The sequence below is a fragment of the Malaclemys terrapin genome, chromosome 7 (assembly GCF_027887155.1).
Source record: "Malaclemys terrapin pileata isolate rMalTer1 chromosome 7, rMalTer1.hap1, whole genome shotgun sequence".
In the NCBI taxonomy this organism is placed as follows: domain Eukaryota; kingdom Metazoa; phylum Chordata; order Testudines; family Emydidae; genus Malaclemys; species Malaclemys terrapin.
In genome coordinates, this window is record NC_071511.1 from 28,880,090 (window position 1) to 28,951,989 (window position 71,900).

At 46.1% G+C, this 71,900-nt stretch overlaps 1 protein-coding gene across 3 annotated transcripts; it reads left to right on the top strand.

Moving 5' to 3' along the window:
- Window positions 1–604: 604 nt before the first annotated feature.
- Window positions 605–58,814, top strand: CARD19 (caspase recruitment domain family member 19). Of its 3 annotated transcripts, none has more exons than XM_054034953.1 (6): window positions 605–696; window positions 27,619–27,761; window positions 37,629–37,782; window positions 45,464–45,523; window positions 47,460–47,531; window positions 50,543–58,814. In XM_054034953.1, exons 1-6 carry the CDS (start codon window positions 681–683, stop codon window positions 50,656–50,658), a joined length of 561 nt encoding a protein of 186 aa, XP_053890928.1. In that variant the 5' UTR covers window positions 605–680; the 3' UTR covers window positions 50,659–58,814. The 3 variants fall into 3 exon arrangements, with proteins under 3 accessions (XP_053890928.1, XP_053890931.1, XP_053890930.1); XM_054034955.1 differs by lacking the exon at window positions 605–696 and adding an exon at window positions 11,591–11,723; XM_054034956.1 differs by lacking the exon at window positions 45,464–45,523.
- Window positions 58,815–71,900: the final 13,086 nt, after the last annotated feature.

Genomic DNA, 71,900 nt, shown 5'->3' on the forward strand with positions numbered 1-71,900 from the left:
TGCCATTGAGCAGAATCGGGGTATTTTGATTCCTGGATGTGTGTAAGAACACATGGAGGTGAGCCTGAGTGGTTCAGTGTTCAGGTCCAGATTCAAGCATCCCCGAAGTTTGAGGCATTCACATCTAGAAATTTAGTTTGATCTGTAACAGAGAAAGGGTCAAGTCCCAAAGTTTGCATCTGGCACACTCCCCCCAAAATCCGGAGGTGTTTAGATTCAGGGATTTACTTTGGCTGACCTCCCTCCAGCTAATAAATAAACCATAAGGGCTAATGATGATGAGCCCTTAATCTCTTCCACATACAAACCCATCCTACCTAGTCATAACAGTCAAGGATCCTGCGATTTTCTGTAAAACCTGGATTTCTTCAGTTCCGAGCCCCTTCGTTCACCCATTAAAATCAGTGGCAAAGCTCCCATTGGTGTTAATGAGAGTGGGATCTGGCCCACATTTGAACATTTCTCCCCTCGCAGTAGTTTCCCTGACTGGCATTTTCTTCTCTTCTAAGCACACAAGGGAGGCCTCTGCTGGTCGCAAAAAGCCTTACGTGGCTCTCAGTGACTTTACTTTCACTTTATTTACTAGTCAATGACCTCTCTGTTCATCAAAGCAGGGAGACAACTTTTTCTCAGTTTTACATATTTCAGACATAACAGGAAAGCCGTGAAACCCATGGACAATGCCCTACAGAACGTGTAAGTGACCAACACTTTTATATGGAATGTTTTCAGCAGAATAAATGGTTTGACTTTCAAAGTCAGATGAAGCAAAACAACAGATCATGAAGAACAGAGCGAGGAGGGGTGAGGGATTGGGCAGAGGAGTGGCTGGTAGTTTGATGAACGCTGAGATTTTTCCTTTTTGGATTCTGTTTTGCAAATCGTCAACTAACACTTGTTGCTGGGACGGAGTTTAGTGGGTAATCTGATCCTTGAAAAATTGTCAGCGCTCATTTTATTTTCTTAACACAGACAGAGATTTCATTAGACGCACTTCCTGCACTGCCCTATCCAGCTGGGAAAAAAAGAAATCTTACTGTGGGTTAATGCATAATGATAGTACCATGTATTTTCTCATTCTGATTCGAGGTGACAATGGCAACAATTAAGAAATAAAATAATTAAATTAAATAAAACAAGTATTTCTGCTTAGCAGAGGGAAAAAATCAGTGCTCTCCATTGAGATTAGCTAATCAGGAAGTAGGAATGCTTGTCCTTTAAACTGTTACTGTGGAAAATAAAACACATTGGTTGGCAGGTCATTCATACTGTTTGCTGAATTAGGAGATAAAAATCAAAGATGAATCTCCGGTTAGGAAAATAATTGGCCTCCACTGACATAGCATGTCTGCCATCGGCAGGGAGCAAGGGAGCTGGAAATTGCAGCTCTTAGACATAGCAGTTTTTAAATGAGCATTATTCTACTCCTAGGCTGTAATGGTTTTTAAGTGGTATTAAGCTTACAGAGGATACTTATATTAATATTGAAAATGAACACACCATATCCAGTTAGGCTCTTAGACTATCACGGATCTGGCTCTGGGTGGGTTTTCCATTGCGATGCTCCTGTCCCGTACGTGCCACATCATAGTTATGCCTATGCATATGTTTGGTTGTCGGTGGCACCTGGCCATACTTTTCATTGTCTTAACACGATGCATATGTTTGGTTGTCCATACCTGAGTGTTTTTGTGTCCACTGTATGACTCATTCTGATTGGCCAATCCAGATTGGGTCCCCAGAAGAGTTCTCTTTACCAGTAAATAACATAATTGTGATTAGACTTACAAAAGTCATACCCATTCAGATGCTGAAATGGTATCTACACTGGATTGGAACTCTTCCGTCTTTCTGAAGGGTATGTCACGCCAGAAGGATATTAAACTTTAAGCTGAGAGATAAAAACAAGCTGGGAGCTAGAGCACTGGAAACAAGAATCAGGGAATTAAAGTGATCCTGAAGTCAGCTCTTGATTCAGGGCCCAATCTATCTCCCTTTGCTAAAATCTTGCCTCCAGCACACAACATAAGCAGTTGGACTGTGCACTGGGGATCTCTCTAGGATACGGGTAGTCAATAGATGGACTGGGGGCCAAATCCAGACCACCAGACAGTTTTGAATGGACCCCCAAACCTTTTCATTTACTTATTATCATTATTGTTGTTTTTATTATTATTTATTATTACTATTTATTATTATTTTCTCTGGAGGCTGGACCTTGACTATACCTTTAACCAAGAAATGTGGACCTTGACAAAAATAATTGACTACCTCTGCTCTAGGAGCTGGGTGGGGGTGATGGGAAGTAATTCTTCCTCCACAAGGCCACGGAGTGGCAGCAGAGCCATTCTGCAGCTAGTTCTCCATTCTCAGCCTGTGAACAGACTTTATGGTGCCTGCACTCCACACCATAAAGGGGGGAAACTGGTGGATTCACAGAATGGCAAAACCACAAGCCCCACCCAGCCTCTGTATGGCAGCATAGTGGGACCTGGGCTCTGTAACACACTGGAGATGCATACTCGCTCTGCAGACTCCAGAAATCCTGTCCTCCCAAATAGGGGCTCTTCCGTGCAGCACAGAATCTCCCCCAGTATCTTTGGTTAAATGATCCAGAAGTTAAAAAGTAAAGATGGGTCTCAACTGTATCCTCAGATCTAAACATCCCAAACAGTGAGGAATGTTGTTGCCATCTACAAACATTGCCGCTCTGAGCTATCCATAATCAAGACTCCTTCGTAACTCATATGAGCAGTTTAGACTCCAGTGGGTGTGAAGTGCTCTTGAGCAAGTCAATGCTGCATTCTGCTGTGGATCACTGAGTGTTAAAACTGCACCTTGGAGTGCAAATACCATAAACACTGGACACAGCCATGGGTCTGTTCCAAAGCCATTGTGCTCAATGGGATTCTATCCACTTACTACAGTAGGTTTTGGATCATGCCCAAAGAGCTTTACACTCCCAACAGCAAAAGGGAGGCCTGCTGGTGGTAGAGTTTGCAGTCAATTCCTGATGGCCATATAACCATGTACGTACAAAGAGGGTGAGGTGTCCTTAAATCAATCTGTTGGGATGGCCATACAAAATACAGTCAATCAACCTTTAATTTCTCCAGAGAGAGGATGGGGGCAGGGAGATAAATATGGCTAGAAGTTCAAAGGAAAAATACCAAAGTGATTCCTCGCCAGGTCTCTCTCAATGGGCATGCATAAATGTCAGGTCCCAAGACAGCTGTCAGGTCAGAATCTCTAAGAGTATGTGAGTGCATGTTTTATTATGTCTATTTTTATCTGATAGCAAAATCGTTTGGAGTCAAGTGATCCATTTGCCTTTCACCCTTCAGATACTGTAGGATTTCTGTCTTGAAAATAGTGTTAATCCATGCTAAAAGTCTCTTTACACCTACTGAAGGCTGTCTTCTTACAGTATCTCTTGGTGGCATGGGATGTAAGCAAGCCAGTCCATTCTGGAGCTGGATGTTATTAAACCATTATCTGGAAAGACAGTAGAGTGTTTGACAAACAGAGCTCAGAGCACAGCGAGATGCTAGGCTGGGGTCGGCAACCTTTCAGCAGTGGTGTGCCGAGTCTTCATTTATTCACTTTAATTTAAGGTTTCACGTGCCAGTAATACATTTTAACGTTTTTAGAAGGTCTCTTTCTATATGTCTATAATATATAACTAAACTATTGTTGTATGTAAAGTAAATAAGGTTTTTAAAATGTTTAAGAAGCTTCATTTAAAATTAAATTAAAATGCAGAGCCCCCCCGGACCAGTGGCCAGGACCTGGGCAGTGTGAGTGCCACGGAAAATCAGCTTGCGTGCCACCTTTGGCACACGTGCCATAGGTTGTCTACCCCTGTGCTAGGGGGACAATATCTCTTATGTGACTCAGAGGGTGTTCCTTCAGATCTGCATAGAATGGTCACACATTGACAAGGTGCTGGACTGAAGTGTGTGGGGTACAGTAGCTGACTCATTGCCATGGTTTTAACCCCTTTATGATGGTTGGAAGATCTGTGTTCTTCTTGAGTATAAATATTTCCTTTTGTCTTTTTGATGCAAGTCATAATTAGAAAACGTCTTCCTTCACCTTGGTATAACATCTTAGAAATATACCTCTTCCAAAATGCTTTAATTTAATGAAATAATTTCCTTTACCTAGATTGTGCAGTTATTAGAAATCCATTGTAATAAATAATGTATCTAGTTCTTTATTGATTGCAGCATGCAGACTTGAGGCTCAGCTTTCTTACTCTGACAAAGCTAGTCTGCAAGGGTGTCAGCCTCTTGTTTGCACCTGGCTGAGTAACTGAATGTTCAGGGAATTTTGTGCTACAGGGAGTTTTTAAATGACACCGATCTCTTCATGCTTTCTGCCTCATAAAGCTAATAGATCCATATTTAATTAGAAGCTTCATTTGAAGCTCTTTCTTCAGCTGAGGGAAGTTTATTCTTTTTTCTTAGGTTTGAAAATCTAGCTGTCAACTTTGGTTTGCCTTTCCTAGTTAAGCATAAATAAATGAATCTGCTTTTCTAATTGTCCAATTAAGATAAATTGTGCCTGAAAACAGAAACTGCATGTGCAAATTAGAAAAATGCAAAAATTGTTTGTGGGACACTTAAATTATATATGGATAAGTAAATCATTGTTACAAATTGTACAATTAATGAATTGCTTCAAAATTGGCAATTAAATCCTAAATTTATATTCCCAGTTCAAACTGCAAGCAAGTTAAAATGTATTTATTATGTATCAATTTAAATATTTGACCTTTTGGTACAATAATGAGAATGGAAAAGGGGCATCAGAACTGCATCTGGTGCAGATAGAAAATCCTACCTAAATAATTAATTACTTTGTAAGTTAACCTTTTATGTGTCAAGCCTCCTGATCTATTCAAAGTTCTGCCTCCAAAGGCTTGCCCATTCTCTCTGATGGAGCAGCAAGTCATAAAATTTACTTTCCTGGCCATGGTCAGGGCTGCTTTGAAACATTATGCAATACTGGCTAGTACCCCCAAAAATTCACAGACCGGTAGAACAGTGATATCAGAAATACAGCATATTATGATGTAATGAATGGCTCCACAGCCAGACAGGAGTTCAGGTTTGTAAGCATGGGTGGAATTCAGATCTCCTTGCTCCTATTGGAAGTAAAGAAGAAACACCTGTAACTGTAGTCATAGTAAGGCTATTTTATAACATGCATTTGAGGAGGGCTGGGGTTCCATCCAATAGGGGGGGTAACATATATATTAGCTAATTCAGTATTTGTACTTCCTTTCCTCTTCAAATGGTGAGATTGTGACATCAGAGTAAAATGATGGATTGTGACATCACAAATGGTACAGCAGGGGGTGGGGACTAGGTGAGTGAGTTGGGGGGAGGACTCAAGAAAGCTATCAGCACATAGGTATCCATAATAAATACTAGAATCTTGCCATCCTCACTGAGACCAAAACTGTCATTGATTTCATAGACTACAGGAACAAGGTCATGACAACTAATGCCAAGTCTGGTATAACAGCTTATTCTAGCTATTTCTAGCTTATTCTCCTCCTAGCTAAAACCAACACCAGTTCTCCCCATCACTTGTGAAGACAATGAATGTTTTGTATCTGCCATATGCACACACCAAGGAAATGGATCTTTGTTTTGTGTTTCAAAACTTAAAAATTCATAAGCAAATCTGCTTCCAGTGCAGGATGGCCTTGGTTGTGGCTAGCAACAAAATAAATCTCAGTATTCCTTAAAGTGAAACAGCAGTATTGAGATCCTCTTTCCATGTCAGCTGTACAGTACACAAATGATAACAATTGTAGATTAACTTCCATAGAAATTCCCTTTTGCTTCTGCTGATGTAATATACTAGCAGAATATGTTAACCTTTATACCTATAGATCAAGAAATCTGTATGTGTTAAACTGAGTGAATACTGCATAGACATTATAATGTCATTCAAGACTCTTGGGGTAAAGACAAGTGCTACGGAAGTGCAAAACAAAAAAGATTGATACTGTGTTGCCAGAAATAGGTTGCAAAATCATTGTCCTGTCAATTAACAGATTTCCAGGTAGGCTAGCTATCTGTTTAAGCTTATATGAGTGACCAACTTCATTGGGGCAATTCATGTGAGAAAGGGACAGAGGTTCAAAAGAGCTGAGCATGTTGAATATGAGCTCTTTTGAAAATCTGCCCATCAGTGTCACAATGGGATCTGCCGGGTGCTCAGTGCTTTCAAAAATCTGGCCTTCCATGTTTGCAGATCTGGTGCCTTAGATCCTGAATTTGGTCTAGGTCAATGGTTTCCAATCTTTTTTCATTTGCGGACTCCTAAAAAATTTCAAATGGAGGTGAGAGACCCCTATGGAAATCTAATCTATGGACCCCCACATTCTCCAGACCATAGGTTGAAAACCACTGTTCCATAGTAATGACCAACTTTCATGGACCCCTTAGACCAGCATTTCTCAAATGCGGCCACCATGGCCCCAGGCGGCCACCAGGGGCTTTTCTTGCAGCCACAGCCTCTGGGTGCTGATTGTGGGGGGAGGAGGGGAGGAAGCAGGGGAGCCACAAACGCCAGAGGAGCAGGCAGTCAGTGTGTGTTCCCCACCTTCCCAGGGATGGTGGGGTTCAGGCTTCCGGCTTCAGCTCTGGGGTGGTGGGCTCTTCCGGCCACAAGGCAGTAGGCTCTATCCTATGGCTGCAGGGCTTCGGGCTCTGGCCCCAGCCCCAGCCTCGCCACCCCTTCGCCCCTAGATTCTGCTGCCTCCCCTGGTCCCCCAACTGCCTTCCTACCCACCTCCCCATCCAGGGCTTAATTTGTCCTCCGGCTTACCAGGGCTGAGTAAGTCTGTTGTGAAAAGTGGTATTTGTATGTTTGTTAATGTCACTTTTCACTGCCTTCTAGCTATCAAGTCTGCTGATGTGAAAGGTGATATTAGCAAACATACAAATATCACTTTTCACAGAAGCAGACTTACTAGCTAGCAAGTCATAACCCCCCCCCAAAAAAAACAAACAACAACAAAAAACAACAACAAAAGACAAGAACATGTGAAGCACCTGATCTGTGTCTCTATTCTGTTTAGATCCAGTAAAGAATACAGACAACTGTACGTTATTTTTATTATTGGGTCTGCAAAAAATCCTACATAAATAAATTCAACTGATTTGGACCTGTATATGTACATATTTTTTTGTTTTTCCTAAAGTTAATTCAGTATTTTAGGAAAAATTGTCAGATCGGCCACCAGCAAGAGTTGGTGGCCACACTCTGAGGCCACCAAAATTTTTGTTGTGAGAACCCCTGCCTTAGACATAGTCTGCGGACTCCCAGGGATCCACGGACCACAGATTGAAAATCAGTGGTCTAGGTGACTTTCTGTGAATAAATCATCTGCCTCAGTGAGTCAGCAGAATCCATTTAATCCTCCACCCTGCTCGCAGGGTGAGGTGTTTATTATAGTAACCAAAGACAAAAGAGGGAACCTTTTAAGCCCTTGTACAGTTTCATTGGCCATGCTGAGTGAAATGCAAAAGGTAAACAAGCAGAAAAAACTGTAAAAATATTTGATTTTTAAAATGCTGATTTACTAGAATCAATTCTTTGTAGGGATCCCCCTGACTTCTGTTTTTGTCCACTGGGTCTTCCTCAAGGGGAGATTCTTTACAGATGTAGGTCTGTACATCTTTCCTGCGTCTGTAAAGAATCTCCCCTTGAGCTAGCTCTCTGGGGTGTTGCCGTGTGTGGGCCCCTTTATGCTTTCCAAAGGTGGATCTGCACTTTGCTCTGCAGCACACTCCCTTTGGCTTTTACTTGCACTGAGGGCTGCCTCAAGTAAAGGGGATGACTCCACCTCTCCCTGCCCTACAACCACATTGCTACTTTCTGCTGATAAGAGCACAGAGGTTTCTTCCCCCATCTCCTTACTGCCTCTCCCTCCTCAGAGGTTACCTCTGGGAACTCAGAGACACACTTCTTTTTGCTACGAGTCACAATGCTAACAGCTTTGGGCAGTGATACGATGTCATTTCCAACCAACATATCAGCTGGTAAATTCTTAAGACCTCCACATTCAAAGTACCCCTTAAACCTTCCCACTCTAACTCAATGCGGGCTAAAAGCACTATGGTTTTAAACTGCCCCAAGGCTAGGAATTTTACTTCCTCCCCTGGGATTATATCAGCCTCCTTAAGCACATCTCTCCTGACTAGAGAAATATGTGCTCCAGTGTCTCTCCATCCCTGGCACACTCCACCATTTACGTTGGTCTGTTTAATAAACTCTTAGTCTACCTCCCAGAGGTCAGACCTTAACTAGAACTCCTGCTGCCGCCACTGAGGTCTCTGACTCGTAAGAACATAAAAATGGCCATATTAGGCCAGACCAATGGTCTATCTAGTCCAGTGTCCTGTCTCTGACAGTGGCTGATGCCAGATGCTTCAGAGGGAATGAACGGAACAGGGCAATTTCAAGTGATCCATCCCCTGTCATCCAGTCCTAGCTTCTGGCAGTCAGAGGTTTATGGCAGGAGCATGAGGTTCTTTTTTGAACCCATTTATACTTTTGGCCTTCACAACATCCCAGGGCAGTGAATTCAACAGGTTCACGGTGTGTTGTGAGAAGAAGTACTTACTTATGTGTATTTTAAACCTGCTGCCTATTAATTTCATCGGCTGACCCCCTAATTCTTGTGTTATATGAAATGGTACATAACACGTCCTATTCACTTTCTGCACACCGTTCATGATGTTATAAATCTCTATCGTCTCTTAATCATCTCTTTTCTAAGATGAACAGTCCCAGTCTTTTTAATCTCTCTTCATATGGAAGCTGTTCCATACCCCTAATCATTTTCATTGCCCACTACCTAAGCCCTGCCTTCCAGGCCTCCGCAGGCCTCGCTGTCTCTTTACAGGTTAACAACAGCCACACTCTAACCTCCGAGTCGTTCGAGTGTCTCCCTGGTGTGCCCAGCCCCTGATCCACTGGACACTCCCAGAATTCCCAGAGGAACAATAAACCACCCCTTACTGGCAGGGGCGGCTCCAGGCACCAGTGCAGCAAGCGCGTGCCTGGGGCGGCAAGCCATGGGGGGGCGGCCTGCCGGTCATCGTGAGGGCAGCAGTCAGGCAGTCTTTGGCAGCACGCCTGCGGGAGGTCCGCCAGTCCCGCGGCTTTGGTGGCAATTCAGCGGCAGGTATGCTGAAGGCACGGGACCGGCAGATCACCCACAGAAACGCTGCCAAATTCGCGTGACCAGCATGCACTGTCCACTGGAGTGCCTCCGAAGGCCACCTGACTGCCGTGCCTGGGGCGGCAAAAAACATAGAGCCGCCCCTGCTTACTGGTTACACCATAGAACATATCTAAATGCTGCATGTGAAGTGGAGCTGTGTTTCTAGAGAAAGCAAGCGTAAGTTTATTTAACAAAGCACAGAGATTCAATTAATAGCAAGCAGAAATATTGGAAACAAAGAGTAACATAAACAATTAAAATCAGAACATGCACACTAGAGCAGTGGTTTTCAAACTTTTTTTCTGGGGACCCAGTTGAAGAAGAGCTGGTGCGGGGCCGGCTCTAGGCACCAGCAAACCAAGCACGTGCTTGGGGTGGCACAATTTCAGGGGGGGCATTCCGGATAATTTTTTATTTTTTTTTTTTGCTTGGAGTGGCAAAAAAGACCTAGAGCCGGCCCTGCCAGAGCGACCAAGTGCCTTACATGCTGCTACCCATTACTGGGTCGCGACCCGAACTTTGAAAAATGCTGCACTACAGCCTAATCTTAACTACCAAGCCATTGTCATGTCATGTAGAACAAAACCTCACCCCAAATCCTTCCAGCATACTACAGCCAGGCGTGGCTGTGAACTTCTGTTCATAGGACGAGTCACTCTGTCTTCTTGCCTCCTCTGTGGAAAGATGCAGCGTTTGTCTCTGTCCCTTCAGTAATAATCCACAAATCCATTGTCTTCACTTGCAAACAGGATAACCGCTGCTGCTTGTGTTTTCCTGTCTGGAGTCTCCCCTAGAGAGTTTGCAATCATTTTGCTCAGATTGTAAATAGGCATTTATTGTGAAGTGTACAGTACTCAGTTTATATGTAGACCGACCAATAGATGAACATCTTCTGCCTGAAAGAAACTTGTTTATCTACTTCTGGTGACTGACCACAACTCACAGACCTTAAGAACGTAAGTTTCAGTGTAGATACATAACTCCTTCATATTATCCATACATGAAGTGCCTGCTGGCACTACGGATATGTCTACATTGGAATAAAAGACCCACGGCATGGCCACAGCTGGCCTGAGTCAGCTGACTTGGCCACATGGGGCTAAAAATTGCAGTGTAGACGTTTGGGCTCAGGCTGGAGCCTCGAGACCAGACTCTAGGAGCCTCCCCCCCTTGCAGGATCTCAGAGCTCAGGCTCCAGCTTGAGTCCAGACGTCTACACTGAATTTTACAGCCCCGCAGCCTGAGCTCAACAAGCCTGAGCTGAGTCGGCTAACCTGGGCCATTTGCGGGGTGTTTAATTGCTGTTTAGACGTACCCTAAGAGGTCCCTGGGTCACACTAGAACATCACCAAATCCTGTCCTCACTGGTGAGAAATAGGGAGCCGTTTCTCTGTCACAGGGATGCACGGGACATGGTGCTCCATGCACTTTGCTGGGTCATCTGATCTGAGATCTTACTCTGTAATCTCTATTTACACTGGTAGCATTTAATCAAGCCAGTAGTCCCCTGGACTTCAGCAGGACTGCTCAAGTAAGTAAGTAAGTGCTATTTGATGTGACTGGTCCCACTTCACACACCCTCCCATCCCATCGCAGGGCAGCTCTGAGCCCCTACAGCTATTACCTGCTAGTGTTGTGCACAAACTAAACAGAAAATCCATCCAGTTGGAGGCTTTGGAAAGCTGGATGGAATGTTATGCCTTGAGCCCATTTCTAGTAAATACCTAGTGTGCATGAAAGACTGCTTTCACTGCCCACCAACCGAGGGCATTGCTCTCTTGCATATGTGACCTCTGAATACCCTGCCAGTGGCCCCTTTTGACGCACACGCTCGTTCCCCTACTTGGGCACTGAAGAGCTGACTTCCCTTACTGTCTGGAACGTGCTTGCTTTGTACTGAAATAACCATCCCCTTGCCTTGCTCCTCCTGTTCCATTTCCCTACTACAGACGGGATTAAGTACCAAGAAAAGGAATGGCTAAAGGAGGCCAGTTCCGGGACACAGGGGTGCTGCTGAGCCCGTGTAGCTGGGACTGGGAGCCAAAGCTCAGAACACCAGTGCTCATTTGATCTTGATTCTTTCTGGGTCATTAGCGTCGGTGCCTTGTTCCAGGAGTTAACAGGTCCCCATCACCACCTGGCATGCAGCTTGCAGCTGACATCTGCCAGTCCCCGGGAGGGAGCGAGGAGAAGGAGCCCTTGGGCCACCTTCACTGCTGAGAGCTGGGCGGGCGGCGGCTTCTTTTGACGTGCAGCTGGGCGGGTGGATGATGTTGGAGAGACTGGTGAAGGGAGGCATCAGGCTGTAACCGGAGCCCCAGCAGCTGGGGCTCCCTGCAGCCGCCGCCTGCCAGTCGGAGGAGGACGGGCCTGTGAGCATACAGAGGGGAGGGACTGGCAGCTGCGGCTGCAAACAAGGAAGTCTCCACGCACTGCCCCGGCCGGGATCCCCAAGCTGCCGCCATCATGCCAGGTCAGTGAGCGCTCTTCACTTCCAAACGGGCAGCTGCTGAGGAGGGGGCAGGCGCTCTGGCTGTGCTCGAAGCGCGTCTCCCAGGCAGCGGCAGCTCCGGCTGGAAGGAGCGCTGCGGGTGGCTGGAGAGGGCGCACAGAGCGCGTCCGGTGGCTGTGGGTGACTCTGGCTGCAGGTGGCGCAAACTGGGGGTGGCTGGAGAGGGCGCACAGAGCGCGTCCGGTGGCTGTGGGTGACTCTGGCTGCAGGGGGTGTGCAGCAGGGGGGTGGCTGCAGGGGGCGCACAGGGCGTGTCCGGTGGCTGTGGGTGTCTCTGGTTGCAGGTGGCGCAAACTGGGGGTGGCCGGAGAGGGCGCACAGAGCACATCCGGTGGCTATGGGTGACTCTGGCTGCAGGGGGCGTGCAGAGCTGGGGGTGGCTGGAGAGGGTGCACAGGGCGCGTCTGGTGGCTATGGGTGTCTCTGGCTGCAGGGGGCACAAGCTGGGGGTGGCTGGAGAGGGCGCACAGAGCATGTCTGGAGGGTATGGGTGACTCTGGCTGCAGGGGGTGTGCAGAGCTGGGGGTGGCTGGAGAGGGCACACAGAGTGCATCTGGTGGGTATGGGTGACTCTGGCTGCAGGGGGTGCGGAGATCTGGGGGTGGCTGGAGAGGGCGCACAGAACGCGTCCAGTGGCTGTGGGTGACTCTGGCTGCAGGGGGCGCAAGCTGGGGTGGCTGGAGAGGGCGCACAGAGCACGTCTGGTGGCTGTGGGTGACTGGCTGCAGGGGGTGCGGAGAGCTGGGGTGGCTGCAGAGCGCATCCAGTGGTTATGGGTGAGTGACTGGCTGCAGGGAGTGCACAGCGCTGGGAGTAGAAGTTGAAGCAGTGGCTGGGGGCATTTAGGAGCATTCTCTGCAATGAGTTTGTCAGGCCTCAGCAAGGAAGGGCAAGCCAGTCATTTGGAAATAGCTCCCGCTGTGTCTGGGCAATGCTGTGTCCTGATCAATACTTGTCTGGAAAACTTGGCTTGTAAGCACAGCATTGACTTTTGGAAGCAGAAATTCTCTCCCTCAAGAGGAAACCCCTTTGCATTTCTACAGTCCAAAACTCAGTCCGTTTTTTTCTTCAAATAGCCCTTAAAAATGTACTGTGGGGATGAGAGCTTCCCTTCGACAACATTCAGCTTGTGTATCCCAGCGATGTAATGACTGGCAAACCAGGCCGATTTTAATGGAATCCAGGACTGTCTGCAGCCTGACAGACAGGAGACTTCACTGGCCTCCGCACCATGCTAATGGTCACACAGCACATCGTGTGGTAACCTAGAGCTGTGTCTATGTACGTAGCACTACGGTGAAAACCCAGTTGTGCTGTTAATTTGCAGGGCAATAATTTTCTGCCATAAACCTTAACTCCAGTCAATAATATACCCTTTGGCGTGTCAATAGTTCACATCGGGGAGTAACATCATGCAAGTTCTGAGCTCAAATTAGGAGCCCCGGTCATGGACAAAGGCCCATTGCGTTAGGTGCTGTGCAAACACAGAACAAAAAGACGGTCCCTCACGTCCCCACACAGTGGTTCTCAAGTTCACAACCATCTCTAATGCAAATACAGAGCATGAATAAAATGAACTAGCTGGCTGGTTTCAAGAGCTATGGGGCAAGATAGACTGATTTGAGTTTGAGATTTTTGTTTAGTTTTTCATTTTCTTTCTTCCTGGCAAACATTGCAGTAACTTAACTGCTGTGTCTACCCAGGCGGGCCTGCTTTTAACTGCTGTGGAGAAGTGCTCTAGCTGCCACAGCAAAGGGCCCTTTATAAATGCAGACTATAATAATCAGATCTATTACAATTACTACCAGGTGAATATGAACTGCTGGCTCAGGGCTTGAATTTGGGAGTCATGATTTGTTTGTTTCTAAACAAACACAAAAAGCATCTATTTAAATAGCCTGTGGTGGCTGATGTGTGTACGTATGAAATATCATCTTTCCTCCATAGTTGGCTGTGGGCCTAATCCTGTAGGTTCACCATGAATGAATCTCCCATTGAAGGCAATGGGAGTTCCAGGCAGGAGGCATTTAATTCCTGCTTTCTTATTTAGCATTTAGCCTTGGATGATACATCTAATATGACTGTGATGTGGAGAATCAAATTTCAAAGTGCTGATGACTTTCAGCTTGATCAGTGTACTTGGAGCTATGAAAAATGTCGAGAAGAAAAAATAATTTAAGACACTGGGCTCCTGGATTTTTTTATTTTGTTTTACTTTTTTAATCCTAAAGTTAATTTAGGACCTAATCCTGCAGCTCTTCCACATGAGTAATCCCTAGTAGTGAAGACAGAAGTTTTGCATTTAAAACAGCAGCAGGGCTGGTTTCTTAACGGCTCTGCATAATGAGAGATTTTTAACTTCAAGATAATTATGGTGAGAGTAATTGCCATCAATTTGTGCACAGCAGAGTTACTTGGTTTACAAGTCTGATATTTTAATTTCACGGGTCAGTAGAAGGTTTTCATTCATTTACTAGAGCTATTCACTTCTGATCTGATATCATAACAACTTTGAAGCTCTTAGCAACTGCATTTTCAAAACAGCCAGGCCACCATAAGTGGTGAAGCTGTAAAGATGGGACTAATTATAATGTGAGTCATGCTTTACCCGTTGAGTCATGAATTTTTGATATATAGAGCCAATATTTATGTGGAGTTTGTAAGTAGTAGTACTGTAGCACTCAAAATATTTGGAAAGGAGCTATTGAATACTATTTGGAAAAGCTTTATTCAGTCCTAAAATCCATTTCCAAAATCTTGATCCAATTCGGAACAGTACAACACAATGAAACCCTGCAATCAAACATGCTATCATGGATCCCTGTGCCTGTATACAGCCCATTAGGTTCACAAGGTTACATAGAGCAATGCATTCTAAGGCTCCAATTCTGCAGATACCTAGACACATGTTTAAACCTAAGCATGTGCATTGCTCCACTGAAGTCAATAGGCTAGGTATGTGCTTACGTTTAGGCATATGAATAGGTGTATTCAGTATTGGGGTCTACATACAATTCTGAGGGATCGGGCTTTGGTTTCTGTGTCTTTGCTCATTTACGTAATCATTACTGTAATGTATACGGACAGAAGACACCAGCAAGTCTGTTGCTGCTACGTGTTAAATTTCATAGCTTAGCATACTGAGAGCACAATACTGTGATCTCTTAACATTTTAATGAAAATAATATATATCACCAGTATAATATACCCAATATCTATCCAGCCCTTCCAAAAACATCTGTGTCATTTATATCTAATCGGAGTCCTCTATGCATCAAGATTCTACCTCAGTATATACAGTACAAACACTTCCTGGTTACGTTATAGAGGAAAATATTTGTTGTGACCTTCATGTGAAGGTTAGAGAACTGATAACAAGCGTGAGACAATTGACACCATATTTAGTGATCAAATGCTTTGTAATTTTTTGTGCTTTCCCAGATTAATTTAATATGTTAACTGTTGTTTAAAGTAAAAATGAGTTACTAAGTTTGCTATAAAAAGAACAGGAGTACTTGTGGCATCTTAGAGACTAACAAATTTATTAGAGCATAAGCTTTCGTGGGCTACAGCCCACTTCTTCGGATGCATAAGTTTGCTATAGAACATTTTTCTGAGTGCAGGCACTTGCCTATATAGTGTATTAGCACTAGAAACTTTCCATGAGCACTAGGCACTGCATGACTCAGGGGACTGGCAGTGCAATATAGACCCTTTCACGTCTAAGTCATCACTTTGAATCCAGCACAGATCAGTAGAGACCAAAAATCATTATCACCTGCCAGCTGTTCAGTGACAGATGTGATTTGATAATCTTAGACCAGTTCTCTGTGGACACGTCTATTTAAGAAAAGAAAGGAAAATAAGAAGCAGGCCTTTTTTGGAACTCTGAGCAGAGAAAACTAACCTTTCATCCCTAACGAGGGTTCCTCCAGCTTAGTCCTAAGGCACATTGGTGGGGTGCTTGCATTGCCCTGTACCTATCATGTGCCTTCAAATTCCAACTCTGTCAATTTCACTCTAACAGGATTATGAAAAGTACCAACCACCTTTTTAGAGTAATAATTGGAGGAGACTTGCAACAAGTGTTCTGGAGAATCCTTACGTACAGTGGCCACCATTACAACCTGTAGAATTGGTATCTGTTTATTATTAATGTTATTATGGTGTGGAGAATAAGGGAGATAGCTGTATTTTTTTTCCTATGGATAACATATGCAGCTCAGTGTACCTGCTTGATACTAGCCTACCTATCTTCATTGAGCTAAATCAAAGGAGGCTGTCAGAGGGAAACAAGAAGGAAATGAAACAGTGACAAATATAAGGTATTGCCATAGTGAATACCAAGGGTCCTTAGGGAAGCAATGGGGGAACTATTAATTGGGAAATTAATTGCCTGGCTCCAACAAGACTTTATTCTTGGTTTATTCTTCCCAGCTCTGAGCCTAGGATCAAAGAGGTTACTAAATGGTTAAAGAGCCTGGCCTGGAGAGGAAGCAGGTAGCAACAGGTGAAGATGGATCTTTGACAGAGACATCGAGAATGCTGCAGGGCTGTCTGTCTCTCCCAGGCACGGAATAGGGGATATGGGCTGGGTGGAATTTACCTAGAACTTGCCAGTCCCCTCAGATCTTCATGTTCTGGGGGCCAAAAACTCCTGTTGGTCTTGGAGTGAGCAAACCCTGCTCCCCTAATAGAACAATTTGGGTGAGACATTTGGGAGGGGAACTTTGGAATTCTCCCCTTCCCCACTGTGACCCTTTTCCTGCAGGCTTATGGAAGAGGACAATCTAGCGGCCTGTATTGTTTGCAGAGTCTGGTCGAGGGCTGACTGTGCCTTGTTGCCTCCAAGAACAGAATATATCATCCCCGTTTTCAAACACCAGTAGTTACTGTAATGACCTAGTCATTCAGCAGCTATTGTCAAAAATATAATTGCCTGTTTTGTAAGAAGAAGAGATATGTGTCATTTTATGAAAGGTTATAATGGAAATGATGTTCTGCCTGAAGGCTAAAAATGAGGAGCATATTGCTTTGTTACCATCCCTTGCTTCTTGAAGCATTTATAATATTGAATTATGTATTTTGTTCCATATCTGAGGATCTAGTGGCAGCAACTAACTGATGATAGCACATTTCTCTCTGATATAAGTCTTTATTACATGTTGGAAACATACTTCTCTTCCTTTTTGTTCTCTTTCTGAGGCCAGGTGCCAGCTCGAAACGTAAACTTGACGTGCATCCAGTATGTTCCTGTGACCTTTCAGGATTTAGATAGAGGGGGAAAAAGTGTCAGGGCACATCTGAAGTGTGTTGAGTATGCACTGTGTATGAGTCAACATGTAATGATTAGGCTTTGTTTACATCTCTGTTGCTTCGAACTACTAACAACAATTCCTGATTCTCCTCCCCAGTTCCTTTATAAATGCTTCCATTTCCTATAAATAAGAAAATTATTGGTCTTTGTTTAAACTTCCTCTCAGTCACTGAAATAGCAGCTAGTCTAAGGGCAGGTCTTCACTAAGGGGGGGGGGGGGGTCGATTTAAGATACGCAAATTCAGCTACGCGAATAGCGTAGCTGAATTCGACGTATCGCAGCCGACTTACCCCGCTGTAGGGACGGCGGCAAAATCGACCTCTGCGGCTTCCCGTCGACGGCGCTTACTCCCACCTCCACTGGTGGAGTAAGAGCGTTGATTCGGGGATCGATTGTCGCGTCCCGACGAGATGTGATAAATCGATCCCCGAGAGGTCGATTTCTACCCGCCGATTCAGGTGGGTAGTGTAGACCTAGCCTGAGAGCCATCTTCTACATCTGTGTTCATAGTCCAGTCAGGGCTGGCTCTAGGTTTTTTGCCGCCCCAAGTAAAAAAAAAAAAAAAAAAGGGGGGGGGGGGGGGTGGAATGCTGCCCAAGCAAAAAAGAAAAAACAAAAAAGGATGTCCGGAATGCCGCCCCGGAATTGTGCCGCCCCAAGCACATGCTGCTTTGCTGGTGCCTAGAGCCGGTCCTGAGCCCAGTACAGTGGTGATATCCAGAATGGGGCTGACTTCCATCACTAGTTCCATGTTTGCAATCTCCTTACAGCAGTTCCATGACTGAATGAAGCTAGGGCTGGATTAAAAATCAATTAGGTTAATGTTGGTAGAGGAAGAGCAGTTGTGCAATCTGGTGAGTGGCCGCCTCACAGCACCCCTATGCAAACAGGGCTGACTCTGCAGGGCCGTGCCTCCGTTTTCCCCTTCTTCAGGGTTCGTTAAACAAAATCCACAGAGTCTCTCTTCTAGTCACAGCCCTGCTTGGAGTCTGGGTGAGGTTTGTTTTGTTTTTAATAGCTTAAAGTTCAAAACTAAACACAAAAGTCTATCCTCCTGCCTTAGCGGACTACTCCCAGCCCATCCTAGCTGAAGCAATTCCGTCTTCTCATTCACTGTAGTCTCACTGCAGCCATCTTCTATTCTTTGTAGGAGATTGTCTGATTCTCCTCAGATGGGGCTTATTCTGTTCTCAGGGTCAGCTTGGCCCCAGGCTTTCCAGCCCAATGGCAAGCCACCCTGTCACATTGAGGAAAATGTAATTGTTTAACTGCGGTGACAGGAAACTATTATTTCAAAATTAAATACTATCTTTCCCTGGTCTGCTGATTGTCTTTCCTACGTGGAGGCATGGAATTGCAGTACTTTGCTATCCCTCCACATGATACAGTGCCTGGCGCAATGGGGCGCTAATCCTGATCAGAGTCTCAGGACACTACTGTAATATAACACAGCGGGTAGAAAGCTTGGAAGGATGTATTCAAAATGTAGCTTGTTGCAGAATTGTTTTGATGAACAGGAAATGCACAAATATGGGGTTCAATGCACCAAACTTTTGCTCACTCAAGTAGTTCCATTGATTTCAATAGGGCTACTCAGATGAATAAAGGTTTTATAGGATCTGGTCCATAACCTGTCATAAAAAAGGGATACTTTTTCTCTCTGTCTCTGTAATTTAACGAGTATTCTGTTCAAAACACAGAAGCCTCCACGCACAGTAAGTGATGAAAGTGTGTTGTAATTAGTCTATTAAAATAATTGGGGCAGTGCCAAGATGGTGCTGTAATCTAAATCCACAATCTCGTTGCGCTGTTGGCCTCGTTTCTGAACTTTTTAGGCAAGGATTAAGGGACAGAGAGATAAATCCTTCTAATAGCAAGATAATGCGTTTTTAAAAAAAAATCTTTGCATACACCAACATGAATGTTTTGATTTTCTCTCATGGTAGTTGCTCCTTCTTTGATGTAATGTCTTGCAAGTTAGAAATGCAGAACAAATCCCAATTTCTATTGCTTGAAAATATATCAATAATCTTTCTCCTGCATGTGTGAACTCCTTTTTATTTTATTTTTTATGCATTATTAGAATGTTGATAATAGGTTTGCACAAGATAGAAGGTCTCTGCTCCAAGGAGTTTAAATCAGGTTTCTCAAATTGAGAAATTGGACAAATTGGCGAAAGTCCAGAGAAGAGCAACAAAAATGATTAAAGGTCTAGAAAACATGACCTATGGGGGAAGATTGAAAAAATTGGGTTTGTTTAGTCTGGAGAAGAGAAGACTGAGAGGGGCCATGATAACAGTTTTCAAGTACATAAAAGGTTGTTACAAGGAAGAAGGAGAAAAATTGATTTTTCACCTCTGAGGATAGGACAAGAAGCAATGGGCTTAAATTGCAGCAAGGGCGGTTTAGGTTGGACATTAGGAAAAACTTCCTAACTGTCAGGGTGGTTAAGCACTGGAATAAATAGCCTAGGGAGGTTGTGGAATCTCCATCATTGGGGATTTTTAAGAGCAGGTTGGACAAACACCTGTCAGGGATGCAGTGCTGGCTCCAGCTTTTTTGCCGACTCAAGCGGCGAAAAAAAAAAAAAAAAAGAACCCGATCGAGCTGCTGCCGAAGTGCTGCCAAAGAGGAAGACAGCGAGTGAAGGACCTGCCGCCGAAGTGCCGCCACCGCCGATCCGGACGTGCTGCCCCGACAACAGACGCACTGCCACCCCTTTCTATTGGCCGTCCCAGGCACCTGCTTCCTTCGCTGGTGCCTGGAGCCGGCCCTGCAGGGATGGTCTAGATAATACTTAGTGCAGGGGACTGGACTAGATGACCTCTTGAGGTCACTTCCAGTTCTATGATTCTATGATGCTCAACCTCTTATGATTTTAAAACTTCATTTGCACATTGCACATGGGCTTAGATTTAAAATAAATGACTGAGGTCCCATGACTGCCATTAAAAAATGGATGATTACCACACCACAGTGCATTAGGGCTGCCTTGTGCCAGTTTTCCAGAATAAAGCTGAGTTAGCTAGCCATGCATATAGAATATAGGTGGCATTTAGAAGCCACTACAGTGGCTCCGCTAGCCCCTTTCTTGCAGCTGGCATAGTGATTCTCAACCAGGGATACACATACACCTCGGGGTAGCAGAGGTCTTCCATCAACTCACCTGGATATTTGCCTAATTTTACAACAGGCTACATAAAAAGCACTAGCAAAGTCAGTATAAACCAGGGATCGGCAACATTTGGCACGCGGCCTGCCAGAGTAAGCCCTCTGACAGGCTGGGCCGGTTTGTTTACCTGCCGCATCTGCAGGTTCGGCCGATCGCGGCTCCCACTGGCCGCGGTTCGCCGCTCCAGGCCAATGGGGGCGGCAGGAAGCCGCGGCCAGCACATCCCTCATCCCACACCACTTCCCGCAGTCCCCATTGGCCTGGAGCGGCGAACCACGGCCAGCGGGAGCCACGATCGGCCGAACCTGTGGACGTGGCAAGTAAACAAACTGGCCCGGCCCACCAGGGGGCTTACCCTGACGGACCACGTGCCAAACGTTGCCGATCCCTTGTATAAACTAAAATTTCGTACTGACAATGACTTGTTTATACTGCTCTATATACTCTACAATGAAATGTAAGTACAATATTTATATTCCAGTTGATTTATTTTATAATCATATGGTAAAAATGAGAAAGTAAGTAATTTTTTGTGTGTGCTGTGACACTTTTGTTTGTTTATGTCTGATTGTGAAAAGCAAGTAGTTTTTAAGTGATGTCAAACTTGGGGGTATGCAAGACAAATCAGACTCCTGAAAGGGGTACAGTAATCTGAAAAGGTTGAGAACCACTGCTTTAGAGAAAAGGGGCTGGGCTTCCCAGAACCCATTGGGGCTATTGGCGAGATTAGAGGAGACTGCAGAATCAGACATTTGCAAGGCAGTCCCAGGAGCAGTGTATCACATTGTGGCCACCTTAAAGTGTGCATATGTACCCTCCAGATTTGCACTTAATGCTCTTCTTGGACCCCAAGATCCAGCCCATAATTTAAAAATAAAAGAAGTAAATCGAGTTGCTGAAGCACAATGGATTCTGTGGCCCTGGAATACTTGGGGCCTGAGTGGAGACATTTCCTCCTGTGGTTTGTGTGGACCTTTCACACCCAGCAACAGGGGAGAGAAGAGCACGTGAAGGGCTCAGTTGTGCTAGCTGATAGTACCTCACTACTATTTCTATTAATTGACTAGAATCCCTTTAAGATATTCTGACAATTTACCCAAATCCAAATTCTGAAGCTATTGGGTACATTCCACAGGCAAAAAACAAAATAATTTCTCCTCATAAATAATTGTCTTTGAGCCAGGGATCAAATTAATCCTTGGGGGGGACAGTTCAGCAGTATCCAGGGAGAGGCCTGGCCTTAGACAAGGAAAACTAGAACCACTGTCTAAACTGTCTCTCCTGCCGGCTTTGGCATAGAGGGGAAGAAAGCAGAGCCACCCCATAGAACCTAGGTGCTTCCACCAGACAATATAATCCACTCTTCACGAAATGCAGGATTTTCAAATGTCTGCATCAAGCTCTAGTGGAGGGGTGGCAATTGCTTAGTGACCATATAATTGTCAAGGGCTGTGGTTGCAGGGAGCATTCCAGTCTGTGCAGAATGGGCTCTTAACTTAAATGTAAACTTCAGTTGATGTAACCTCACTTTGACCAGTGTAATTGCTGTTAATACACTGTGGTATGTTGTCTGTATAGTAAATAGAAAAAACTAGGAGGGCAGCAAAAAAAAAAAAAAAAGGGGGGGGGGGAGTCAGCTGGTGTTTTTGCCTCTTAATTTTTTATTTGGCTTTGCATATTTGTTCTAGCAGTTCCTGGTGGTGCTTTTAGCACTTGCATTCATTTAAATTTGCCTGAGTCTTGAGGTGCCATAATTGTTCAGGTGTTTATAACTCCCCTGTTTTTCTTCCTGCATTATGCTCTCCTATGGAAGAACTCATGCAAGGTGCAGAAGTAGGTGTGACACTCATGCTTCAACTCAGAGTCTGTAATAAATTATATGGTTGGAGAGGAGGGAGGCAGAGTTTTGTGTCCACACAGGCAGAGCAGGGAACATGGTTGTCTCACCCCGAAGAAGTCCTACATGCTGTGATGAAATCCTTTAGATTCTGAGCCATCTATGTAGGGCTGGGGTATTTGCATGGAGTCAGCATCTCTACACCCACACTGCCAGTGCCTCTCTGATTCAGATTGAGCCTGGCATGCATTCAGCTGAGTTGGTATGAAGGGGGAAAGTTCAATTTCTGCTCTGACTCATGTACCATGAAGCTGCTTTGAAACAAAAGGGACTTGCATGGCATTTGAGTCAGGGTAGCAGTTGGTCATGGGAGACTTTAACTTCCCGGATATAGATTGGGGAACAAATGCTAGTAACAATAATAGGGCTCAGATGTTTCTAGGCGTGCTAGCTGATGAATTCCTTCATCAAGTAGTAGCTGAACCGATGAGGGGGGAGGCCATTTTAGATTTGGTTTTGGTGAGTAGTGAGGACCTCGTTGAGGAAATGGTTGTAGGGGACAACCTTGGCTCGAGCGATCATGAGCTAATTCGATTTAAACTAAATGGAAAGATTAGCAGAAATAAATCAGAGACTAGGGTTTACAATTTCAAAAAGGCTAATTTTAATAAATTAAGGGGACTGGTAAGGGAAGTGGATTGGGCTAACATATTTATGGATCTAAAGGCGGATGGTGCCTGGGATTATTTTAAATTAAAGTTGCAGGAGCTGTCGGAGGCCTGTATCCTGAGAAAGGGAAAACGGTTAGTAGGAAAGAGATTTAGACCGAGCTGGATGAGCGAGCGTCTCAAAGGGGTACTGAGAAAAAACAGAAAGCGTACAAAGAGTGGAAGAGGGGAGGGATCGGTAAGGAAACCTACCTTATTGAGGTCAGAGCATGTAGAGATGGAGTGAGAAAGGCTAAAAGCCGTGTAGAGTTGGACCTTGCAAGGGGAATTAAAACTAATAGCAAGAGGTTTTATAGCCATATAAACAGGAAGAAAACAAAGAAAGAAGAAGTGGGACCGCTGAAGACTATAGATGGAGTGGAGATAAAGGATAATCTAGGGATGGCACAATATCTAAACGAATATTTTGCATCGGTCTTTAATGAGGCTAATGAAGGGCTTAGAAATAGTGGCGGCGAGACAGAGGGGAATAAAGGAGGGGGGGTTGACATTACTGTATCCGAGGTAGAGCCAAACTTGAACACCTTAACGGGACTAAATCGGGTGGACCGGATGATCTTCATCCGAGAATATTGAAGGAACTGGCGCGAGAAATTGCAAGCCCGTTAGCGATAATATTTAATGAATCTATAAACTCAGGGGTGGTACCGTTGGACTGGAGAATAGCTAATGTGGTTCCTATTTTCAAGAAAGGGAAAAAAAGTGACCCAGGTAACTACAGGCCTGTTAGTTTAACATCTGTAGTATGCAAGGTCCTGGAAAAAAATTTTGAAGGAGAAAGTAGTTAAGGACCTTGAGGTCGATGGCAATTGCGACAAATTACAACATGGTTTTACGAAAGGCAGATTGTGCCAAACAAACCTGATCTCCTTCTTTGAGAAAGTAACAGACTTTTTAGATAAGGGAAATGCGGTGGACCTAATATACCTCGATTTCAGTAAAGCGTTTGATACGGTACCGCACGAGGAATTATTGGTTAAATTAGAAAAGATGGGGATCGATATGAAAATCCAGAGGTGGATAAGGAACTGGTTAAAGGGGAGACTGCAGCGGGTCATACTGAAAGGTGAACTGTCAGGTTGGAGGGAGGTCACCAGTGGAGTTCCTCAAGGTTCGGTTTTGGGTCCCATTTTATTTAATCTATTTATCACTGACCTCGGAACCAAATGTAGGAGTGGGCTGATAAAGTTTGCGGATGACACAAAGTTGGGAGGTATTGTCAATTCGGAGAAGGATCAGGATATTCTGCAGGGAGACTTGGATGACCTTGTAAATTGGAGTAATAGAAATAGGATGAAATTTAATAGTGAAAAGTGTAAGGTGATGCATTTAGGGATGACTAACAAGAATTTTAGTTATAAGCTGGGGACGCATCGGTTGGAAGTAACGGAGGAGGAGAAAGACCTTGGAGTCTTGGTTGACCGCAGGATGACTATGAGTTGGCAATGTGACGTGGCCGTGAAAAAAGCTAATGTGGTCTTGGGATGCATTAGGCGAGGTATATCTAGTAGGGATAAGGAGGTGCTGCTTCCGTTATACAAGGCACTGGTGAGACCTCATTTGGAGTACTGTGTGCAGTTCTGGTCTCCAATGTTTAAAAGGGATGAACTTAAACTGGAACGGGTACAGAGAAGGGCCACTAGGATGATCAGAGGAATGGAAAACCTGTCATATGAAAAGAAACTCGAGGAGCTCGGTTTGTTTACCCTAGCCAAAAGAAGGCTGAGGGGGGCTTTCTTTAAATATATCAGAGGGATAAATACCAGGGAGGGAGAGGAATTATTTCAGCTCAGTAATAATGTGGACACGAGAACGAATGGATATAAACTAGTGGTGGGGAAGTTTAGGCTTGAAATTAGAAGAAGGTTTCTAACCATCAGAGGGGTGAAATTTTGGAACAGCCTTCCGAGGGAAACAGTGGGGGCGAAAGACCTCTCTGGCTTTAAGATTAAGCTCGATACATTTATGGAGGGAATGGTTTGATGGGATAACGTGATTTTAGTCAATCAATCAACAGCGTGCCATCGCGGGTAAATAGTATCAATGGTCAAAGAGGGTCTGGCTGGAGAATCTTGCCTGCATGCTCGGGGTTCTACTGATCACCATATTTGGGGTCGGGAAGGAATTTTCCTCCAGGGTAGATTGGCAGAGGCCCTGGAGGTTTTTCGCCTTCCTCTGCAGCATGGGGCAGGGGTCGCTAGCTGGAGGATTCTCTGCGACTTGAAGTCCTTAAATCACAGGATTTGGGGACTTCAACAGCTGAGTCAATGGAAGGGGGTGGTTCAGCTATTGTGGCCTGCATCATGCGGGAGGTCAGACTAGATGATCATACTGGTCCCTTCTGACCTTAAAGTCTATGAGTCTATGGTCCTAACAGTTCAATACACACTGCTTAAAGCACATAATTTGGAAAGTAAGAATTAGAAATACATGGAAAAGATACAGGGTTGGTAAAAGTATTTACTACACTGGATAAATAGTAAAAGTCTAACTGAAATCCAATTGTGTCTATGGAATTGCAAGCCCTCTCCTATATCAATAGACCATGTCTTTATTTTAGTGGGAGTGACTAGCCCTCTGACTGTATTATGGTTACTCTGGGAGGTTTTAATGAAGCCTTTCCTGGTCGTTTTCAATGCCGCACAGCTGTAGAAAAGGAAATGTAATACTAAACCTCTGATACATAAATGTCAGGGGCTGCATTTACACTGAGAGTAGCACGTCAAGGTTCTGTGCTCAGGCTGTCCCGTCATTGTTTAGTTCACCATGTCTAGCTAGTGAAGCACGGAGACTAGGCAGGATCACGTACTGTCTAGTTGCCCAAAATACCAACAAAACCTGTTCATATAGTTTAATGATACCTATATACCCTGGGATATACTACATGTTTCTTTTCCTACACTAGTCAGATCAATTTGCAGTACCTCTTATGTCTAGAATGAATGCTTAAGTATGTAGAAGACAGTAATAGAACCATGCATTTTTAACCAAATATGGTTCTGAATAAACACCTCTTTCAAAGTCTAGCTAAGGAACAATAATTTGTGAAATCTGCATGGATCTGTATTTTAAAATTTGGGACACAAATAGCCATAGAGCAATCCAAACTATTTTTAGTTGAATGTTGTGCTCTAAAGAGAAAGCTCCTGCAAAAGCAATTACTGGAAAATTGGAAGTGATGCCTACAACAATGCAGGAACCCAGGAATCTTGAATTTACTGAGGATTACAAAGGACTTAATTTACATGACACATTTTATTTTGAAGTTCTAATTATTTTCTACCTGTATTTTATGCACTTTCATTGAAGGGATTTATTGCTACTGGAAGTTCCTCTTTTCCCAAATGGAGTGTAAAGATGCATATTATTCCCTTTAAGGAATAACAGACTTAAAATATTTTGTACTGCCCAGGAGAGGGCTGAGAAGGACAAGACACTTCTGGAGCAAATTCTAAGACTGGGGGTGTGTTGGGGTCACCTTACGGTATAACCAAGGCTGGTGAGAGCCGGAGTGTAACCCAAGTGTGGCTGACACACAAATGTTCAGGGTGTGGCTTGCATGCTGGAAGGCTGCTTGTGAGTGGCCCATAGTAAGGCACCTAAGGGTGCAGGGCAGGGGGCGACACAGCTGCTCATTTGTCTGGATTGTACCCTGGTATGTCACATAAAAGCTATAAAGAACTCCCTGGCACTTTAGCAGAGATGTTATTCCTAACGCCCTGGCTACATTTCAGTTTTGGGAATATACCTTGTGGCAAGTCTTGTTCAGACAAAACTGGCAGTAAGTCAATGGGAACTTTGCCTGGATGTCAGCACAGAGTCAGGACTGCAGGATTCCTTCATTCAATCTAACTAAATTCCCCCAGCAGTTCTGACTGGCTATGGTAGACATCTTCCTTTCCTGCCCTAAACTATTGTGTACAGTTGCCATAAGCGGGACGGCTGCATTTCCAGTGGGGGAAGAAGAGAATAATGTATGTGCAATATTTCAGTGATGTGCCTTTTTACTATTCTAAGTGATAGTGGGTAGCACTGCGAGATAAAGAAGATTTTATATTAATGAGTTTTTAAAATAGTTTAAAACGTTACAACTTGATTTAATATTTATAAAAGGTAGGAAATGTATTTTCCACCCCATCCCTTCAGCAGTGTTACATCTTTCTGACAAGTGGATGCAATGGTGATATTTGATACATCCATTAGTGCCTTGGTAGTATATAAATATCTTAGGTCAGCATTTCCCAAAGTATGGAGTGCATTCCTCTGGGAGAGGGAGGGTGAGTGCAAAAGATTTGCTGAGGGGAAAGAGGCGGAGGAGGTGCAGATGTATGGTCCCTTGACAACATATGGAGCATATGGTGAGGTGGAAGGGGGGCAACAATTGATTGCATTTTCTTGAAAGCCGGCTTAGCTTGCAAAAGTTTGGGAAGCACTCCTATTAATTAGTTATGCTATTAATAATTTCCCAGCCATTATGGAGCTTTGAACACGGCTGTACCTTGGTCCCTGCTATTCTCTGCCTGTGGCACATAATAGTCTAGTCTCCCGTGGTGTGTGATATTTTCATCTATTTTCAGCTGTTGGGTTTCATGTGCAGGTGCTGGGTGGGTTGGTGGCCTGTGATGTGCAGGAGGTCAGACTACGTGATCTGGTGGTCCCTTCTAGCTTTAAACTTGAGGACTATGAAACAAAGTTGGTTTACATGTGTTACCTTCATCACGAAAGAGGCAATTTATGGAAATTACGAATAGTTTTGCCATCAAATAATAGTGGTTCTTTGTGTGTACTCTTTGGTTCATAGATCCGTCTTACTGTGATCGGCTGAGGCAGGACATGTACTTTCTCACGAGAAATGGCAGACTGAGCGAGCATCTGGTTGATAAAATTATTCTTCAGCTAAACAGAGTTTATCCCCAAATTCTCACCAATAAAGAAGCAGAAAAGGTAAGTGACTGGATATTCCTGCAGTATTTCCAGATGTAGCTTTATTTTCTGGCTGTCCTGCATCTAGGTTAGAACACCAACTGGTGAAGGTGCCCACGCCAACCTAAAAGACAAATCCCTAAACCTCTGAATGGTTACCCCTTTGCTTTCTTGCTGTCTACAAAATGTGCACTCACCACTGTAGTATTTGAAAGCCTCACAGCTATTAATGAATCTCTCCTTACCACATCTCTGTGTGGTAGGAAAATATTATCTGGGAAATGGAGATCATGAGGAACTGAGGCCTTGTCTTTATTACAAGGTTGCACCAATTTAATGAAAGGTATGTTTTTAAAGCAAATCCCCGTGCTAAATCAATACGAGCCAGGTTTAATTTGATTTAAGTGTGTCCAGACAAGGGTTTAACTAAACTGATTTAAAAATGCACCCTTAGTTAAACTGGGGCAATTTGGACTATAGATCAGGCCAGAAGCAGAAAAGCCAGCCTTTTCAGAGTGGTCCCTGCTTTTGGGTGCAAAATGATTTATGTCAGTACAAAGCAGATATAAAATGCCAGCACATCAGAATGGTAATAGTTTGCACTCGCTCTGTATGCAAGATGCAGAGGGCAATGGTGAATCAGACCTTTAGAGTTCAAAATAATGGGCTGGATCCTGTCTTGCACCAGTTTCAATTCGATCAGCCACCACTGAAACGAGTGGTTATTGCAGTGTAAGACGGTGTCTGTCAGACCAGATTCCGAACCAGTCTATCTGCATAGTTAGGGGAAGAGGCCTGACTTAGGTGATGTGAGATGTAAACAGTTAAAGAAAGGCTCATTCATTTAGGATTCAGAGTAAATTTCAGTCCTGGTGTTATGAAAGCTAGATGCCGCTCTTACACTCATACTGAAACTGAACACTTTCCCTTGAGCTAGGGTTACCATATTCTGTGCCTCCAAATGGAGGACACTCCACAGCCCCCGGCCCCGCCCCCAGCCCCGCCCATACCCCCGCCCCAACCCCGCCCCCTCCCCTGCTTCCCGCGAACATTTGATTCGCGGGAAGCCTGAAGCAGGTAAGGAGGGTGTGGGGGGGAGGAGGCGCGGCCCAGGCTGGCCCCCCGGCGGCTCCAGCCTGGGTCGGCTCGGGCCCTGGGGTGCCGGCCCCGGCCGACCACCCCCGGCCTGCCCAGCACTGCCGGCCCCCGGCGGCCCCGCGGGCCCGCCGGCCCGGCTCCCCGCCGGCCCGGCAGCCCGGCTCCCAGCCCGGACCCCGGCCCGGCACCGCGCCCCCGGCTCCCCGGCCGGCCCCTGGTTCCCGGCCCGGCACCGCGCCCCTGGTTCCCGGCCCGGCACCGCGCCCCTGGTTCCCGGCCCGGCACCGCGCCCCTGGTTCCCGGCCCGGCCCCGGCCGAGCACCACCCAGCCCTCCCGATTTTCCCGGACATGCCCGGCTTTTGGGGATTTCCCCCCTGTAGTGGGTCCTAGCCGGGGCTCGACCCTTCCGGACAGGAGGGGAGCCACACCGACTCACTACTGTGGGAACAAGTAGTCAGTTAGTCCCGAAACTCCGGCTCTTTAGTGCAGAGTCGGAGCAACCACAGTTAAAGCTCAGGCCCTTGACTGCAGGGGCTGAGCGAGCAAATAGTTCAGAGCCCAGGCCCTGGATCAGGGCGGGGCAAACACAGTTAAAGCTCAGGCCCTTGTTTGCAGGGGCTGAGCGAGCAAAGAGTTCAAAGCCCAGGCCCTGGATCAGGGCGGGGCAAACACAGTTAGGCTCAGGCCCTTGTTGCAGGGGCTGAGCGAGTGAATAGTTCAAAGCCCAGGCCCTGGATCAGGGCGGGGCAAACACAGTTAAAGCTCAGGCCCTTGTTGCAGGGGCTGAGCGAGCAGATAGTTCAAAGGTACGGCTAGGCTTGCTGTAGCCGAGCGTTGGGTGAGGGGGAAGCCTGCCACCCGTGAGCGGAGGGTGGCAGGGGGGGAACGCAGGCCCACCCACTCCACTGCGTTCCAGCCCGGGGCCCTAACAGCGGTTGCTGCCGCTGCTGGTCAGTGGGGTATCCAGGCCGCAACACACTGACATAGGCTCACACTCAGTAGCAGCCGGACCGGGGTCGGCTATCCCCGGGCTACTTCCGTGATCCCCCTCACAGCCTACCTCGTTCGTTACGCCGGGATCGGGCCAGTCCATCTCCATGGGCTCCTCTCTGCCCGGGCTTGGCAGCAAGTCTGGTAGCTCTGCCGGGAAGTCCGGCCAATGGTCCTCAGGCGGCTCCTCTGGATAGCAGCAGGGGCGAAGGGGTTCGGGTCCAGTCTCACCCTCAGGGTTAGTGGGGTCCGGTTCCCAGGGGTTCTCCCAGTGGCGGGCGTGAACGGGCTCCGGCGGCTCCCCCTCGTAGCGGGCCCGGGGTAGCTCAGGCCAGCCAGGGTCCAAGCCCCGGTCTTCGACGGTCTCCTGGCCAGGAGCTACTGGCCGCACGTCTGCTCCCTGTGGTGGCTGGGCCCCAACTGAGCTCTGGCAGCCGGCCTTTATACTTCCTGTCCCGCCCCTTGACTTCCGGGGGGCGGGGACAGGCGGTGGTGGTCCCACCCACTCTGGTGCCGGCACGTGGGCTCCCTCTTCTGGACAGGAGGGGAGCCACACCGACTCACTACACACACCCCCCCCTTAAGACTGGCTCCCGCTTGTCGGGGCCAGGTCCTGCCATCTCCCCCATGCGGGATAGGAAGTCCGCATTCGTATGGTCCTTACCAGCTCGATGCTGGACCGTAAATGCGTAGGGTTGTAAGGCGAGGTACCACCGCATAATGCGGGCATTATTATCTTTCATCCGCATTAGCCACCGGAGGGGGGCGTGGTCTGTGACGAGGGTGAACGGGGCCCCGAGGAGGTAGAAGCGCAGGGCGTCGCAGGCCCACTTCACCGCGAGGGCCTCTTTTTCCACCACTGCGTAATTCCTCTCACGGGGGAACAGCTTCCGGCTGAGATATACTACGGGGTGGTCCTTTCCCTCCACTTCTTGGGACAGGACTGCCCCTAATCCTACGCCGGAGGCGTCGGTCTGCAAGATGAATGGGCGTTTAAAGTCCGGGCTATAGAGAACCGGCTCCTGGCAGAGGCACTTCTGCAGTGTCCGGAAGGCCGCCTCACATTCGGGGGACCATCGTACCTGCCGGGGGCTGTCCTTCGTCAGAAGCCCAGTTAAGGGTGCTGCGATGGTCGCGAACTGGGGGATGAACCGTCTGTAATACCCAACGAGGCCCAGGAACTGCCGAACGTGCCGTTTGGTCGATGGGGTGGGACAGTCCAGGAGGGCCTGGACTTTCCCGACGAGGGGCTTGACCCGCCCGCCCCCGACGGTATAGCCAAGATAGTTGGTCTCTTGCCAGGCAATCCGGCACTTTTTGGGGTTGGCGGTCAGGCCCGCCTGTCGTAGGGACCTTAGGACCGCCGCAACCCGGGGCAGATGATCCTCCCAGCCGCGGCTATAGATGACCACGTCGTCTAGGTACGCCGCCGCATAGTCCTGATGGGGCTGCAGAAGTTGGTCCATCAGCCGCTGGAAGGTGGCCGGGGCTCCATGGAGACCGAATGGCATCCGTGTGAATTGGTACAGCCCCGTTGGAGTGGCAAAGGCGGTCTTCTCTTTTGAGGTCTCCTCGAGGGGGATCTGCCAGTAGCCTTTGCTCAGATCCAAGGTGGTGATATACTGGGCCTCCCCCAGGCGGCCCAGTAACTCGTCTACACGGGGCATCGGGTAGGCATCGAAGCGCGAGATGGCGTTTACCCTCCGAAAGTCGATGCAGAAGCGGCGGGTACCGTCCGGCTTGGGCACCAGGACCACCGGACTACGCCACTCGCTCTGGGATGGTTCGATGACGCCCAGAGCCAGCATGGCTCTTACTTCCTCCTCGACCGCACCCCGCATCCGATAGGGCAGGGGCCGGGTCGTCTCTCGAACCACCTTTCCCGGCTCGGTCTGGATGGAGTGTTTGACCAGGGACGTGTGGCCCGGTACGGCCGTGAAGGTTCGCTTGAAGGTTTGCAGCAGGCAGTTAGTCTGTTTACATTGCTCTTCTGTGAGCGATTGTCTTAATTGGGGTGCCGGGGGGTCATCCGGCGAGGGTACCTGGGGTCCCAATTCCGGCTCGGGCGGGCATGGGTTGATTAAGAGGCCCTCACGGTCCTGCCACCTTTTCAGCAGGTTGACGTGATACCGCTGGGTTCCCTTCCGCTTGTCCGGTTGCCGCACCTCGTAGGTGACGGGACCGACCTTACGCACGACTTCGTAAGGTCCCTGCCACCGGGCTAACAATTTTGACTCACTAGACGGGAGGAGTAGGAGGACACGGTCTCCTGGTTGGAACTCCCGGACTTGGGTTCCCTGATCGTAGGTCCGTTTCTGCCGTTCCTGCGCCGCCTTCAAATTTTCGCGGGCCAGGGCTCCGGCCTGGGCAAGGTACTCCTGTAACTGGATGACATATTTCAGGAGGCCCTGGGCTGGGGACGCTGACTGTTCCCAGGTCTCTCTCATCAGGTCTAAGAGGCCCCGCGGTCTGCGTCCATACAGCAGCTCGAAAGGGGAAAATTTTGTTGAGGTCTGTGGGACTTCTCGGATGGCTAGCAGCAAGGGTGGAAGGAATTGGTCCCAGTGGCGGAGGTCCTCTGCGGGGAATTTCCGCAACATGCTTTTCAAAGTGCGGTTAAACCGCTCCACCAACCCGTCCGTCTGCGGGTGGTACACGGACGTCCGGAGTTGTTTGATGCCTAAGAGGGCACAGACCTGTCGCAACAATTGGGACGTGAAGTTCGTTCCTTGGTCGGTCAGTATCTCTCTAGGCAGTCCTACTCGGGCGAAGATTTTCAGCAATTCCCCCGCGATAGACCGGGCGGTAATACTTCGCAGGGGGATGGCTTCGGGGAACCGAGAGGCATAGTCCACCAAGACCAGGATGTATTGAAACCCCGCGGCACTTTTCGGGAGGGGGCCCACGAGGTCCATGGCGACACGTTCAAAGGGCGTCTCCATCACTGGCATGGGGACCAGGGGTGCCTTGGGGATCCCGGGCGGGGCGACCCTCTGACACTCTGGGCAGGAGGCGCAATATTCTTTCACCTCCTGAGAGATTCCTGGCCAAAAGAAGCGCGCCAGGATTCGAGCGAGGGTCTTCTCTCGCCCCAGGTGCCCGGCGGCTGGCACATCGTGGGCCAAATTCATTACCGCCCTCCGGTGACACAGGGGCACTACCAGTTGGGTTTGTGGTTCCTGGGTGCGGGGGTCACGGTCCAGGCGGTAGAGCCGGTCCCGGCGCAGCTCAAAATGGGGCCACAGGGTGGCCCGCTGGGGGTCCACAACACTCCCATCTACTGCCGCGAGCTGCTCATAGAAGCGGCTAAGGGTGGGATCCTCTCGCTGGTCCCGACAGAAATCGGTATCGAAGCGGGGCTGAGGGGCCGGCTCCGGTGTCGGTCCCGCTGCGTCCGTGTCGTCTATCTCGGTCGCCGGACCCTGCTCGGGGGTCTCGGAGGAGGACCCCAACCGATCAGCCCCCAGGGCCGGCGTGGACCGTAGGACTTCCTCAAAGGCCGGCCAGTCCCGACCGAGGATCACAGGGTATGCAAGATGGGGAGCTACCCCAACCACCAGGTGTCGGGTGATCCCCGCGATGGTTAGGGGGACCCGGGCGCTGGGGTATGGTCGGACGTCCCCATGGATGCATTGCAGATGAATACATCCGAGGCGGGTATCACCCGGCGGTACCAGGTCCTTACGGACCAACGTCTGACCACAACCCGAGTCGATCAAGGCCCTCGTAGTCCGCCCTCCGACGGCCGCCGGGACGGTCAGCTTGGGGTTCATGGCTGGCCTGGCTCGAGTGTGGCCCGCCCACACTTGCCCATAGCTGCAATCCATCTCCGGACAGTCTCGCCGGAGGTGCCCCATCTTCCCACAACTGAAGCAGGGTCCGAGTTCGGGTCGTCTGCTCCGGGGGCCTTCTCGGCTTGGGCTCCGGGGGGGGCTTCGCCGAGCCCTTGGGGGCCCCTGGCCCGGGGCCACTGGTCCGGTCTGAGGAGTCGGGTCCGCGTGCCGGGTCCGGATCTCGCGGCGGGGGTCGGGCCTCGGTGCGGGGTGTCGTGGTCCGCTCGGGGTTTCCCCTTTCTTTTCGCCGCGGGCTGGTTCGGGCCCGGGGCGGCGGAAGGTGGGCCCTACTGCATCTTCGGCGGCTAGGAAGTCCTCCATTAGCGACACTGCCTGGGCCAGCGTCGTCGGCCGGTGGCGAAGCACCCAGGCGCGCCCTCGGGAGGGTAGGGTGTGCACGAACTGTTCCAACACCACCTGCTCAGTTACCTCCTCCGCCGTCCGGGTGCCGGGCTGTAGCCACCGTCGGCAAGCTTCTTTTAAGGTTTGGGCCACTACCCGCGGTCGGGCCCCGGTGGGGTAAGTCTGGCCCCGAAACCTTTGTCGGAAAGTCTCGGGACTGACGTCGAGGGCGTCCAATATCGCGGCCTTCACCAGGTCGTAGTCCCGTGCTTCCTCAGCCGCCAATCCACGATAGGCCACCTGGGCCGCCCCCGTCAGGTAGGGGGCTAAGGCCTTGGCTACACTTACCAGGTAGTTCGACGGCTGGAAATCGAAGTTCTGGGTTCGACTTATCGCGTCTAGTCTGGACGCGATAAGTCGAACCCGGAAGTGCTCGCCGTCGACTGCGGTACTCCAGCTCGGCGAGAGGAGTACCGCGGAGTCGACGGGGGAGCCTGCCTGCCGCGTGTGGACCAAGGTAAGTTCGAACTAAGGTACTTCGACTTCAGCTACGTTATTCACGTAGCTGAAGTTGCGTACCTTAGTTCGAATTGGGGGGGGTAGTGTAGACCAAGCCTAAGAGGGTAGCCCACTGGTCCCTGGGCCACCCGGCGACGAGGGCTACCCGCTCGAACGTGACCAGGAATGCCTCCGGGTCGTCGTCTGGGCTCATCTTAGTCAGGCGAAGGGGGGCAGCTAACCGCGGCATCTCCGCAGCCTCCCCTGCCGGCCCCGGCGCGGGGCGAGGGAGCGTGACCAGCAGCTGCTGCAGCTGAACTCCCAACTGCCGCACCAGCTGTTGCTGTTGCTCGAGCTGGGCTGTGTGCTGCTCCTGCTGCAACTGGAGTTGGGCGGCATCTCGCTGCTGTTGCTGTGCGAGCTGAGCGGCCTGCTGTTGCTGCTGCAGCTGGGCCGTCTGCTGCCGCTCCTGGCTCTCCGTGAGCAGCTGAAACAGCCGCTCCATATCCATTCCTTAGAACGGGGGGGGGCAACTGCCACTCCCCCTCTAGCCCCTTCTCACAGGGGCAGGGGCTCGTGCCCCACGTTGGGCGCCAAATGTAGTGGGTCCTAGCCGGGGCTCGACCCTTCCGGACAGGAGGGGAGCCACACCGACTCACTACTGTGGGAACAAGTAGTCAGTTAGTCCCGAAACTCCGGCTCTTTAGTGCAGAGTCGGAGCAACCACAGTTAAAGCTCAGGCCCTTGACTGCAGGGGCTGAGCGAGCAAATAGTTCAGAGCCCAGGCCCTGGATCAGGGCGGGGCAAACACAGTTAGGCTCAGGCCCTTGTTTGCAGGGGCTGAGCGAGCAAAGAGTTCAAAGCCCAGGCCCTGGATCAGGGCGGGGCAAACACAGTTAGGCTCAGGCCCTTGTTGCAGGGGCTGAGCGAGCAAATAGTTCAAAACCCAGGCCCTGGATCAGGGCGGGGCAAACACAGTTAGGCTCAGGCCCTTGTTGCAGGGGCTGAGCGAGTGAATAGTTCAGAGCCCAGGCCCTGGATCAGGGCGGGGCAAACACAGTTAAAGCTCAGGCCCTTGTTTGCAGGGGCTGAGCGAGCAAAGAGTTCAAAGCCCAGGCCCTGGATCAGGGCGGGGCAAACACAGTTAGGCTCAGGCCCTTGTTGCAGGGGCTGAGCGAGTGAATAGTTCAGAGCCCAGGCCCTGGATCAGGGCGGGGCAAACACAGTTAAAGCTCAGGCCCTTGTTTGCAGGGGCTGAGCGAGCAAAGAGTTCAAAGCCCAGGCCCTGGATCAGGGCGGGGCAAACACAGTTACAGCTCAGGCCCTTGTTGCAGGGGCTGAGCGAGCAGATAGTTCAAAGGTACGGCTAGGCTTGCTGTAGCCGAGCGTTGGGTGAGGGGGAAGCCTGCCACCCGTGAGCGGAGGGTGGCAGGGGGGAACGCAGGCCCACCCACTCCACTGCGTTCCAGCCCGGGGCCCTAACAGCGGTTGCTGCCGCTGCTGGTCAGTGGGGTATCCAGGCCGCAACACACTGACATAGGCTCACACTCAGTAGCAGCCGGACCGGGGTCGGCTATCCCCGGGCTACTTCCGTGATCCCCCTCACAGCCTACCTCGTTCGTTACGCCGGGATCGGGCCAGTCCATCTCCATGGGCTCCTCTCTGCCCGGGCTTGGCGGCAAGTCTGGTAGCTCTGCCGGGAAGTCCGGCCAATGGTCCTCAGGCGGCTCCTCTGGATAGCAGCAGGGGCGAAGGGGTTCGGGTCCAGTCTCACCCTCAGGGTTAGTGGGGTCCGGTTCCCAGGGGTTCTCCCAGTGGCGGGCGTGAACGGGCTCCGGCGGCTCCCCCTCGTAGCGGGCCCGGGGTAGCTCAGGCCAGCCAGGGTCCAAGCCCCGGTCTTCGACGGTCTCCTGGCCAGGAGCTACTGGCCGCACGTCTGCTCCCTGTGGTGGCTGGGCCCCAACTGAGCTCTGGCGGCCGGCCTTTATACTTCCTGTCCCGCCCCTTGACTTCCGGGGGGCGGGGACAGGCGGTGGTGGTCCCACCCACTCTGGTGCCGGCACGTGGGCTCCCTCTTCTGGACAGGAGGGGAGCCACACCGACTCACTACACCCCCGGACGGGGATTTGAGCCCCCAAAAGCCGGACATGTCCGGGAAAATCCGGACGTATGGTAACCCTACTTGAGCTCATGCACATTTGTTCTTTTTATTTACAAAATGTATCATTCCCCTTATACACATTAGGCTCCAGCTTGCACACCTTACACTGCTGACCTCTCAGGGCTTCAGTGGGAATTCTGCCTGAGTAAGGAGCATACAAAGGCATTCCTCTCCCTCTAGATAACGAATTGATCCTAAGTGTAATGTTATCTCTCTCTACCTTACTGGTCCTAAGTGTAATGCTTTCATATTGATTTGCCAGAGATATTTTTGGAGACTTTCCAGCTGCACACATGTCTAAATGATTTCAGTTAAGGCTAGGTGTAACATTTTCACTCTCACTGTAAGGTTTAGTGCTGTTCAGTACTTTGTCAGACCATGGGGAAGATCATCTCTTCCTCTGTAGCAACATGGATAGGAAGACAAGATGAACCCAAAGAGTGATGCATTAGGACTGTGATGATGGCTAGAATATGTCCTGGCCAAATTCCAGAAAACTGTGGAAAAATCTTTTTACATGTTCATCCCAGTTCTGAGATGTGCATTTTTAATAAGCATAAATTAGAAGTAGAGAACTTTTAGCCAATGGCATTAAAAGTATTTCTATTGGTGCTATATTTACAATAAATTGGTTCCTTGCTAACTCACTCAAACTCTTGGGAAATTATAAACATCAATTATCTCTCCTATTGTGTGGGCTACACTGCAGTTGATCAAATGCTAAAACAATGCTTGATCAAACTAAGTTAAGCAGCTGGTTCAAATTGTAGATGTTGACATTTGAGGTCTGAATCATTATTTTTGTTTCCTATCCTAGAATGCTCATGTACTGACAGATACTTTTAGCAAAATAAACATAACTCTGTATTTTCACTTTTATAATGTAACTGTAGGGTAGGAACTAATTCAGCACTGTATCATTGCTTTTGTAGTCTTTGTTCTAATGACTGCTTTTTCTCTTACAGTTCAGAAATCCAAAGGCATTGCTTCATATTCGGTTGTCAGATCTTATAAGCCACCTACAAAAGAAAGGAGACAAACACTGTCAAGAATTTTACAGGGCCTTGCAGATCAATGCCGAACAACTGTATAATGATTTGCCAAGCAGGAAAATCTTAAGTAAGTGGGAGACTTGTGGCTTCCCTGAGTCAAAATTTGCCTTTGCCGGCATCCCAGCTTATTTTGAGGAATTAAATGTCCCCGTCCCCCTCCCGCCCCATGTGCTACTTTCTACAGGCTGGAGAGTTTAGAAGCCACCTAGTGGATTTGGATGCACCATTAATTTTGATTGGAATTGGATGTCCAAATCTCTTTACCAGCTTTGAAATTGCAGCCCCTGTATTTAAGATACAATTTGTGCCCAACATGAAAATGCAGAAAAATAACCCAATTCAAGTTCTCTTTTAATAACTGCCCCTTTCCCTTTTATGCATTTTGTTTAAAAGGGCATTTATTTATTTTTCAAGCCTTTATTCTGGCTTGTAGTAAATAAAAGCTATGTTTTAAAATAAAAAGTGTGACACACAAAGTAACAAAATCAAGGCAGCTCAGAGACTTGGCTTCCACTCAATTCTTAAATCACCCAGCTGTGCTTCATTAACTCCACACACATCAGATGTTAGATCATTCTTGTTTCACAAATACTTGCAATGGCAAACCACAGTGTTAGTTACCTGGACCCTGACCCTGCAAACACATAGGCATGAGTAGTCACACTGAGTCTATGGGCCTTATTACATGCATACGTGTTTGCAGGATTGATTGCTATTTCCATTTTTTATACTATAAAGCAGATCTTTTTCTAAAAGGAGAGAAATGTGGTCCAACTTACCGTGCTGGGAAAATAATGCTTGCCATGTATGACTCATCCTGTCAATAAAACTGGAGAAAGAAAAAAAATGCTCAAAGAGGAAGTGAAATACATTCAGCACGTTGAAACAATTTGAGTAGCATGAGGAAGGGCTGTTGCAATTAGGTTAATGAAGCTGCAAAGGGGCTGCATGTTACAAAGTCCCTACAAACTGTCTAATAGCACTGATGCTGCACCATTCAACCCCCTGGTGGTTTTGAGTACATTCCAGCAGAGTTTTTGGTCATGTGGTCAAACCCCTAAGAATGACAGCGTAAAGTCAAAAACAGGCCAGGCCAAAAATGCGAACATCTGTCTTTAATTAATATGTAACAAATAATTTTTTGCAGAACAATTGACCTGGAAAATAGTTGCTATATTTCAAAACACTGAGCCTCCTGCCTTCCTCTAGCATCTCATTATGCAGTAAAGCTGTTGTACACACTGAACTAGAAACCCCTACTGATTTGGAGATAGCATCCTTTTCAAACCACACACATGCCATCTCCTGGATAATATGCAGACTCCAAAGTTAGCCCAGACTTCCCTCCCCGTTGGAGGGTGTTTGCATGTGGGCTTTGATTTGGGTCTATTTCTACATCAGAAATCCACATTAGTAATTATCACAGCAGCATTAAGTCCAGCTCTTTGATTTGATGTGTGCCTCGCAGAAGCCATCCCTGCTGAGGCTGTGTGGAAACTTGGATCAAACACGCTAGCATCTCAAAGAAATCTGTTGCTTTAGCTGAAGGAGTCAGGAATAGAAGCACAGAGTTACCCTTCCAGGGTAAGTAGAGAACAGGCAACAGTTATTACTTAGTAAGGGCTTGATTCTGCAGCCCTTGCTCACCCAAATACTCCTGCTGAAGTCACGGCGGGTAAAGTTTTCAAGAGCACATTAATGACTTAGGAGCCTATTCCCATTAGTTTTTTTAATCAAATGTTCAGTTTTTAAGAGCCCTGTACAGGAGTGGACTCACCCCTGCAGTGCCTCCTGCGGGTCATCTCTGGGAATTAGCTCATTTCAGCATTGGAGCGCCCCCTGCAGGCCAGTGGTCCACCTGTCCTCCAGCCCTCATGTCCCTCCCATACCCTTTTATCTGGGGTGCTGCCCCCTGGCAGTACACCCCTCAGTACTAGGGTCTCCCCTCCCTGGGGAACCCCCACCCACTATCCCTACCTCACCTCAGAATAAGGCCACTGCCAGGCACCAACTAGCCCCCACTCCCTGGGGCAGACTGCAGTATAGGCCACTCATCACAGGCAAGGTTGAGTTTGGACCTGCTGCCTTGGCCTATCCCTGGGCTGCCCTCTGCAACCCCCGGTACCCCTTGGCCTCCTACTAGGCCACAGCCTGGGGCTTTCCAGGCTTTCCCTAGCCCTGCTCCACTCAGGTACCCTGTCTCTGCTTCCTGCAGCCAGGCCCTTCTCTCTCTCTGAGGGCAGAGAGAGACTGTTGAGTGCCTGGCTCCCAGCCTTTTTATACAGGCCAGCTGTGGCCTGATTGGGGTGTGGCCCAGCTGTGGCTGCTTCCCCAATCAGCCCAGCTTTTAGAGCTGCAGCCCTCTGCCAGGGCTGTTTTAAGCCCTTCCAGGCAGGAGTGGGGGACCACCCCACTACAAGCCCAAGTCCCTTTGAAAATGGGACTTAAGCACTTTTGAAAATTGTGCCATGAGCCTACTCCAGGGAGTAGATGTATCAGGATTGGGCCCTCACACATTAAGAATAGCAGCTAGATGTGTAGAGTGAAGTAAAGCATCAAGCTGTTACTGCGTCTGTGAGGTAAATGAGACAGCATTTTGCACATTGAATAATATTCAAAGCAGTCCCACGACTGCTTTTGCCACACTTGTGTGGTACAACCACAAAGCAGCATTACATTCTCTATTCCTTAGCAGACTCTCCTATGTCATAGACATGAGTAGTATCATTAAGATCTCTGTGCTAAAACACATACTAGAACTATATTGTCATAGACTGCAGCTTCCTTAGTCTCACATAATAAGGAAATAAATGATGTATTCTGAGAGCAGTATAAGTATTTGTATATTAGAGGTTAGATAGCCAAACTGGTTGATCCTCAGTCTGGATTAATTTGCTAATGTTTGTGAAAGTGCTACACAGCTGGTGTGTCTTATTATTACTAATGTATGAACTAACAGCCCATGAAAAGTAACCTTCTTAAAAACACAGCCCCTTTCTAAACTAAAGCAGAAGAAAGGAAGCCTATTATTTTTACTTCTCACTGAGGTAAACTTGAATCCTCCTGCTCCTCCAAGCCATTAAGCACATGCATAACTTTACTTGCATGAGAAATTGTCCTGTTGTTGTGTAAAGTTAAGCATGTGCTAAGGATTTGCAGATTTGGGCCCTGACATTGTAAATATGAAGAAAGAAATGACAGCTCCAAGCTGAGATCTTTATTTGGTTTCAGCCTAATCTTTATTTAGAGCAAAGTTATGAACACCTAAAAAAGAGTTTGCAGTGAGATTTGTCAAAAACAAATCATGCCAAACCAGCCTAATTGCCTTCTTTAATAGGGTTACTCACCTAGCAGATGGGGGAGGAGGGAGAAATAGATGTGACATATCTTGATGTTTTTAGTAAGGCTTTTGATACAGTTCCACATGACATTCTCATAAGCAAACTAGGGACGTGTGGTCATAGATGAAATTACTCTAAAGTGGGTGCACAACTGGCTGAAAGTCCATACTCAAAGGGTAGTTATCAGTGGTTTGCTGTCACTTGGATAAAGGTTTGCTTGTGACTTGGATAATGGAGTGGAGAGTGTGCTTATGAAATATGCAGGTGGCACCAAACTGGGAGGGATTGCAAGTACTTTGGAGGACAGGATTAGAATTCAAAACGACCATGACAAATTGGACAATTGGTCTGAAATTAACAAGATAAAATTCAATAAAGGCAAGTGCAGAGTACACCCTTGGAAAGGAAAAATCAAATTCACAGCTACAAAATGGGAAATAACTGGCGAGGTGGTAGCACTGTCGAAAATAATCTGAGGGTATAGTGAACCACAATCTGAATATGAGTCAACAATGTGATGCAGTTGCAAAAAAGCCTAATGTTATTCTGGGGTGTATTAACAGATATGTCCTATGTAAGACTTGGGAGGTAATTGTCCTGCTCTACTCAGCACTGGGGATGCCTCAGCTGGAGTACTGTGTCTGGTTGTCCAGTTCTGGGCACCGCACTTTTGAAAAGATGTGGACAAATTGGAGAATGTCCAAAGGAGAGCAACAAAAAATGATAAAAGATTAAGAAAACTTCCCTTCCCCCTGCCTCCAGCCCCCTGCCATGAGCTGCTCAGGGGACAGGGGGCTGGGAGCATCCCCCTGATCCCAGCGCCCTCTGCCCTGACCCCTGCACCCGCCTTGCACCCCAGCCCCCTGCATCCTCCCCATGACCCCATCCCTGATTCCTGCACCCTCCACACATCCCAGCCCCCTCACACCCCATGCCTTTACTCCTGCACCCCCTCACATGCCCCAGCCCTCTGCCCTGACTCCTGCACCCTCCACACATACCCAGCCCCCCCACACCCCATGTCCTGACTCTTGCATCCCCCACATCCCCACACCCACCCTGAGCACCAGGTTGGCAGCAGGCTGAGTGGGTCCAGTGGCTGGGACCCCAGCTGGCAAGGAGCCGGCAGCCAGTACTCCAGACTGGCAGCGGGCTGAGCGGGGCCAGCAGACGGGACCCTGTCTGGCAGGAGCCAGCGGACGGAACCCCAGAAAGGCAGCGGGCTGAGCCGCTCGGCCCGCTGCTAGTCTGGGGTGCCAGCCCCGCTCAGCCCGCCACCAGTCTGGGGTCCCAGCCCCGCTCAGCCCGCTGCTGGTCTGGGGTTCTGGCTGCTGGCCTGGGGTTCTGGCTGCCAGCCCCTTGCCAACCAGGGTTCCGGCCACAGGCCCCACTCAGCCCGCTGCCAGCCTAGGTGAACGGAACCCCAGGCTGGCAGCGGGCTGAGCAGGCCGGGGGCTTAAGATCAGCATTTTAATTTAATTTTAAATGAAGCTTCTTAAACATTTTGAAAACCTTGTTTACTTTACATACAACAGTAGTTTAGTTATATTATATACAGACTTATAGAGAGAGACCTTCTAAAAAACGTTAAAATGTATTACCGGCACGCGAAACCTTAAATTACAGTGAATAAATGAAGACTCGGCACACCACTTCTGAAAGGTTGCCGACCCCTGGGTTAGACAAATACCTGTCAGGGATGGTCTAGGTTCCCTTGGTCCTGCCTCAGTGCAGGGGTCTGGACTAGCTGACCTCTCAAGGTCCCTTCCAGCCCTACGACTCGATAACATATAATACAAACACGATTTGGGGTCTGGGGAAATATTTTCTCCAAATTGCCTTTTTAAAGAAAAACTACTGTAAATTTCAAAGTTATTTCACAATTTTAAAAGACAACAAAAATTCTTCCCTTCTCATTAAATATAGAGCTTGAAGATAAATCTCTAGTCGTGTTGCAAGAGTCCCATCAGACACGGGGGAGGAGTGAGATACACGATACTGACTGTTTCTGATGTATTCTGAAGCTTTGAATCAATTCTCATTCTCTGATACTGATTGAAGTTCATTTTTCATTTCTCTTTATACTGATAGAGAACAGAATGATAAAGGGCTAGATCATCTCCCCCCACAGGACTACCCTGATAAGGGGCTGGGAACGTTGCAGGGTCTCTCTCCTAGGGTGCTCCTGGCATTGTCCTTGTGGGTGGTTCTCATGCAGCAGGCAAGCAGGCCATCCCTCAAAACCAGCCGATCAATCATCATAGGTTTTGAGGACTCCATAGAGGCTTTGGAGAAGGGCTTTTTTCTCTTGACCCTCGCCAACCGCTTGGCAGAAAGGTTCAGTGATATCTGTGCAGCCTGAGGCTTCCCACTTCAGTGAGTGCTTCTGTAACGCCACTCAGAGGTATGTCAGAGCACAGGAGAAGACAGCTCCCAAGCTAATGCTGGCTAAGGCAGAACTAACCCGGGCAGGTTTACTACGTTGGATTGGTGTGGTGTGTAGCGAGGGCTCGTGCACCTCCACGACCCGCTTGTGGATCCAGAGCCTGGAGGCGTTTCTGCGGTGGAAGCGGAAATGATGCCAAGGAGGTGCCATTTGCCCCATTCTGCACCACCCTCGGGGGGAAGTCTGCCATGCTTTTGTTCCAACTGCCCAGGGAGCTGGATGGGCTGATTGGACACAAAGGTACCAGAAAAATCACTAAAATAAAAAGTCTCAAATTGCCTCAATGCAATGCAATGCAAATTTGGAATTCGCACAAACTGTAGATTGTTTTTATTTGAAAAATTAACCAGCCTCCCACAACTAAATTCTTCTGACTGAAAACCTCCTTCCATGAATCAGACAATGTTTCAGTGGAACAATTTTGTAATATGAATTAAACTCTAGGAGCAATATTATTTGGTCCTGGTGTTTCCACAGTAAGGGGCCTGCCAGACCTACGCCAGGTTGAGCTCCACATTCTCAGAGGCCTATGTGTCTCTTGAAGGAGGATCCCCTCCTGCCCAGGGCAGTGGTGCTGGAACTAGGGGTGTTGGTGCTGCTGCACCCCCTGGCTTGAAGTAATAATAACCCAAATGCATGGTTTCCATCATCAGCACCTCCACTATAAACATTGTTCCAGCAGCCTGGCCCAGGGTAAGAGTTGCAGACTCTGCCCTGTCTGGGCTTTGGTAATAACATAGGCCCACTCATTTGCCATCATTTAGGGTAACCAAATGTCCCAGTACTGGGGGACAGTCCCAGGATCCTGGCCAAAACCTACCCAGGGGATTGGCTGCCTGGTTACTATCACTGTGTCCCCTGTTCCATCCTGTCCCCGTTCTTGAGCTAGTGCTGAGCCCAACTGCATTGTCTTCTAGAAAGTGGTATGTGGTCAACCATCTATCTAAACCAGTGGACAGGCAGTGTAATAAACCATGATAACACGCGCCGAGCAATGCTAGATATACACACTCTGAGACATGCATGTTTAGTTCCCTGAATGGGGACAGAGGTTGCTTTCACACTATAGCAAACTGATAAGCTCGGTCAAATTAAATAAATTACTTCTCCAGCTGCCATTGCTAACAGTGGAAAACTTTGTTGACAGGCTGGATTCCCCTTCTGTTCGATTTTACAGAAAAGTACCAATCTCAGGACCACATCCCATGTGCCAGGTCTGAGCATGCAGAACCCATTGACATCAATGGGAGTTGCATATGTATGTATCTGAAAGCAGAATTCGGTTTCTGATGTTGGCTCTCCGAGTCCATCGCCATGTAGGTTGTTTTCATGGCACAAACACAGTACCGTGACTTGGTTGTAGGACAACGAGGAGAACATCGATGGCTGTGGGAATAAACCCTTGTTGAAATCCTGATATTTTTGTAGCTATCCGTTTTCATAGTGACTGGTGATTTAAACTTTGTCCCAGGATGAAAGCCTCTCTCTGATGTAATGTATTACCAACCTTCCTCCAACTCTCTGGGCATTCACATATCTGACAGGAGAAATGTATAGAACAATCTGACTGTTTGAGGCCTTAGTCTAGCAAGGCTCTTAGTCATAAGCGTGATTTTACACATGTGAGTACTTTCACCGGTTGTCCATCAGGTCCCAGTGGGACTACTGGCATGCTTAAAGTTATGCATGTGATTAAGTGCTTTGCTGGACCCAGACTATAAAACCTCAATGCCTTCCACCTGTGTTGAAATGATGAATTCCCTATTTCTTTAATAAACACAGGCCCTGATTTAACTGCAGCTGTGACATGTCCTTAGGAGGGGTGAAATATTTCACATAAAGATTGGCTATCTCTCTGAAAAGTGGTAATACAGACTTTCCCTCTGTTTTGCATGAATTGATACAGAAGTGTGTTGGCTTGAGCTCAATACTAACTCTTGGTGTGTTGCTTTTATTTCTAGAAACCTCAGCTTCCACAGGGATAGACACAGACAAGGAGAAATATATTCTAACTGACAGGGGTAAATAAAATGCATACAGTACCATTGAACAGAATGATACTTTCAGATGAAGATGCAGTTTATTTTACAACTTAATTTACATTTATGGAACAAATCATTTGTTCTCTTATGCCTTTGTTGTAGCTATTTAAATGCATTTAACTTGTATTAAAGGAAAACCTATTCAGCCTGCAACTGAGAAATCTGGTCTCATAGAAGTCAAGAGATTATAGAGCTTTAGGCAACATTTACATTGGCATTATTTTTAAATTTGGCATATTTTTAACTAGAGTTTAATTTCCCATGCCGTTCTAATGCTTTAGCAATAAAGGGTTTTACAACGACTTCTGCTTTTACAGAAGAACCTTGCTAAATCACTTTTGCAGATTAGTGAGTAGACAAAAAGCAACCAACAAATAAGAGAAAACCAACAGCAATAACGAAAAGCCCCAATAACAATGGTGAACAATATACTTTGTCCATTAAGGGAAAATTGTGTCTCTTCTCTTGCTCCATCATGCTGAGTAAGGGGCTGTGGATTGGAGACTACTCGTATCCACTAGCCATTTTCCCTAGGTAGCCACACCAAACGATTGCAATGATGAGCCTGAAGTAGCAACTGCAGAATGACTGCACTGCTGGAAAATGTCTACTTCCTGCTCTTCCTGTGTCTGTGGGCAACCCCAGCACGTAGTCCATTTGTTAGGCTAGAACTGGTATTTGCCCCTAAAAGGCTAGATGCAGTTTAGGTGTATTCATGATAGCATTTCCCAGTAAATATACGGAAGAAGTTGTGGTAATCTGAGGCCTCCCTACAGAACTCAGCTATTAAACATTGGCCAATTTTTGTCTGGCTGAGTGAAGTGTGGATTAGCAAGGTTCTTTCGTACTTCAATATAAGTACCATATTTCATTTCAGTTGGAAATGTTAAAATGATTTCCAGTCAGGGATTAGAATTAAATATACAAATAGCTTTGCATCTCAGTTGCATTCAGAACCATGAACAGCAACAGAAAACATTTTAAATACCGTATTCATTACTTTGCAGTGCACATCTAAATGCAATCACACACAATACTCTTCCCGGATCATTTTATATAAATAAGAATATACATCTCTATATTGATAGCTGTCATTTAAATAAATAAGATGTATATCCACTCAGAAATGTGAAAATCTTGGTTGCTAATTACACACAGAATGGGTGATGACTGGCCTTTTTCCTTTTCTTTTTCTTTCTGGCCGTAGTTTATTTCATGAGGTCTGATCCTGCAGTCCTCGCTCAGAGAAAATTCTCAAGAAAGTCAAGGTAACTGAAGTCAGGAGTTTTGAGCATGGACTGAAGGACTGGACCCATAAAGAGCAGTAATTCTTCCTGGTGGAGAGCCGGGAGAAGGGAAGGATGAAGGATACAAAGTATAAAAAGGAAACATTATGAAAAACTACTTATTTGGGGCCACATTTCAATACCGTCACTCTCAGTGAATAGTACCTTACTCTACGAGCAGTTCACTGACATCCGTGCGACGACTCGGGGAGTTAGGGGCTCCTCAGTGTGAGTGAGGGTATCAAAATCTGGCCCTTAGTTTGCCATTTTTGTTTAAAAACAAAAAAAAGGAGGTGTTGGGGTTTTTTTTACACAAACTAGACATTTTTATGTAAATCTAAGACCTTCTTCATGTGCAGTGTAATTAGGCCTCCCATTCTGAGTTCTTATTAGAACAAGAGAGGCTAACAATGTCAGAGTAATTATAATACAAAATACTTACAATAAAGTGATTATATTTTATAGTACAGTAAGCACAGAATATACCTAATTATGATTATGCAAACGTCATGTGAACAGTCTTAGCCATGCCTATTAATAATAACTGAGGTTAGTGAATCATCAGATAAACTAAACTTTCACTTTTCTGTGCTCTTTTACTAAATTCACTTTTCCTTTTTTGTCCTTAGGTCCCATGTTCTTCCTTGCTTGCTTTAGTGTTGCTGCAGGATTAGCATTGTTCATGTACTGCTGGAACCCAGGTAATCTACTCTGAAATTGTTTTAAAGGGAAATTTTTATTCTCAGTCATCTTAAGGTAAAACACATTTGAGGGGTTCCCTGTATATCTTAAGAACATAAGGACGGCCATACTGGGTCAGACCAAAGGTCCTTCTAGCCCAGTGTTCCGTCTTCCGACAGTGGCCAATGCCAGGGGCCCCAGAGGGAATGAACAAAACAGGTAATTGTCAAGTGATCCATCCCCTGTCACCCATTCCCAGCTTCTGGCAAACAGAGGCTAGGGACACCATCCCTACCCACCCTGGCTAATAGCCATTGATGGACCTATCCTCCATGAATTTATCTAGTTCTTTTTTGAAATAATATCTTGAATAAAAGCTGCTTCTACACTAGAGCTAATGGAAGATGTCATCATTTGTTAATGAGGTTAGGATGCAACCTGTGCCCCAGAAGTGCCAGGAGATAATTAATAAAAAGCTCACAAATGAGAAGAGTTACTTTTTAAAGATCTGAACCATAGTATTGTGAACTCCCATTGCTACAGCAGACAGAGAGGATTCATGCTTCCAAATTAGAAAACTTATTTAAGTAGTTAATTGAAGTCTAATCAGTGCCTGCACTCTCAGTTACTTAATCACAAGGAGGGAATTCTTTTTTATTTCTGTCTGAACCTTCAGCATATGATCAGTACAAATACCTGACTTATATAGAAAAAATCATTTTTATTGTTGTGATCTGTACCATTTGCATGCAGAGTAGTTTTCCCAGATTTCTTCCCTAATGGCATGCACCTTTTAATGGCTCATGAATAAACACCGGCCGCCCACCCCCTCCACTCTGTACAAGTCCCCGTCAGTAAATTAGTAGATCTGCTTGTTATGAGAATTAAGGACTTGTGCATTGCCCAGGGCCCTGTTCTTCAGCCCTTACTCAAGATGACTAATGCTAATGTGAGTAATCCATTGGCTTCAAGTGGTGTGAATGAGTACTACACAGCATGGGAAGGGTTGGAGAACTGGGCCCCCATTTGATAGCTGATTTAATCTTTTTTCCCTGCAATATAAAAGACTCCCAACAATATGACATCTAAAGAAATAGGTATTGGGGCACATTAATATTTGACAAGGTTCTCTTTAAAGTATGTTGAAAAATCAATTGTAAATAAGGTATATATAAATATTTGTCAATTTGTGACCTAATACAACACCCATCACCTGGTATCTAAGCACCTAACTATCAGAAAATAAATACTGGCAGATTCTCCTGACACTGGAGCTCTGCTCCATGCAGGGATATATGTGTGTGGGTCTGGCAGGAGGTGGAATTAAGAGGCTGGTAACAGTGCCCTGATTCTGAGGGCCCACCCCAACACCACTTAGAGCTGTTGCCTTAATGGACCCTATGCCAGTGGAGGATTGGTGTGATGGATCTGAGACTGGATTATGGCCTCTTTCTGCCACCTGAGTGGGGCTAAGGGTCCATGACAGGGTGTGTGAATCCCACCCTTAGAGTATTTCAACTTTATTCAGAGTGGTAGCCGTGTTAGTCTGTATCAGCAAAAACAACAAGGAGTCTTTGTGGCACCTTAGAGACTAACAAATTTATTTGGGCATAAGCTTTCGTGGGCTAAAACACACTTCATCAGATGCATGGAGTGGAACATACAGTTGGGAAGTATAAATACACAGCATATGAAAAGAAGTGGGTTTTAGCCCACAGAAGCTTATGCCCAAATAAATTTGTTAGTCTCTAGGGTGCCACAAGGACTCCTCGTTGTTTCAACTTTATTTGCTTCTTCTGAGGAAGATACTGCTTGGGCCATAATGATCTTGGCAAATTGAGTCATAACTTGAGCTTTGTGTATTTACCATGAGGATGTTCATCTTTTTCTTTTGGAGGAAATTCTTTGTTTTTTTGCTTAACACTGCTCATTACAGTGGGCAAATGCTGGTTGCCTGCCACAGCACCAGAGTGCACATATAACAATTTGAATATGAGTCATCAATGTGATTCAGTTGCAAAGAAGCCTGCTATCATTCTGGGACATATTAAGAGGAGTGCCGGATGTAAGCAACAGAAGGTAATTGTCCCACTCTGCTCAGCACTGGGGAGGCCTCAGCTGAAGTATTGTGTTTAATTCTGGGTCCCACGCTAGGAAACATGTGGACATATTGGAGAGAGTCCAGAGGAGAGCAACAAAAATGAGAAAAGGTTTAGCAAAGCCGACCTATGAGGAAAGGTTAAAAAAACTGGACATGTTTAGTCTTGAGAAAAGAAGACTGAGGTGGGGACTTGATAACAGTCTTCCAGTATGTTAAGAGCTGTTATAAAGAGGACTGTGACCAATTGTTCTCCATGTCCACTGAAGGTAGGACAAAAAGTAATGGGCTTAATCAGCAGCAAGGGAGATGGAGGTCAGATATTAGGAAAAACTTGCTAACTAAAAGGGTAGTTCAGCTCTGGAACAGTCTTCCGAGGGAGGTTGTAAAATCCCCATCATTGGAGGTTTTTAAGAACAATTTGTTTTTTGGACAAACACCTGTCAGGGCTGGACTAGGTTTACTTGGTCCTGCCTCAGTGCAGGGGATTGGATCTGAACACCTTTCAAGGTCCCTTCCAGCCCTAGATTTCTATGATTCTGCTTCCTTGAATCCCTCCCGTTTTAGCTTCAGTTGAACATAGTGTTTATTCCTTCCCCAGAGCTCTAGTGCTGTTGACAAACACCAGCTCATGGACAACTTAAGCCAAAGAAATCATTTGGATAAATATTGAACGTGTGTCAAAAGTGATCCATAGATTTTTTTTTTTAACTTGAGATTCTGAACTACTCCCTGTTAAATTGCTTTTGCAAATCAAAGGTCCCTTAGGTAGGCTTTTCAGTTCAGTTAATTTACAAAGTATTCAAAGGAACAACTTTCCCCCGGAAGCATTTTTGTAAAGAATCTTTGCAAAACACTGTTTATTAAAACTGTACTTATCAATTGATTAGTTCACTTTCTTTTTTCACTCCTACCTTTTTGTTTTTGTTTTAGATCCAAAAGTTATAGGAGGAGCCAAGAAAATATTGGGATTTTCTCCTATTATCATAGGAAGACACGTTAGAAATATTTGTATGGTATACATGGAAGATACATCAAGGAAAAATTAAGGAAAAGCTGCTTCTTCAGTCTTCTGTACAGTATACCTGCCAATGGAAAAACAAATATATATACACACACTATATATTATACCAAAGATTTAGTTAACAGCTTTAGCAGTAAATATGCTGCTTCAAGGTGCTTTCAAATGGTCAACTCTATATGAACTTGTGGAAATGGATCATTTATTTTTGTAAATGCTTCTTTTAAAATATTTATCATTTGGGTATGAATGTTTTTAATACACACCTTTAAAGGATATCCTAAGCAATTATAGCTCTTAAGCCGTATTTGTGTTTTATACTGGTGTAGAGGAACACAGCCGTTTAAAGGATGTAATTCTCTCTCTTTTTACTGGTTCATTTAAGAATGACACTTAAAAAACCCAAAGCCTTACTAAGAAATGGACCTGATCTTTTTGTCAGGATTGTTCATTCCCATCTGTATTCTTTATACTACATGAGTATAGGGGCACTGTCCCTACAATCCTCATCACTAGCTGGTTCAGTTTGTGTGTATTCAAAACCTTGCAAGGTTTCCTGACTGCCATGCTCTGGAAACTCTCTGTTATCATTGTTCTAATAGATTGAGCAAGGGTAGGCTTCAAACAATGACCCTTTGACTCTGTGGGATGGCAGAACTATCAAGCTTTGGAAGCTACCAAGTAGGTTTTTCAGATTTACATAGTTCTTTCCTTTCCAGGGAAGTTTGTTTAGTTTTGGTATAGCCAGGAAACTGAAGTAGTCCAGCATATTTGACAGGGACTTCAGAAATAATAATCAAAGCTGCATGATGTTCTGGCTGAAAATATGTATTTTAACATGAAGTACTGTAAGATTTTCTAAGGTGGCTTGATCACACGTTATATTGTTTCTTCTGTGGGTAAAATCCTGAAAAACTTGCGAAAGTCTTTCTTAACACATCAAGAGTTGGTGTCAGGCTAAAGCATGTGTGGGAAGTACAGGGAGACAGGACTGAAAATAAGATTTGAGGGGGAGGTTATTTCTTTGTTTGTTTTGCATTTTGGGCCCAATCTTGCTCTCATTGATGTCAGTAGGAGTCTTCTTTCCTCCTGCTCCTTCTCCGTGCCTGGGGTCTTTCTGTTCCTGAACCTGGCTACAAGTAGTGACATTCACAATGGGTGGGTTCTCTTATGACCTACTCCAGAGTACAAAAGAAACTGGGGAGATCCTTCCCCAAACTGCTTGGTAGGGCAATCTCTTCACTGGCCCCACCTTCACGGGAATGTTTTGCCCATCAATTTTAACTTAACAGCCATTCCTTGATATTCCTTTGTATCCCATGGACCCAGTTAATCATAGTATCAGGTATTGGCTTTGTGGGTTTATGATTCTAGAGTCTTTCAAGGTTCACTCTCAAGTACCCCAGTCTTAGGACTTGTCTACACAGGAAAGTTATACCAATATAAGCTAAGGTGTGGATTTAAATCACTATAGTTATGCCAGTATAACTCCCTGGGTGGAATAAGAGTGGGATTTTGGGGTTTATGTCACGTTAGAAAGGGATGAAGCTAAACCAAAGTTTTTTTTTAAAAAGCCTCTCATTCTGGAATAAGAGTCTCCCCAGGGGGAATTGTACTGGTATAACTATGGCGGTTTAACTATACTGGTATAATTATACCAATATAATTGGTAAAAGGTCCTGTGTAGACAAGCCCCTTATTGTGAAATTTCCCACCCCCGGAGAACTGGTTTCTAGTACTACACCTGGACTATGGTTGCATCTTAGGGCAAAACCTATATGCACGTCCTGTTTCACCACATTTATAGCAGTCTCTCCCCAGTCACATCTTTCTGAAAAATGGGACAAGTCTCAGAACCCCCTGCCCTTATGGCCACCCATATGATAGGGTCCATTCTTTTCAATGTGGTAATATAAGGTTCTGTATTGTCTCCTGGCATCAGGTGTGTCATCTCAGGGCCTTTCCACACTGGAATCTGATAGGAGTCCATCTCTTTAAGAGCCTAAACATTGCAGCCCTTTCTTCGCGTGGCTGGGCCCTCCTTGTTCTATTGATCTTCCTGAAATCTCTGGAACTCGTCAGCCTGTGGAGTGTCATCTGTCTGCTGCCTCCCTTCTGTCTCAGCCCACTGAACAGCGAGCCACTTTAGTATTGCCCTCACTTGGTCAGGTGGGCTACCGAACAATCTTGTCTCTGGTTTAGCAGCTGCCCCTAAAGGACTCAGGGCTTATACTTCATCCCACTCCTTAACTTCTGGTCTGTACCTAAGGGTGGATAGACAGGATCCGTGCTCTAGCTCCTCCAGCACCCCCAGCAAGCATCTCTTCTGACATCTTGATGGGTAGATGTCCCCACCACGGCCCAAAGAGTAGTAAGAAGTTGTACAAAGGTCCTTTCACTGGGCTGTTTAGTTTTTGATTGTAATCGCCAATGCTTTGATTTATACTTTTCCCTTATCTAACCCAAAGTGGTCTTTTTCCCATTTAGAACCTAAGTGACATCCCATGCATGACCCCCTATGGCAAAGAGCCTGGATGAGTGGGTTGGCTTATATAACACTAGAGCTCCAGTCAATCAGCTTGGGAGGGGAAAAAGGCTGGAGCAGCAATAACCAACTAACTAACAGTCAAAACACATCCCAGGGGTTGTCAATATTAACAGTTCGATTAGGCAGGTATTAGTTAGCACCTATTGGTTAGTTCTTCCCCCCCACCACCCCGACCCACCTCCTTACTGACTGTCTGATCTCCTCTTCCTACCATTTGAACAGTTTCCTGTGGCCTTACTGGGCTCACTTGGTGCAGTCCTTAGTGTCCTCTTGTAAACAATACCTGGTTCCCTGGTGTGTGGGTATTTGGGCTGTAATCTCCCAAACCTATAAACTAAACCCTGAAGGAAGAGGGGGAAAAAGCCACCCAACAGAAACCTGGCAGCCTCTTCAGGTATTTGACTATCCTGTCACATACACCAGTCAACATTCATGGGCCCTGCGTGCCCATCAATTAATGGCTATGGCCCTGATCCAGCAAGGGCTGTAAGCATGCGCCTAGCCTTAAGCATGTGAGTAGTTCCATTGATGCCAGTGAGACTACTCGTGTTTAAGCGCCTTCCTGAGTTGGGGCTTTTACCAGAAAATCTGCAATTTTTTCCCAGTGTCTGAGTTTCAGAGCACCCTAAGAAGGTAGTAATGACAGGATAGTTTATACCTAAGAATTCATTGGACTCTTCAGTGTGATCATCTTACTCCAAAAAGAACAACCTGCATTATCCTCTTAGAAACAACTGATCTTGTAATACATTGTTTCCTTCCGAGACAAATTTCACGAGAGGCAATAGCAGGCCTGGGGAGGAGAGGGAGAGACAGAACCAGATTTCTGAATAACAGATCCGTTTTGGCACCAATTTCTGACCAATTGAGGAAGGCCTGAAATAGGGCCCAAAGGGGTCCCATTTCTCCCCCTACTGATGTCAGTGGGGGTTTTTCCATTGCAGTGGATAGGAGCAGAAGCCAGCCATAACTAGACAGCATTGTTTGTCTATTACATTTTGAAAACTCTGTGTTTTCAGTGGTGTAACTATGTTAACTTCACCAGAGGAGCTCGTCATTTACATACACATACAGCAAGGTCAGGAGTGGGTCACAGGACTATTTAAATATATAACATAAGATGGACATGAATAAAGATTCTGTGTAAATGAAATAACATCATTTGTCTTTACCCAGCAGAGCAATATGTTTAGATGTTTTTTTCTTGCGTCGGCCCCATCGTCTCTCATGTCTATTTCGATCTAATAGCCACAAGGTCAGGGAATCTTATTATAGGAAAAACTGTGACAGTGCTTGCAGCATTTCCTGTAGAATTGCCATGATGATGTCATCAGTGAGCACAACCCACAGCTCTGCTGCCAGAGTCACACACTGATCCAGCATTGTGCCTACCTCCAAGTTGGAAAATGCTTTAATTATATTCTGTTCTTCCTGTGTCTTGCCCTGTAGTTAACGTCAGAGTGATTTTTTTCCCCAGCACACCATCTCTAATTTATAACTTCAACAACCAAATGTGACTCTCCATGTGCTGCTTAAATCCAGCAGTGGCTCCTCTCTAAGGAAACTGAAATAAAACGCTTCTGAAATGTAAAAGGGTTTTAAATCTTCATGCCAAAACTGTATTGGAAACCTCATTAGAGTGAGATGATTTCTGTTTATAGCAAAAGCACTGTACAAAACAGAGTCCTCTCAGACAGCCACATCTCATTTTAATGCAAATACAGCAGCCTTGTTACTAGTAAGCAGCATCTCTGTGTCTAGATCAGGGGTAGGCAACCTATGGCATGCCTGCCGAAGGCGGCACGTGAGCTGAGTTTCAGTGGCACTCACACTGCCAGGGTCCTTGCCACCATTCCGGGGGACTCTGCATTTTAATTTAATTTTAAATGAAGCTTCTTAAAACATTTTAAAAACCTTATTTACTTTACATACAACAACAGTTTAGTTATATATTATAGACTTATAGAAAGAGACCTTCTAAAACTGTTAAAATGTATTATTGGCACGCGAAACCTTAAATTACAGTGAATAAATGAAGACTCGGCACTCCACTTCTGGTCTAAATTATCCAACCTAGCGTTCCCTGGACAAAAAACATTAAATTGTGATTTGTTATGAGTTATTGTTGAAATCCTACAGAAAGAATTAGCGTCTCACTTTGAAGGCCAGATTCTGCCACACTGGTAGTGTACTCTACCAGCAATCCCACTGAAATGCCCATGGAGTACTCAATGTAAGCGTGGCCGAATCTGCTCCTGATAGGGGATAGGGCCTGGAACCTCAAAGCTATTTAGGTGCCTAACTCCCATTGAAATCAGTGGGAGGTAGGTGCCTAAATAGCTTTGTGGATTTGGGCCTGCGTTCTTTAAAGAAAATGGCTTTGATCATCCTTTGCAATCATGAGGGATTGGCATATTTACCAATGGCTAAGGTTGTATTCTTTCCCTTTTTGAGATCTACTGAGATGAGGTTACCTTTCACAAATAAAATCTCCTGGGAAGGACAGCCATTAAATTCCCAGCTACTAGGTCTGGAGAGAGTACACATGAACCCTGGAGCAGGATTTGACTGTAAATCTTAACACACAAGGTAAAATTTTTCTTATGCTTCTGTTTTCAGGACAAACTTATTTTTGGTCCAATATGGTCAGTTGAAGAACCCCAAGAGTAAATAAGAGAAAACTACTTGTTCTTTGTCTGCTGTTTCTTGCATTACTTGTAAATGGAAACTGATGGTTACTTTGTATGGATATATGTAATTTTTACCCAGTGCATTGCACAATTACTATCTGCAGTGTCGTTGTAGCCGGGTTGTAGAGAGACAAGATGGCTGAGGTAATATCTTTTATTGAACCAACTTCTGTTGGAAGTTTGTCTCTTTCACCAACAGGTGTAGGTCCAATGAAAGTTATTACCTCATCCACCTTGTCTCTCTTGCACAATTACTGTACTAGCTTTTCTCCCACCACCACCCCACCTTTCTGCTTCCCATAAAGAGGGTTTGAGGAAACAGCGACAGCACTAGATTTCTTGTAGTTCTCTCAGTCTGGAACAGAAGGTTCCACATAATTTTGTAACCTTATAGGGATGGAGTCCTTTTTTAAAAAAGTTCTTCATTCAGGAATGGATACCAAGTGATAGTTCACTTCTTGTGCAATGTGTTTGTCGGTTTTCCCATGCCCAATGCCATAGGAAGTGGATAGGCTAGCCCTTTGGAAGTCATGAATTCTGTGGAGTCCTTCCACAGAAGGGAAATTTAGGTTGGATATTAGGAAAAACTTTCCAACTATAACTTTCGAACAGGAAGGATAGTTAAGTACTGAAACAGATTAATAGTAGAGGTGTGGAATCCCCATAATTGGAGGTTCTTAAGAACTGGTTAGACAAACACCTATAAGGGCTGATCTATGTATTCTTAATCCTGCCTCAGTGTGGAGTGATGCACTAGATCTGTGGTTCTCAAATGTATTTGATTGCGCCTCCATTCTTTGTGTCTGTAGTGTATGCCCCCCCTACGGGGTGCTTGGCCAGCAGTCGCCACTCTCCTGCAGCCCAGCTCCAAAGGCAGAGCAGAGAGCAGCGGCTGCTGGCCGGACTCCCAGCTCTGAAGGCAGTGCCGCCGCCAGCAGCAGAGAAGTAAGGGTGGCATGGGATGGCACTGCCACCCTTACTTCTGTGCTGCTTCTGCTGACAGCACTACCCTCAGCAGCCACCACTCTCCAACCACCCAGCTCTAAACGGGCACAGTAAGTTTTTTTTTTTCCCTCTAAAGCATCTCATGCTCCCCAGAATACATTCCACCCCCGCCCACAGGAGTGCATCCCCCAGTTTGAGAACCTCTCAACCAGATGACCTCTTGAGCCCTACATTTCTATAATTCTATTATTATTGTTTTACTTAACATCAATAAAGTTATGTTTTGGATCACTCCATCTATTTGGAGAGCGCCAAATCCCCCTTCAAACCCAGAATAAACAGCCTGCCATTAATGACTCAAACTGACATATTTAGGCCCTATTCCTGCAAGGATCTGCACACATGCTTAACATTCTGCATCAGGGGGGTAGTCCCACCTGTGTAAATGTAAGCAGTGGTTAAGTGCTCGCTGGAGCAAAGCTTACTTCTACATTATAGTGGGTTACTACATTGTGAAAATTGTTCCTGTGTGTCGGCTAAAGATTGATTATAGCTCAGTCATATTTTCAGCAGACTCCAACCTACTCAAAGTAAACGGACTATGCACAGGACTGTTTAGAGAGGGAAGAAATCTGCTGTCCCTTCATGCCTGAAGCCTTAGCCTCATGTTACAGTAGCATTATGGAATGGAGGGACATTGCCCAGCAAATTAAATCACTGATTTAGTGGTGGCACAATACCCCCCTTCGAAACAAACAAACAAACTCTCTGCATTGTCATGGTCGTAGCCGCCTTGCAGAGCACAACTTTGCAGCATATTGGAGACTCTGTACCTGGTGTACGGATTGCCTGCATCTTGTCTCTGCAAAACGACATTTTTTCTGTTGCTTTTACATTTGTGTGGGTGTAGCCAATGGGAAGTAAGGCAGGTTTGCCTCCCAAAGTGCCTGCAGTCCCATCCAAATGATTGCTGACACTCTGGGGAACTTCTTTTTTCCTCTGGTTTCTGTCATGAATGGGCTATTTGATTTAGATCAAAACTGAACTGCCTCCAGTTGCCTCAGTCGTGATGTCAAACATACCCAGATTCAAGGAAAAGAGGTGGGCAATAGCCTGATCTTTAATCCTCTACAATAAAGCAAGGGAACAGACTGCATGTAAATAGTTAAACCAGGCCGACTGGGCCATCTGTATCCAAAGGGAATGGAAAACAAACTGACACATCCCACAGTAGGTTTGCACAACTCCATTCGAAGGGAATCACTGCACTATTTAAAGCGTGACTTGTCTGCAAGCGAGAACTATATAAAAGTGATTATTCACTCAGGAACGTACTGGGTTACCTTACAGTTTTAGCTGGGCTTCTCAAAGCCAAGTAGGAGATTTGGCTACTCAAGTCCCATTGAAAAGTTCAGCTTTTGTGTCATTTTTGTAGTACTGTATGTAAATATCACTCGTGGCTTTGTTTTGGAGTTTTGTGTACAGTAATAGCAAAATAATCATAAAATATTAATAAGGAATCTTGCAATCTTAATTTTTTCAATTGGGGAATTGTATATACAGCCATTAGTCCAGGAAATTCATGGAATTCTTGAAAAGTCTGGCCAGTGTTACTGTTCCACTAAGAAATGCAAGCTAGCTAATATACTGCATGGGTTCGATATTTTATAGTCAAATATCCTTGTTCATATCTTCGGGTGATAACGTTTATAATATATGTGTCATGTGAGCGAAAGGAAAGTTGTTATAAAGTAAAAACATTAAACAAAGTTGTTAATTCAAATTAAATTTTAAGAATTTAAAGAATCAATGTGTTGGAAGGACTATAGTGTTGTGTTTTTTCATATATTTTATGCTTTGCATTGAAGTCAAGAAGTGCCCTATAATGTGTTATGTTGCCCCCTAGTGGCTGCTGCCTCCAGGGGCTATACCAGGGATCCGCAACCTTTGGCATGTGGCCCATCAGAGAAATCCACTGGCAGGCTGGGACGGTTTGTTTACCTGCAGCATCCGCAGGTTCGGCCAATTGCAGCTCCCACTGGCCGCGGTTCACCCTTCCAGGCCATTGGGGATTGCGGGAAGCAGCGCGGGCTGAGGGATGTGCTGGCCACCGCTTCCTGCAGCCCCCATTGGCCTGGAACAGCGAACCGCGGCCAGTGGGAGCTGCAATTGGCCGAACCTGCGGATGCTGCAGGTAAACAAACCGTCCCAGCCTGCCAGTGGATTTCTCTGATGGGCCACATGCCAAAGGTTGCCAATCCCTGGGCTATACTATACTACACAAGGGTGAATGTTTTGAGTGGGACAACTAGTTATCACAAGTTATTTTAATGTCATCATTTCTGTTTCTGATGTATTTACAGTATTCCTTGTTAATCTGTTCACCAGTCTTAAATTAAACTTGAAATACTGGTTCATAAGAGGGTCTTCGGTAGAGACTGCCTTTGCACGTGTTTGTTGACTGTTTCATTTTAAACCCCTTCACCCAGACTTGGAGTAAGATAAAACCTGAAGGATCAGGTCTGAAAAACTCTTCCTGATGTAAAATAACTTCCTTAAAATAATGGCCTCGGGATTTGATTTAAACCTGCCACAAAGAGTTTCAGAGCAAGGTACAAGTGCAATGTGTGACCTGCCCCAACCTTTCACATATAGCTCTGAGGGGTGAACTGTCCCATGCATTTTAATGGGGTGTTAAAGGATCCACTGTTCTGTCAGGTGCCACCAACACCACTCAGCAGAAGAGTGCCACTGGGGTAGGTAAAATGGGGGTGGGGGTGAAGGAGAGAGGAGACCCCTGCTGCTTCCACTAGAGAAAGAAAAGAAGGCCCCACACTACTGCGCCTGCTTCTCTGGATGGAGGGGGGGAGGAGCATCCCTGCTACCCCAAGTGAGGGGAGGGGCCACAGTGGAGGACTGGAGCCATGGTATGGAACCCTCGTATGTTCCTGTGTGTCTGTGTCCCCAGATTACCTTAATCCTGCCCTAATAGCCAGAGCTATCAGTGCCGTGCTTTCGCTATCTCTAATAATCACCTGTGTTGCAGGTGTGTCATTTCGTATACGTGCCAGCTGCTGAAATATAACTATTTCGATAAAGTATGTATGAAAGTACCATGACCGCAGGAGCTTTGCTTTTGCAGTGTGCTCCGAAGGACCCTGTTTGCAAACATTAAGCAGGAGCTAACTGCTTAAAGATATTTCCTTGTTTTCCAAGCCATGCCCTGATCCCTGCTATTTTCCATCCCCTTTGGTGCCCTCCCTTTGTGAGCTGACCATCCTTCCACCCAGTGGGGTTTAAGGGATCTTCCTGAATGAATGAGCCTGCATGGTTGGAACGTTTGGAACATTAATTACGTAAATCAGCTCAAAGCTATCTGAAAAATTGCAAGTTGGAAGAGAGGTCAGCTAGGAACTGGCAAACTCTTCCCTTGACCAACCTGATTGGTCCTGTTTGATCTCAGTGAGGCTGCACAGGTTTAAATGAATTCAGATTTGGTCCCACCACTTCACGTAACACTAGCCTGAGAAGTTTCGACCAATGCTAGGTGGGCATTTAGCATTAAGTTTTACCCACTGTACAAGAAAACAACATTTGAAAAAGGCAGTCTGCACATTTTGTTTTCATTAAATGAATGGGGGAGAAAAATACATTGAGGGCCATCTTTTCTAAAGGGTCTAACCCAGGCTCTAAATTCATGGGTCCAATTATGCATAGGCAGCCTCTGTTCACTACCCCCCTCTCCTATCCCACACACTCCACTTTAGATAAGCAGCCTTTGTATGTGATAATTGTGTTGCTAGGTGAGCTATCTACTGGGCTGCTGCATTCATAAGTTGTTTACCTGTGAACATGGGCCAGCTGTAAATGTAGAGGCCATTAAAAAAAACCTTTCAATGTGTCTTTCCATTGTTAAGTGAAAAATAATCAAGGAAGTGTCTTCTAATGGTTAGAGCATGGGACAAGGATCAATGAGTTCTAGGTGCCATCTTCATTTCTTTCACTGACTCACTCATTCAATTTTCAAAAGTTCCTAAGTCTCATTGGTTCCTAAAGACCTAGATGATTTTGAAAATTTTATGCAGAAGTGCTTTGTGCCTCAGTTTCCCCATCTATAAAATGGAGTCAGCATTGTCTACCTGACAGGGAGGGTTGTACGGCTTGCTTGCCTGTAAAGTGTTTTTCAACCACCGTGTTTCTTACTAAACAGGTGTACTGTTTTCACTGTCATTCTATAATCTCTGTCCTACCCCACCCCCAGGGACTTCTTTGGCTTCCATGTTAGAACCAAGGCTTCTCCCTTTCATGTCCCTAGAAGTAGTTCCCTTTTGAGAGGGAGAGGATGGCGGGGATGTGCCACTTCGCAGAGTGAGAAAGCGCCTATATTAATGCTGATAGACACACTGTAAATATCTAAGATACTTGGCAAATACAGCACAGGAATCTGGCATAGAATCTAGTAGGGAGGGAGAAGGAGCAGTGCTGAGCTACTTCTTGATGGAGGGTGCCAAGATTTTCAAGGATCTGGACGTGGGAGGACAATAGAGCTGCATCTCAAAGACAAAGCCTATTAAAGCAGCACCAGCACTGAAAGGCAAAAAGTCAGTCAGTTTCATTCTTCCCCAGAAGAAATCAGTAGTGCCACCAGGCCTACACTGACTCTAAAAACATCTGACGAGCCATCTGCAATCTCTGATTGGTAAGTGTTTGGCCAAAGAAGAAAGACTGAACAATATGAGGGCGTTTGTGTCAAGCTGTAACATAGATGGGGGAAAGACAGCTGGAGTGGGTAGAGAGAGGTTGTGGGGGAAGATGCCTTATAGTAATGGGGGTATAGAAGATGTAGTGAAGGGAATAACTTCATATAATACACATAGTTTGGTCTTTAAGGCCACCTCAAATTTTTCTGCAATCTTGATTAAAGAAAGGTACTGCCTCATTTCCCAGCTGTTTTCTCTTCCATGATCATTCTTCCAGGTGGCTACAAAATGGTATGTGTCTGCATTTTTTTTAACTTGCCGTGTAGGTAGCAAAATGTAAGCTAGTAAGAAAACACGCTACTGTTATCAGGACATATCCTCAGCTGGTGCAAATCAGTGTCACTCTTTGAATTCAATATGCCAATTTACTCCAGCTGCGGATCTGCCCTTCATCTGAAAAAGAGACATATATCCTGAACCACCCAATCAATCTGTTTTGGAAGAAGAACACTGCAAGCTGTGTATGTGAGAAAGGGCTTCCTTAGATTTTGATTTTGCAATATCTTTAATTAACATTATATCTAGCAAAACTCATTCTAGAATATGCCTTTGAGGCTCATCTCTTTGATAGCTGTTACCCGTGGAAGTCAGGTGCGATCAGAGTAGGAAAATGTAATGCACGGTAGTCTAGAGCTTGGCATAGCTGCTTAGTAAGTAGAAATAAATAATCGTCAAGCTGTACACGGTAGACATTGATGACTGGTAGTCTTCATTGAGACTGTACTTTGGCTGTGACTGTTCACTGAGGCCCAGATCCTCAAAGGAATTTAAACCCCTAACTGCCATGGAAAGCAATGAGAGTGAGGGGCCTAAATACATTTGAAGATCTGGACCTTACGGGATTGTATGGTGCATTTCATGCATTGATCTTAGTGCTTTACAAACTATGACTGGAAATAAAGGCTAGGAAAACGTGTCACAGTTAGAGATTCAAGCTGTTTAATTTAGCTGAATCTAGTTAACTTAACAAAGAGAAGGTTAAGGGGCCACTTGATCACAGTCCATGGCTACGTCTACCCTAGGAGCTAGGGGTGTGACTCCCAGTTCATGTACAAAATACGCAAGCTGGATGAGAATTAGTGAGGGTAAATAGTAGTGTAGCCTCGGGAGTGTGGGCAGTGGCAGTGGAGACACAGCTAATCCGTGCCTTTGCAGCTGCTACTCATGCTACTGCAGCTCTGTTGCTGTTTATATTCGCACCAGCTCTCATCCAGCTAGCGCGAGTGTGTGTACATGACTGGGAGTCACACCCCTAGCTCTTGGTGTAGACGTAGCCTAGGCGCACCTACCTGGGTGCAAAAAATGTACAATGGACCCGTCAGTCTAGCAGAGAAAGGGCTAACGAGATCTAATGGCTGGATATTGAAGCTAGACAAATTCAGACAGGAAATAAGGTGCTAATTTTTAGCCATGAGGGGAATTAACCATTGAAACAACTTCCCAAGGGCTGTGGTGCATTCTCCATCTCTGGCAATTTTTAATCAAGTTTGGGATGTTTTTTTAAAAGATCTGCTGTATTTGAACAGGACTCCAGTCCGGGAAGGCCTCCAGGCGGTCACTAGATGAACACAGCACTCCCTTCTGGCTTTATAACCTATTACATTAGTTTAGCAGTCTGAGTTTCAGAGCATCAGCAAAAACCCAGAGGAAATAATCAGCCTCTATAGGTATTCACTGAGTACAATGCTGCCCCACCGTATATGGAGAACTGGGATTTAGGGCCCCATCCAATTCTCACTGAGATGGGGGGGGGGGCAGCAAAACACATTAGGGTGTCATTTGGGGTCAGGGAGAGAGGGTCCGAGAGAAACAGAGTGGGAAATGTCTGCTCTGCCCAGAAAAGAAATCTTGACTTCTGGCATGTGAGGCATTTGCCTTGGCTAGGCCTGAAGCAGATGAAATGATGGCTGAGGCCCCAAGTCCTACAGATAAATTGGGGTTTATTTTGGATTTATTTATCCAAAGAACATGTGTAGGTTGCTGCAAACGTTGTCCTTTATTCTAACTATGCTACAGTACCTTGCGCAACTCAGATTTGTGGGGCAGGAGTCTCGAGAGAGACTAGCTGGGGTTCACATTATGATAATCATCGTGGAAAACACACCCTCTTGTGTTAGAACAGCTGTGTCAATAGACCTGGGGCTCTGCTGCTGCACAAACCCTAGCTCGTTGTGTTTTCGAAGATTATCAGTGACACCTAGTGGCTGTTTTGTATCCATCCATCCTCAATATATGGTTTCTTTTGATCTGGGCAAATGACTTTATGTTGAAATAATACCTTGTTTCTGGGATTCCCTTACTTTCCATAATAATTTCCTATACATAATTTCCAAACTGTTAAATGGAGCAATTTTCATTATTAAGAAAAAGAGCTGACTTGAGTGTCTTCTCACACGCTGCTTTGGGATAATCCAGTTTAGCACATAGAAGCAAAGCTATAAAGGGTTGCGTGAAGGGTGTCTGGGCCTCTTAATTATTATTCCTCTTCACTGATCATTCCAGACATCTGGATTTTGCTTTTGTCCTTAAGAGTTGGAGAAAGAAAACACATAGGAGGCTTTCAAATCTCAGCCTAGGGGATTTAGGCACACTAATCCCATTGAAATTGGTGGAAGATGTGTATCTACCTTCCCACTGACAAGCCAGCTTTGAAAAAATCTCAGCCTTTTTTTTTTTCCTCTAGAAAAGGATCGTGTTAGCTTGGTTTATTTCCCTCCCCCCCCCCCCCCCCGGCACCTCCCAAGTTATTTTCTGCTTTTTATTTGGGGGGCAAAGGGAGAGGAGAGCTGTGCCAATGTAACCAAATCCTGCCCTCCATGATCACATCACTATGCACAGAGCCAGTGAGGAGAATTTTTGGGAGGGCTAGTGAGATGATTTTTTGCGCTAGCCCCCAAATCTAACTGAATGTTTTACATTTAAAATAATGTGTATTGCAATGGGTGGGAGATCCTTAGACCTCCCCCCTGCCTCTGGCTGCAAGAGTCGAGTGCAGCTGCTTGTGGGGGTGGGATGGGAGGGGTCCTGCATGTAGCTGCAAACATTTAAAATAAAATCATCTTGGAAGGGGATCTTTGGACCCCACCTGCTCCCTGCCAGTGGAAGGTTCTGTATTCATTGTGGTGAATTTAAGCATGTAGAGTACTCAGCATACACAGTATGTAATGGTCACAGCACTTCTTCAGATGTATTAGTATTTATTATCCCCATTGTGCAATGGGAAAACTAAGGAGAAATGCTATGTGAGCTAACTAAGGGCAAGAAATCAGTGTCAAAGCTGGGATTGAATTGCAGGAGTGCTTTATTCTTTGTCCATGCCTACTTCACTAGCCCAGCGGGTCTCAACCAAGGGTACGTGTACCCCTGGGGGTAAAGAGGTCTTCCAGGGAGTACGTCAACTCATCTAGCTATTTGCCTAGTTTTACAACAGGCTACAGAAAAAGCACTAGCGAAGTCAGTACAAACTAAAATGTCATACAATGACTTGTTTATACTGCTCTATATACTATACACTGAAAATGTAAGTACAATATTTATATTCCAATTGATTTATTTTAATAATTATATGGTAAAAATGAGAGTCAGCAAATTTTCAGTAATAGTGTGCTGTGACACTTTTGTATTTTTATGCCTGATTTTGTAAGTACCGGTAAGTAGTTTTTAAGTGAGGTGAAACTTGAGGTACGCAAGACAAACCAGATGCCTGAAAGGGGTACAGGGGTCTGAAAAGGCTGAGAGCCACTGTACTATGCTACATAGCCTCTCATACTCTCCTGCTGGTGGCCAGAGGTCATGCTGGCTGCTCAAAAGAGGAGCTGGCTCAGGTTTAGGCTGCAGGATGGAAGGGAGTCTGTAGCCCTGGTGCAAGCAGTGGCCATCTGGCAATGCCTCCCACACCCACAGACTGAAACGGCATCTTACTGAAAACTTTGGGACCTGTGACCATTTTTATCATGGACTCTGACGGGCAGCCCTAGGCAGTTGTATGGAGACCACAAATAACCTGTGATCTGTCAAGGGGGGGGGGGAAATCAGTGGATATCATTTACCCCTAGCAATCAGTTAAGGCTGTTTTCAAGGCTGGCCTCGCAAAGCAAGGGCTTTTACAGCATTTGCCCATATATATATAATCTCTTACATTTCTAGCCTTCTCAGGCCAGCAGGGGGCATGCCTGGCTCTGTAATCATTTACTTTGTGAGTTGGTATAAATCTGCAAGCCCTTGGGTAACAGTCTTTTCGGCTGCCACTGTGTGCCCACATTCCCATATTCACCAACTTCCTGGAGTTACTGCCTAGGCGGCTAACTTGCAAGCCTTTATCCCTCCCTGTTCTTCCACCACAACTGCTTGTTCTCTCTTCTTTTCTGCTCTTTTCCTACCACTGCCAGATCACCTCCCAACAGAGGTGGCTACATCTCAGTCAACCAATTCCTTACGCTCACTTTGGTCCACACAGTCCTGCTCCAGTTGAAATGCAGGATCTTTCCGCTTTTCCAGCTAGACCGGGCAGATCTACTGCCTCTCCCCTCGCTCTCTCTTTGAACTGGTCAGAACATTTTCAACTAAATGTTCTTTTATCAAAGTCTGCTGCTTCGTTGAAGCAAAACGTCTCACAGCGACATAGTGATTTTGACGTTTTCAGTGGGAAGGATGCTGATGTCCATGGTGGGCTCTTCAGTCATTTCCAGTGGAGAACTGAAAACCTGTGCCATTTGCTCTAAAAACGGCTGTTTCCCCACAATTCCGTTTCACAAAAATGTTCAAAAGTTTTCCTTTTTGTTCAAATGCGGAACGAAAACAAAGTTTGGAACCTCAAAAATGATCATAAAACAGAACTGTTGTGCTCTATCTATCTGACCTGACCTGATGAAGAGCTCTGTGTAGCTCAAAAGCTTGTCTCTTTCACCAACAGAAGTTGGTCCAGTAAAATATATTACTTCTCCTACTTTGTCTCTGTCATGTCCTGGGGCTAACATGGCTACAACACTGTAAATATCTTAGGTATTGCCATGGCCCCCACTATCAGGGTATCTGAATGCCTCACAATCTTTTAGCATATTTATCCCCACAGCATGCCAGTAAGATAAGGTAGTGCTGTTATCATAGGACTGGAAGGGACCTTCAGAGGTCATCTAGTTTCTAGTCCAGTCCCCTGCCCTCATGGCAGGACTAAGTATTATCTAAGTACTGTATTATCCCGGTGTTACAGATGGAAACGGAAAACACAGAGAGGCTAAGACCTTGTCTACACTAGAACTTATTTCGGTGTTACTCAGGGATGTAAATAAACCACACCCCTGAGCGACGTAAATTACACCGACCTAAGTGCCAGTGTAGACAGCGCTATGTCAGCAGGAGAGCTTCTCCCGCCGACATAGCTGCCACCTCTCATGGGAGGTGGAGTAATTAAGCCGATGGGAGAGCTCTCTCCTGTCAGTTTAGAGCATCTTCACCAGAAGTGCTACAGTGGCACAGATGTATTGGCGCAGCTGTAGCACATCTAGTGTAGATGTAGCCTAAGCCACTTGCCCACAGTCACACTGGAAATCTGTTGGCAAAGGATTCAAACCTGGGTCTCCCAAGTCCTAGACTATGCCCTAACCTCTGGACAATCCTTCCTCTCTTATTCCACATATGATTAATGGGCCCTGACTTAAGGTGTGTGTAACCCCTTTGAGATTAGTGGGGTTGCATAGGGTGGCACTGAGGGCATAATTTGTCCTATACCAGCCGGAAAGGGATTTATTGCCCATAGCAAGGGGACTCTTGCTTACTATATGTGACGAAGTAGGATTTTTTTCTTAATTTTTTGTATGGATAGTATGTGTGCCTCAGTTTCCCCTACATGCTGCATATTTAATGAGGTGATTGGAAAAGGTGGTTTAATCTTTTCAGAGACCCAGAGGACCAGATGAGACCCAGAGGACCAGCTGCCTGGGCCTAAATAGCCAGTACATTTTGTAACCTAGCAACTGACGACCCTCTGAATATCCACGTCAGCTGGGCTTTGGTGGATTAAGTCTCAAAGGGACTTAGTGTATGTGGCAAAGGAGCCATCCTTGTATTGTATCTGAGTGCACAGGATTGTACTTGCTTATAAGACATGAATGGAAGAGTGGTTTTTGAGGCAGTTCCCTGTGCTTTTCCACACACCCCCGCCAAGCACTTTCCTTGACTATCACATTATTCCACCCTCTGGCAGTAGGGTGAAGCTAGTTCAGACTGGAACTTGCAGCAGTCTGGAGGGAGGCTCACGTGAGGGTTTCAGTTCCTTGGCAGGATGGCACATTTCCCTGACATGCCTGATGACTCAGATTTCCTGACTGTTTTTGCCTGATGAGCGGAACTTTCAAAATAACTTTTCACTCGCCCACTAATGGTGAAATACAAAATTTGTCTCTGCTATAACAGATCATCCCAGCAAACATTTGGTCATGTGGACTTTTCTAACCTATCTTCTTTTATAATCTTGGCTCTGTTGCTGAATTTTACTCCCTGTGAGAGGACTGGCAAAAGCCAGACAAAGCACACCCACAAAGTGTTCATGTTTCTGACTAGATCTCTGGAAATACACGGCAGTCCTGAACTGCACCATCAAGTGATTCCAGCACTGTGCTCCTGGGAAGAGACCTGTAATTGTGCCAATTTGTGCTGCAGTGTCATGACGTGGATAAATGAATATTACTAGACTGAGATCATTAAATCATTTCTGTTATGAAAATAATCTGGAGCTGAAAGTCAACTCTCCTCACTGTTTAGACAAATGGAGGATACAGAAGAGGAAAAAAGTTTGGGTTATTGTATGTTGTCTCCAAGAGTGACGGAAGGTGGGGTTTGTCATTTCTGGACATGGGCGGGGAAGAACTGGTTAATAATTGGCTGTGTATTTTTCTATAATAATACTTTATTTTCTGCTTTCCATTATTTACATCACTATATTTTGTGAATGAATACATAGGTAGCACTTTATCTATACACACACAGTCCTGGCCCTTTGAAATTCCAGGATATGGCCCTCCCTGCGTAACTAAGACCTATGGCTAGTCAGAAAAGGAGCCGCAATCCTACATGTGCCCATTTGATAAAGAGACTCAAATACCAAGGTTTATATTCAGATTTATTCAGAAACCGCTCCTACAGAGCCCCCACTGGGAGTTTGGCCTTCATAGGATCAGTCAAAACCTAACTATGGAGCTCAGAGGTTGGTGCAGTTTTTAGCATGTTGGGAAATGTCCTCCTCCTCCTTTGAAAGAGCAGGTTTTAAAGAGTTACATTTGTTGTTAAAAGCTCTTCCCTTCTGCTGCACATGCCATACTGCTCAGGACATTTGCACACCACTGGATGACACACCAGTAAACGTCCAGTAGAGAACCAATCCTGTAGTGGTACCAAGATGGACCAGGCCAGTCTCCCTACTCTGGAGGGAGAATCACTTATGAAGATGGCCCCTGATATTTGCATCAGCCCCAGGCCTAATTCACCAATGGTGCAGTGAGCCATTTGATTCCATGTTATTAACAATGGCAAGTGGCAGCGAATGCCACATTCTCTCTCTTTTATATATGTAAGGCTCAGATCATCCTCCCACTGAGGAGAAAATCCACAGAAAAGAAAATGGACCTGGAAAATCCATGGGGTTTATTTTGCCCCATCTTGTACATACCCCTCCCCTCAGCTTCGCAGGGATAATGGCCTTGCACAAAAGCCAGGTGTAAGGGTCCTGGGAAATGTAGGGGCAAAAACCCATGTAAATCCATGTCTGAAATGTAGTCCTGCTGTATAGTTTCTAGCAAGTCCCTTGCAGCACAGTCAGTTCCCACTGGCTCTCCACTTATAGCTGCAGGCTCTGTTCTCCCATCTGCAAGAGCTTAATGCCCTGATTGGGCTATTAACACCTATCTGATCAGCATTAATCTCTATAGCAATTTGTTGCTGAGTTTAACAAACTGTGCCTGAGGTGCTGCCACGTTGAGTGGCAGGTAAGCCAGGTGGGAAGTAGCCCTAAGTGGGGAGAGACCAAAGGAGATTCCAGTATGTGAAGGAAGAGGGGACAGCTGTGTGGCTGGAGCCTGTGACAGAAGGAAAGCACAGGTTTCCCTACCTCTTACTCCTTAGTTGTTGCACCTGGAGGTGGTGAGCTGATACCCTGCAACCAAGGGGTCGTATTGTCTATGGACAGCAAGAGGGGCAAAACCCTCATACAGCGGGAGACAGCTGAGGTCACACAGACCCCGGAGAAAGGGGCGTGGCCCAAGCTGGCAAATGGACCTAATGGGGGTCCCACAGTGTTGAGAGGCAAATATTGATGTGGTGCTTTGTTCATCTACCCTGAGGAAGGGGGACTTCTGGTTTGCCCAAAGAGCAAAACTACCCAAGACCAGTGGGAAACTGAGACACGCCTCTCCTAACAGTGAGACAGAGAGTGCTGACCAGGCTGTACCTGCCATTGGAGAGGTAAGCTGGCCACTCACAAGGACAAGACAATGCAATGCTGGGAGGGAGTAGTGGACAGGGGGAGGTGGCACACTTTTCAGTTCTGTTAACTTTAATCAACAGTAACCGTCATGCCAGCTCTGCATTGTCACGCCCTATGAGGGCAGGGAAGCAGCCTGGGGCTCCTGGCCTAACAGTCTAGAGCTTCACCAAGCTGATACCAGAGCCACTTCCTAGTTACACAGTCCGCCCTCCGTGTAGTCTTTGAAATGACACCCAAGCAGAACTGAGAAACAGTGTTTGGTAGAAAGGGGTGAGGTATCTGGATGTGTGTGGGAAACTCCCCCTCTGCTCCTGCATTGACATTCCTCTCCATCACCTACCCTCTCTATAGAATAGCACTGTACTGTATACTTAGAAAATAAAGCATTAAGGCAGGTCTCCTAGCAATGGCAATAAGAAAGCTCCAGAATCCTAGGGAGACACTGTTTGTTATCTATTGTCCGTAAACTGCAAATCCCCTGGTCAGCATCTGAGTGCCCTGGAGTAATTCCTGATTACCTACTCCTTTTCTGAGGTTAAAGCTACCTGTGTAACTAGCAATTAACTGGCTGTCAGGGAGTTATCATGCCGCACATTTATTTAAATAAGAATAAAACTCCCACAAATTTTTTTCTCTTGCTGTGGCAAACCAAGAGCTCTAGATAATGGAGGCCACTCAGCAGAGAGGTATCATTTAGAACAGTTTATGAAGCCTCGTCAGATGTAAAATTTCACTCTGAAGTGTTGCATTATGTAAGAAACTAACCTTTAAGGTTGGTATTTTGAAAGGTGTCTAGACAGGGATTTTCAAAGGAATTAATTCCCCTACAGGTGATAACTAGAGCTGGTCAATCTCTTTGAAATTTAAAAGCTTGATTACATTTTGTCAAAACTTAGAATTTGCCTTCCTCACCCCCATCCAAAAAAAAAAAAAAAAAAAAACCTAGGGGGAAAAATCATATTTTCTCTTCCTATTTTTTGATGAATTCCCACGCTAATTAAGGGAAGGAGCAAAATGCTGTTAAACCCAAGCATTCTTTATTGCAAATTTAGCTTCTACATGTCAATTTTGAATTGATTAATAAAACCTTGAAATGTATGACTAGTGTTTCCAGAACTTAATCATGTTTAATATGATGATAGTGTAAAAGTGTTCACAGTGTAAAGTAAATGTTTCTGAAACGGTTATACTCTTTAAATTGATTGTTATACAGAAGATGGAAACTCAGGGCTGTTAGGGGGTGGATATATGTTTGGATATTCCAGAGTTGGCATATCCAAGTTCAAGATAAGAAATGTCTATGCTATGGATTTATGCACCTTCTGCAGAGCTCATTGCATTTTACAAATCTCCACTTCCTAAGCTTTACAAAAATCCTGTAAAGTAGGTGTTGTCTTCATTATACAGATAAAGAAAATGAGGGACAAAGATTTCCCATCTGACTTCAAGTCACTCAGAGTCAGGTTTAAAGGTATTTAGGCACTAAAAGATGCGGATAGTCATTTAGTGCTTTTGGAAATCCCAGTAGGTGCCCAAGTATCTTCAGAAATCTGGCTCCAAGTAACTTGCTCACGGTCACACGGGAAGTCTGTGGTAGAGCTAGGAATAGAAATTAGGCCGCCCACTACACAGTCATCCTTCCTCTCCTTTCCAGAAACTAGAAATTCTCCCTAAATTGAAATGACACTTCCCTTTCATAATAGACGTTTGTGACGGGTTGGATCACAGAAACCCCCTTGGGAGCTGCCACCCAATGTACCAAGACTACCCCTGTTCCTGTTTTCCCTGCCAGCTCAGGACTCCAGCACCCTGTCTTGCTGAGCCAGACAGTCCCGTCTGCTCCAACACAGA

Excerpts from the sequence above, each read along its gene's own strand:
- CARD19 (XM_054034953.1), top strand. Across the intron at positions 27,762-37,628 it reads CCAATAAAGAAGCAGAAAAG|TTCAGAAATCCAAAGGCATT; the intron begins GTAAGTGACTGG and ends TTTCTCTTACAG. Across the intron at positions 45,524-47,459 it reads ATATATTCTAACTGACAGGG|GTCCCATGTTCTTCCTTGCT; the intron begins GTAAATAAAATG and ends TTTTGTCCTTAG.